This window comes from Anopheles gambiae, chromosome 3 (assembly GCF_943734735.2).
Source record: "Anopheles gambiae chromosome 3, idAnoGambNW_F1_1, whole genome shotgun sequence".
NCBI classification, from domain to species: domain Eukaryota; kingdom Metazoa; phylum Arthropoda; class Insecta; order Diptera; family Culicidae; genus Anopheles; species Anopheles gambiae.
This window is the reverse complement of record NC_064602.1, coordinates 52,817,118-52,889,206: the sequence shown is the minus strand read 5'-3', so window position 1 is coordinate 52,889,206 and position 72,089 is coordinate 52,817,118. Positions and strand designations below refer to the sequence as shown.

Genomic DNA, 72,089 nt, shown 5'->3' with positions numbered 1-72,089 from the left:
TGTTTTTCTAACGTAATAAAAGTCACTAAAACTTAATATAAACGAAAAAAATCCCAGCATGCGGGTCAAAAAGTTTGCAATATGGAATATCAATAATTATGATCAAAGATATCGCCAATCTATGTTGAGATTTAACACTCTTTTTCACTAATTTTTTATCATTTCATTGTCAAATTCAATCAATTGAAATGCAACTGCACTGATTATAACATATGTTCTTGGACAAACGACTTAAACGATCCGAGTAGGATATTAAAAAAATACTTTAAAATAAATCAACCTAGAATAAACACCAGCGAAAACGGCGAGCGACCCTCAACATATTATGTCCGAAAGTAAAACAATACGTTCGATGCTACATGTTGCTAAACATAAACATAATGCTCTCTATTGTTATTGAATATCCTAATTAATAAAATTATACCAAACATGTTCAATAACTAATGGCAAAACATACTGCCCAAATGTAATTGTTAATTGTTAGCAGTCAATTTACCGATATTAAATCAATCATACTGAGCTGGCTTGAATATCATCCAAGCCTCGTACACCCGGTTATGATGCCCTCCACCTCAGGTTCGTAGAAATGGTTATATAATGCCCGGTTCCGCCTGTCGTTTCTTTCTAACTAGTCTTTCTAGCAATAGGTCTGCGGATTTATCTTATTATTTTGTATACTTGGTATGTCTTGGATTGGCTTTTAGGCGACCCTGTGCCCTAGTGATGGGTGTTTCGGAGCGCGCCAACGGCTCCGGAGCCGGCTCCACATCCACGGTTCCGCTTCAACGGCTCCTGAGCCATAGGTGAGGAGCCGGTTCCGGAGCCGTTGGTGACGAGCCAGCTGCGGAGCCGTTGAAGCGGAGCCGTTGGTGCAGAGCCGGCTCAGAAATTGTTTCGAGTCGACCGGAGCCGTATCCGACTTCGGAGCCGTTTTGCACATCACTACTGTGCACAATACTCCATTGTCTCACCTATCCTCATTGATGCCCTTAATGCTCTTATCCTTGGCACTTTCATTGTATGTTCTATTATGATACTACCGCTATTCTCATCTGTTTTTTTTTGCATTACATCAGTGCAAGGATATGTAGGGAACTGCTCGATAGCAGGAAACAGAAAGTTAGGAAACTGCTCGACAGTAGCACGAACAGCCCAACTCGTGGGCATAAACGGAGCGCATAAGGAACCGTCCTAATGTAGCTCGTTAGGACAACCGGAATAAAAATGCTCTCTCTTATAATCTGAACTCCAACCGAACAAGTCGTTTTCATCAATCCGAATTCCACACGTGCTACCAGTCCGCTTTCGCATAACCTCCAAAGTGACCCCCAAAGATACGATCCAACACGCTATTAGCAACTTCATTCTCTCTTATGGTCAATTTTTCATATCAAGGGTAGTTGCACAACTACTTGCTCGAAATCTTCTGGGGCAGAGGGGAGCCGTCGGAATCGTCAAAAAGTTCGAGCCGTCCAGAGCCGGCACTGGCTATCGTTGGTTTTACAGGGTTTTCAATGATATTATTGACGTGTTCAGCGAGTTGTTGATTCGTTCGGGCATATAATTGACACTTTCAGCGAGATATTGAATTGTTCGGAAGCAGGCGTTGACAAGTTCGGCGATACTATAGAGCTGTCACTTTCGTACCCCTTGGACTGCAGCTTGGATCATTCTCATCAGAAGGTAAACAAACGGTTTTCGTAAAAATATGTTTGTTTTAACTAATTCATGTATTAAACAGCTTGGGGAATGATTATTAGCTACTTTTAGGACTTCGAAGAATAAAAAATTGAACCCTGCGGCACAGTGTGTAAACAAAACAAATGACAGCACTACAGAATCGCTGAACATGTCAACGCCTGCTTACGAACAATTCAATATCTCACTGAAAGTGTCAATTATATGCCCGAACGAATCAACAACTCGCTGAACATGTCAATAATATCATTGAAAACCCTGTATATAGCTGGAATCGAAGTCAGAGTAGGAATGTTTGGAAGCGATTCGGTAAAGTTCAGAAGCAGCGACCGTGAATGCAATTCTGGCAACCCATTACATTTCCAAATACGTAATGTATGAACATAGTTCGCGAACATATCTCAGGGCTACAATACACTGTTCTAACCTAAAAATACAAAAAAAAGCTTGTAACCGAAGTTCATTGCTTTCCCGGATGGGAAATTATGTTGAAGTGCAGGAGTAGAATCAGGTTACGGAAGTATCCGTCGTTTTCACTACAATATGCATGACGAAAACACAGCCTGTATACGTATGAACTATGCTAAAAAATACAGAAATCTAGAAGAGAAATGCAAAAAGATTATTAGATAATAATATTGTCCTCATCTATGAAATGAAATACGGTTAGGAAATACAGCGCTTCAATGGTGTTTTGTTCAACAATGGGGATGTCCATTTTGATTGCAGCCGGCAACTGAAGGTCATATATCCTACATAATCTTGTTTATTATGTAGGATATATGACCTTCAGTTGCCGGCTGCAATCAAAATGGACATCCCCATTGTTGAACAAAACACCATTGAAGCGCTGTATTTCCTAACCGTATTTCATTTCATAGATGAGGACAATATTATTATCTAATAATCTTTTTGCATTTCTCTTCTAGATTTCTGTATTTTACTGTGCCCTGCGGCACAGTGTGTAAACAAAACAAATGACAGCACTACAGAATCGCTGAACATGTCAACGCCTGCTTCCGAACAATTCAATATCTCGCTGAAAGTGTCAATTATATGCCCGAACGAATCAACAACTCGCTGAACACGTCAATAATATCATTGAAAACCCTGTAATGCTTTAAATAACACACACAAAGACAAATACATAAAATATACATGTATATTTTATTCCTTCGCATTCCTTCGCTTACACTCACACTGATAGCACGTACTACATTTCGCTCCGCGTTATTTGCGTTTTGTGCACTTATTTTCGCAAATCCCGATCTGGTTCTATCATTGCACTGTGTTTTGATTATCAGTTGTGCAAGCCTCAACAAGCTGTTCATATATTCAAGTGCTCGAAGTCTGTATGAGTGATATAAAGTGTATACTCCTTGGCGCGGTCAGCCTATTGAATCGTCATTGCTGATCACTGTTTGACCTGCGCCCGTGCTTCGTCATCCGAGGAACTTACTTACACTTGCGACGGCTTCTGCAAGCGATGGGCTCATCGTTCGTGTCTTGGTGTGAGTAGTGCTGCAGTCAAGGATCTCATCAAAGAAGATTCTCAAATTCTGTGGCTTTGCCACAATTGTTCGGAGAATCGCCGCAACGGAAACTCAATGATGATTGCTGAGCTAACGGCGGCACTCACCGATCTCAAATCTCAGCTGTCAGCTGAGTTCCAAACACGTATGGATGCTGCCGCGGAATCGCTAAAACGCACGATGCTATCCTCACTCGATCAACACACAGATACTCGTCCTGCTTCACACACTTCTACATTCACCATTCAACGCAAGACATCGACATCCAAAGCACCAGTTCTTTCGTCAACACCAGCCACCGAACTTAGCAACCCGGCAAAACGTCGTTTAATGGACCGTTCTCCGCCGTCCGTTGTCGCCACCTCCCCGCTTCTAATTGGCACCGCACCCATCGCCACTTCAGCTCATGCCACATTGCTCCTACCACCAGAAACGCCTAAATTCTGGTTGTACCTGTCGCGCTGTCGCCCGACAGCCACAATCTTAGAAGTGGAGACTTTCGTCAAGGAGCAAATCGGCATCGAGGATGTCACCGTTTTTAAGCTGGTGCCACTTAACCGCGATGTCCGCACTCTGACTTTCTCTTCGTTTAAAGTCGGTTTGTCGCCGGATTATAAGGAGAAAGCATTATTATGCTCATCGATCGGAACTGTCTTCAAAGAGTTCACGGATCGTTGGAATGCTCCTATTTCTACATTGTCGGCAAATCTCCTGATCACTACCACTACAGCACCAACAAATACACACGTACCTGTCACCACAAACACTGATGTATCTATTCATATGGAAACAAACAACAACATTACTGCCTCCACCAACAACACTGCAGTCTCGACGTCACCTCCTCGATCATCACAGCAGCAATAGCAACACTACTTACACACTCGCACTCTAAATCTCCATTAAAATTTTACTATCAAAACACTCGCGGTCTCAAAACCAAACTTTTGGATCTTGGCATCTCTCTCGAAGTTGCGAGTTATGATGTCATAATACTTACTAAGACATGGCTGTACGATTCGATTCCTTCATCCCTCTTCTGTGACCGAAAATATACCGTCTATCGTTGTGATCGTTCAAGCGCTAACAGTACCTCCTCTCGCAGCGGTAGTGTACTCATTGCCTGTTCCGCTAAGCTCTTGTCGCTGCACATTGATCCCAATGCTCGGTAGAACGTTTATGGATTCAAATTAAACTGAACGGTCACTCACTCTTTGTTGGTGGTGTGTATTTACCTCCAAACCTCAGCTCGAATACTGACACGTTAGACTCATTCTTCAATACAATTACATTAATACAGTTTTGACGTTTGACGTTTAACGTAAAAGTCGCTTTCGCATATCGCTCAGTATATTTTCTTGAAAATCGCGCTGTTTATCACACTATTTTTCGGTTTCTGTATAATCACAATATTTTAGAACACCGTTCGTATATCGTGCATTAGTGCGTTTATCTCTGTGACCCAAAAACTCGCGCATATTTCGCATTTCGGATCGCGTCGGAGTTCACGCGTCCTGACCGCCATCGCTCTTGTTGCTGCAACGACAACCTGCACCGTTTCCCGTAGAATGGCCCGTATTTGCAACGCCTGCACTATGGAAATTGCGGAGGCATCTATCAGCTGCTGCCTGTGCGACTCTCCATTTCATCAGCGCTGCACTTCGGTTCCCGCTGATCTGTTCCTGCGCATTTCGGAATATAAACAATTACACTGGTGCTGTATTGGCTGCAACAACGTCTTCATGAATCCGCGCACCAAGTTCGTAAAAGACGCAGCCATGCAATTTGGATTCCAGGCGGCAATAACGGCAGTAGCCGAAAGCATCAAGACCGTTATGGAGCCATTGACTAACGAAATTAAAACTGGGTTTGCACGGATGAGCCAACTTGACCTAAAAACTCCACGTAGCAGTCACCCTCCCGCAAAAATTCGTCGCATAAATCCATCCAAACGTTTGTTTTCCGATGTCATTAAGGACAATCACGCATTGTTTACATTCGGTGCTACGAGCAATCAAAGAAATAGCCAAAACAACAATACGAAGCGAATTGACGATGTTCAACGCAAAACTCATGCACCACCTGTGATAACTGGCACAAAAAAGGATATAGCAGCTTTTCCTATCAAAATAGTTCCCGCTCATTCCGCGGTGCAAAAATGCGCGTTGTATATTTCCCGGCTCTCTCCCGATATGAATATGATCAATCGACGGATGAAATTTTAGGACCACATGATTATATACAAGTGGTAATGGCCAGAGGCTTATTTAGACAGTGGAAACAGCCTGTTTTCATCGGATTCGACACGAAAATGACTAAAGAAATAATGGTAGATTTAATTCTAAAACTTAACGAGAAAGGAGTAAATGTCGCAGCGATTGTTAGTACCAACTGTTCTGCGAATGTTGGTTGTTGGAAACAGCTGGGCGCCCATGACTATTTCAATCCCCATTTCGAGCATCCAATAACGAAAAATAATGTTTATATAATGCTGATGCTCCACATCTCTTAAAATTAATAAGAAACTGGTTGATAGATCATGGTTTCAGGTATAAAGATAAAAATATTACGATTGAACCATTGCGCCTCTTAGTAGATTCTAGGCTAGGATCAGAATATACTCCATTATTTAAACTAAGTTCTAAACACTTGAATATGTCTAGTCACGAACGGCAGAATGTAAGCTTAGCAGCGCAATTATTATCGAGGACTACAGCAACAACTTTAAGGCGTTATTCAAATAACGATGATGCGAAACATTTAGCTGAGTTTATAGAAAAAGTAGGCCTTTGGTTTAGTGTTTCAAACTCATATTCGCCAAAAGCTAGTTTGGATTATAAGAAATCCTTTATTTGTTCTGAAGATCAGGTGAAAGCATTAGATGATATCTTTGAAATGGTCGATAACATGAGAGTGATAGGTAAAAATAACCATCAAACATTTCAAAAATCAATCCTCATGCAAATAACTTCAATTAAAAAAATATTCGGAGATATGGTACAGAAGCATTCAATCAAGTACATTTCAACGAACAAGGTAATATTTTCGTCAAAAATGTTAAATGGTATCAATGTTATATTTACTTTTCTCTTTCAGCTAAACCAAGATGTATTAGAAATTTTTTTCTCAATTAAGACAACGAGTGGGTGTCTATGACCATCCTTCACCATTGGCTTGCCTATATAGAATAAGAAATATTATATTAGGCATGTCTCCATCCGTCCTATTAAACCAAACTTACATAGCAACCACAGACAATGACGATGAGCAACAGATACCTGAAACAGACTCACATACTCACAGAAATGATAACCGCAATGAACACTTCGTGTCTGCTATCATGTATTCAAGAGCAAATATTGAACCATCTTTGCCAGACAAATTTGTGAACAAATGAACGTTGTAGAAAAGGATACAAATTTGTTTTATGATATTAATGATAATAGCAGTACCGATAGCAGCACAATAACAGAGTTTAATGAACAAGAGGAAGATGGATTTGAGTATGTTGTTGGATTCCTTGGTAGAAAATTTAAAGATAATTTTCCAGATCTATACTTAGGATGTTATACATTTGAAAACGATACCGAGCATAGTTATTCTAATCCTCCTTCTTTTGTTCAGCATCTGTCTGTTGGAGGTTTATTCCAACCATCTATAACATTTTTGGATGTATGCCGTGAAATGGAAACCATTTTTTTAAAAACGCATAAGAATGGACAGTTTTCAAACAAAAAAAGTATTTTAAGAATATTAACCAATAAGATAAGTAGGAAATTGCCTGAACTGCCATTAGAAATTGTAAAAGCCTTCTCAAAACAGCGAATTATTATACGTATGCGCTACATTAATTTAAAAAATAAAGAGAAGTTAAACAAAAGACAGGCATTGAAAAGGAAAGCACACGAAGAGAATAGAAAGGGAGCTAAAAAAAAATGAGGAAAATTGTAAATTAGGGTATTTATGTAAATCATATAGTGTAATTTGTAAATCAGCCTGACGTTCGACCGAATTTTTATATCAAAATTAATTATATCTATTGCCAATTAAACATGTTTTTCTAACGTAATAAAAGTCACTAAAACTTAATATAAACGAAAAAAATCCCAGCATGCGGGTCAAAAAGTTTGCAATATGGAATATCAATAATTATGATCAAAGATATCGCCAATCTATGTTGAGATTTAACACTCTTTTTCACTAATTTTTTATCATTTCATTGTCAAATTCAATCAATTGAAATGCAACTGCACTGATTATAACATATGTTCTTGGACAAACGACTTAAACGATCCGAGTAGGATATTAAAAAAATACTTTAAAATAAATCAACCTAGAATAAACACCAGCGAAAACGGCGAGCTAAAACAATACGTTCGATGCTACATGTTGCTAAACATAAACATAATGCTCTCTATTGTTATTGAATATCCTAATTAATAAAATTATACCAAACATGTTCAATAACTAATGGCAAAACATACTGCCCAAATGTAATTGTTAATTGTTAGCAGTCAATTTACCGATATTAAATCAATCATACTGAGCTGGCTTGAATATCATCCAAGCCTCGTACACCCGGTTATGATGCCCTCCACCTCAGGTTCGTAGAAATGGTTATATAATGCCCGGTTCCGCCTGTCGTTTCTTTCTAACTAGTCTTTCTAGCAATAGGTCTGCGGATTTATCTTATTATTTTGTATACTTGGTATGTCTTGGATTGGCTTTTAGGCGACCCTGTGCCCTAGTGATGGGTGTTTCGGAGCGCGCCAACGGCTCCGGAGCCGGCTCCACATCCACGGTTCCGCTTCAACGGCTCCTGAGCCATAGGTGAGGAGCCGGTTCCGGAGCCGTTGGTGACGAGCCAGCTGCGGAGCCGTTGAAGCGGAGCCGTTGGTGCAGAGCCGGCTCAGAAATTGTTTCGAGTCGACCGGAGCCGTATCCGACTTCGGAGCCGTTTTGCACATCACTACTGTGCACAATACTCCATTGTCTCACCTATCCTCATTGATGCCCTTAATGCTCTTATCCTTGGCACTTTCATTGTATGTTCTATTATGATACTACCGCTATTCTCATCTGTTTTTTTTGCATTACATCAGTGCAAGGATATGTAGGGAACTGCTCGATAGCAGGAAACAGAAAGTTAGGAAACTGCTCGACAGTAGCACGAACAGCCCAACTCGTGGGCATAAACGGAGCGCATAAGGAACCGTCCTAATGTAGCTCGTTAGGACAACCGGAATAAAAATGCTCTCTCTTATAATCTGAACTCCAACCGAACAAGTCGTTTTCATCAATCCGAATTCCACACGTGCTACCAGTCCGCTTTCGCATAACCTCCAAAGTGACCCCCAAAGATACGATCCAACACGCTATTAGCAACTTCATTCTCTCTTATGGTCAATTTTTCATATCAAGGGTAGTTGCACAACTACTTGCTCGAAATCTTCTGGGGCAGAGGGGAGCCGTCGGAATCGTCAAAAAGTTCGAGCCGTCCAGAGCCGGCACTGGCTATCGTTGGTTTTACAGGGTTTTCAATGATATTATTGACGTGTTCAGCGAGTTGTTGATTCGTTCGGGCATATAATTGACACTTTCAGCGAGATATTGAATTGTTCGGAAGCAGGCGTTGACAAGTTCGGCGATACTATAGAGCTGTCACTTTCGTACCCCTTGGACTGCAGCTTGGATCATTCTCATCAGAAGGTAAACAAACGGTTTTCGTAAAAATATGTTTGTTTTAACTAATTCATGTATTAAACAGCTTGGGGAATGATTATTAGCTACTTTTAGGACTTCGAAGAATAAAAAATTGAACCCTGCGGCACAGTGTGTAAACAAAACAAATGACAGCACTACAGAATCGCTGAACATGTCAACGCCTGCTTACGAACAATTCAATATCTCACTGAAAGTGTCAATTATATGCCCGAACGAATCAACAACTCGCTGAACATGTCAATAATATCATTGAAAACCCTGTATATAGCTGGAATCGAAGTCAGAGTAGGAATGTTTGGAAGCGATTCGGTAAAGTTCAGAAGCAGCGACCGTGAATGCAATTCTGGCAACCCATTACATTTCCAAATACGTAATGTATGAACATAGTTCGCGAACATATCTCAGGGCTACAATACACTGTTCTAACCTAAAAATACAAAAAAAAGCTTGTAACCGAAGTTCATTGCTTTCCCGGATGGGAAATTATGTTGAAGTGCAGGAGTAGAATCAGGTTACGGAAGTATCCGTCGTTTTCACTACAATATGCATGACGAAAACACAGCCTGTATACGTATGAACTATGCTAAAAAATACAGAAATCTAGAAGAGAAATGCAAAAAGATTATTAGATAATAATATTGTCCTCATCTATGAAATGAAATACGGTTAGGAAATACAGCGCTTCAATGGTGTTTTGTTCAACAATGGGGATGTCCATTTTGATTGCAGCCGGCAACTGAAGGTCATATATCCTACATAATCTTGTTTATTATGTAGGATATATGACCTTCAGTTGCCGGCTGCAATCAAAATGGACATCCCCATTGTTGAACAAAACACCATTGAAGCGCTGTATTTCCTAACCGTATTTCATTTCATAGATGAGGACAATATTATTATCTAATAATCTTTTTGCATTTCTCTTCTAGATTTCTGTATTTTACTGTGCCCTGCGGCACAGTGTGTAAACAAAACAAATGACAGCACTACAGAATCGCTGAACATGTCAACGCCTGCTTCCGAACAATTCAATATCTCGCTGAAAGTGTCAATTATATGCCCGAACGAATCAACAACTCGCTGAACACGTCAATAATATCATTGAAAACCCTGTAATGCTTTAAATAACACACACAAAGACAAATACATAAAATATACATGTATATTTTATTCCTTCGCATTCCTTCGCTTACACTCACACTGATAGCACGTACTACATTTCGCTCCGCGTTATTTGCGTTTTGTGCACTTATTTTCGCAAATCCCGATCTGGTTCTATCATTGCACTGTGTTTTGATTATCAGTTGTGCAAGCCTCAACAAGCTGTTCATATATTCAAGTGCTCGAAGTCTGTATGAGTGATATAAAGTGTATACTCCTTGGCGCGGTCAGCCTATTGAATCGTCATTGCTGATCACTGTTTGACCTGCGCCCGTGCTTCGTCATCCGAGGAACTTACTTACACTTGCGACGGCTTCTGCAAGCGATGGGCTCATCGTTCGTGTCTTGGTGTGAGTAGTGCTGCAGTCAAGGATCTCATCAAAGAAGATTCTCAAATTCTGTGGCTTTGCCACAATTGTTCGGAGAATCGCCGCAACGGAAACTCAATGATGATTGCTGAGCTAACGGCGGCACTCACCGATCTCAAATCTCAGCTGTCAGCTGAGTTCCAAACACGTATGGATGCTGCCGCGGAATCGCTAAAACGCACGATGCTATCCTCACTCGATCAACACACAGATACTCGTCCTGCTTCACACACTTCTACATTCACCATTCAACGCAAGACATCGACATCCAAAGCACCAGTTCTTTCGTCAACACCAGCCACCGAACTTAGCAACCCGGCAAAACGTCGTTTAATGGACCGTTCTCCGCCGTCCGTTGTCGCCACCTCCCCGCTTCTAATTGGCACCGCACCCATCGCCACTTCAGCTCATGCCACATTGCTCCTACCACCAGAAACGCCTAAATTCTGGTTGTACCTGTCGCGCTGTCGCCCGACAGCCACAATCTTAGAAGTGGAGACTTTCGTCAAGGAGCAAATCGGCATCGAGGATGTCACCGTTTTTAAGTTAGTGCCACTTAACCGCGATGTCCGCACTCTGACTTTCTCTTCGTTTAAAGTCGGTTTGTCGCCGGATTATAAGGAGAAAGCATTATTATGCTCATCGATCGGAACTGTCTTCAAAGAGTTCACGGATCGTTGGAATGCTCCTATTTCTACATTGTCGGCAAATCTCCTGATCACTACCACTACAGCACCAACAAATACACACGTACCTGTCACCACAAACACTGATGTATCTATTCATATGGAAACAAACAACAACATTACTGCCTCCACCAACAACACTGCAGTCTCGACGTCACCTCCTCGATCATCACAGCAGCAATAGCAACACTACTTACACACTCGCACTCTAAATCTCCATTAAAATTTTACTATCAAAACACTCGCGGTCTCAAAACCAAACTTTTGGATCTTGGCATCTCTCTCGAAGTTGCGAGTTATGATGTCATAATACTTACTAAGACATGGCTGTACGATTCGATTCCTTCATCCCTCTTCTGTGACCGAAAATATACCGTCTATCGTTGTGATCGTTCAAGCGCTAACAGTACCTCCTCTCGCAGCGGTAGTGTACTCATTGCCTGTTCCGCTAAGCTCTTGTCGCTGCACATTGATCCCAATGCTCGGTAGAACGTTTATGGATTCAAATTAAACTGAACGGTCACTCACTCTTTGTTGGTGGTGTGTATTTACCTCCAAACCTCAGCTCGAATACTGACACGTTAGACTCATTCTTCAATACAATTACATTAATACAGTTTTGACGTTTGACGTTTAACGTAAAAGTCGCTTTCGCATATCGCTCAGTATATTTTCTTGAAAATCGCGCTGTTTATCACACTATTTTTCGGTTTCTGTATAATCACAATATTTTAGAACACCGTTCGTATATCGTGCATTAGTGCGTTTATCTCTGTGACCCAAAAACTCGCGCATATTTCGCATTTCGGATCGCGTCGGAGTTCACGCGTCCTGACCGCCATCGCTCTTGTTGCTGCAACGACAACCTGCACCGTTTCCCGTAGAATGGCCCGTATTTGCAACGCCTGCACTATGGAAATTGCGGAGGCATCTATCAGCTGCTGCCTGTGCGACTCTCCATTTCATCAGCGCTGCACTTCGGTTCCCGCTGATCTGTTCCTGCGCATTTCGGAATATAAACAATTACACTGGTGCTGTATTGGCTGCAACAACGTCTTCATGAATCCGCGCACCAAGTTCGTAAAAGACGCAGCCATGCAATCTGGATTCCAGGCGGCAATAACGGCAGTAGCCGAAAGCATCAAGACCGTTATGGAGCCATTGACTAACGAAATTAAAACTGGGTTTGCACGGATGAGCCAACTTGACCTAAAAACTCCACGTAGCAGTCACCCTCCCGCAAAAATTCGTCGCATAAATCCATCCAAACGTTTGTTTTCCGATGTCATTAAGGACAATCACGCATTGTTTACATTCGGTGCTACGAGCAATCAAAGAAATAGCCAAAACAACAATACGAAGCGAATTGACGATGTTCAACGCAAAACTCATGCACCACCTGTGATAACTGGCACAAAAAAGGATATAGCAGCTTTTCCTATCAAAATAGTTCCCGCTCATTCCGCGGTGCAAAAATGCGCGTTGTATATTTCCCGGCTCTCTCCCGATACAACCAGTGACCAAATTGTACAAATGGTCAAACAAGCTTTATCCATTGACGATGCTACAGCATACTGTCTTATTCGCCAGGGTACAAATACGGCTACACTCTCATTCCTGTCGTTTAAAGTGTTAGTGCCTTTATCACTACATGACAGGGCTCTTTCCCCTGACACCTGGCCTCTTGGCCTATCAGTACGTGAATTTATTGACTACCGAACTCAACAGCCGAGTGCAAATTTTCGTATACAACCGCCAATGGGTCTCTCCACCCCTACAACTTTGCCTACGGTGCTAAATATTCGGTCACCGCCACTGCTGGATCACACAATTTTAACGGCACACACTCCACGCACATCACCAACACCGCAAACCCACTAATATTCACCGGTATTCAGTCCACGCACATCGCGCACACTTACAACCACACAAATCATCCTGACACGTCTCAAGAAACGAAGAACACCGGCGCTGAAACAACGTTAGTAAATAATAATTGCACTTACCAGACGATTGTTTTTCCTACAACAAACAACATTTTTTCCACTGAGGCAGTGCTTGACGAAAGGCGCACGCAACTTAATGATCGTGAAACCAAAACAAACCATCGCCAAAGAACGGACACTACACTCACACAATCGCACGGCTATCATGTCAATCCTACAGGGGTCGCCTGCCGTAATAATACTGACGAATTATTGTTCCTGTACCAAAACGTTAGAGGATTGAAATCTAAATGCAATCAAGTATTTGACTATGTTTCTACAACCCACTATGACGTTATTATCCTGACTGAGACATGGTTGGATTCAACGATTGATTCCTCGGAATTGTTCCCGGATAATTATACAGTGTATAGAACAGACCGCAGCACCAAAAATAGTAAAAAATCAACCGGTGGCGGGGTTCTTATTGTCGTTGCTTCACACCTACGTACAATACTTTGTCCTACACAGGATACCGTTGAGCAACTCTGGGTAAGAGTTTATGGTAATAAACGTACTTTTATCACGGGTGTAGTGTACATTCCTCCAGATTTAGTAAACAACACTACTACCATGCAAACTATCTGCTCCACCATAGATAATATTGCTTGTGCAACCACCGATACGTTTCTCCTATTCGGGGACTTTAACTTCCCCAATCTTTCCTGGAACACCGATGATTCTAACGTTCCTGCACTGCGAATCAATTATGAGAATTCACGAATTACGGACAACTGCCGCTCTTTGCTTGACTGCATCTATAGTAATGGGCTTTCTCAGATCAACTTTATACCTAATGCATCGGATAACATTCTCGATCTCATAATTGTCTCTGACGAGATCCTACATTATTGTGCCCCACCGGTGGTGTCACCCTTCCCTATGGTTGCCGTTGATGTTCATCATCCTCCTGTTGAACTACACTTAACTGGTGCTGGCAATACAGCTCGTTCCTGGCGTTCTACCGCACCAAACCGTGAATCCGGCACACGTAACTACAGGCGAACTAACTTTATCCGTCTAGCTGAACTGCTTCAATCTACTGACTGGTCTTTCCTGGAAGGTAATCCGGATGTTAACTCAGCATTGGAACTATTTAACACAACACTACTGGCGCTTATATCTGATTGCTGTCCTCTAATGCCACCGCGTCGCAGTCCACCATGGTCTGATGCACGTTTACGCCGTCTAAAGCAAAACAAAGCGTCATGCTTTCGCTTTTACAGTACAAATGGTACACAACACTCCAAATTAAGGTTCATTGCTGCCCATAATGTATATAGAAGCTATAACAGACAACTTCATACTCGTTATCTCATTCGAGTGAAATTCTCGCTCATCAGACACCCAACACGATTCTGGAGGTATGTTGAATCAAAACGCGGTAACAGCTCGCTCCCCGATGTTCTCACATATAACAACGTCTCCACAAGCAGTAAGGAAGGCATGTGCAACTTATTTGCTGATCGTTTCAAGGACTGCTTTACTACGGATGATGCAAGCTTATCATTAGAAGCAGCTTTAAATAATGTGCCCCGTGATGTTGTTGACATTGACGTACGCGATATTATTATCTCGGTAGATACTGTACTACGTGCTCTGCAGCAGGTCAAAACCTCATACAACCCTGGACCCGATGGTATTCCTACGGCAATCCTTGCCAAATGCCGCGAATTTTTAGCAGAGCCTCTGTCTCAAATCTACCAACTCTCTTTTGCACAAAGTACTGTACCCACGGCCTGGAAATCCTCTGTGATGTTTCCGGTGTACAAAAAAGGGGATAAAAACTCTGCTGAGAACTACCGCGGTATAACCACCTTGCCTTCTTGTGCCAAGGTGTTTGAGATCGTCATACAAAACTCGCTAATGTATCACTGTCGTTCTTATATTTCTACACGCCAGCATGGTTTCTTTCCTCGACGCAGTGTTACCACAAACCTGGTGGAATTCGTCTCCAACTGCCATGCAGCCTTTACTTCCGGAGCTCAGATGGATGCAGTATACACTGATCTTAAGGCTGCGTTTGATCGTGTGAACCATCGCTTGCTGTTGGCTAAGCTCGCCCGGATCGGTCTCTCTACTCCGCTGGTGAATTGGTTCAGGTCCTATATCTCTGAACGTAGCTACTACGTACAAATCGATGGTGTCTCCTCTAACGTTTTCGAGAGTTCATCTGGCGTCCCTCAGGGCAGCAACTTGGGACCACTGCTGTTCTCGCTTTTTATTAACGACATCACACTGGCCATTACGGAAGCAGATTGTCTGCTTTATGCGGATGATGTTAGGCTGTTTCGTATCGTACGTAACACTTCCGACTCTCTTTCTCTGCAAAGATCGATTGATGTTTTCTCTGACTGGTGTATCAATAACGACCTGCTAATTTCTGTTGATAAGTGTACGTCAATGTCTTTCTTTAGAATAGCTAGTCCGATAAGGTATATCTATAGCATATCAGGGACACAACTACCGCGGTGCAATACGGTCAGGAATTTAGGAGTCACCCTGGATCGCAAACTAGATTTCCGACAACATTACTGTGATATTTTAGACAAAGCTAACAAAATGCTAGGATTTATTCGTCGACATTCGAGAGAACTCAATGACCCACACTGCCTGTTAACTCTGTATAAGTCCTATGTTCGTTCCATCCTCGAGTTTAGTTCTACAGTTTGGTGTCCATTCTCTAGTGTTTGGTCCAATAGAATAGAAGCTGTCCAAAAGAGAGTTACTCGTATTGTCCTACACTTCACTCCGTGGCGTAATGTAACCCCTCGTCCATCGTATCATACTCGTTGTTTGTTGTTTGGTCTGGACACACTTGCTAGGAGACGTGATAATGCCCAATGTACGTTTTTGTCCAAACTTATTGTCGGTGAGATGGATTCGCCAGAACTACTGGCTAGAGTCAACATAAATGTCCCTCCTAGAGTGTTCCGTAACTACAGACTAATAAGAACTGACCTTACAAGACGTGCATACAGCGAGAACGACCCAATGACTGCGATGGCCCGTAAATTTAATCAGCGTTACATTTCATTTGACTGGCACCTACCTACTAGATTTTGTTGATCCGTTTTGTCATTGTACACTGCGTTAGTTATTTAAGTTTTAGTTTTAATTCAGTGATAAGGCCGCTTGTTTGGCCAATCACTTAATACAATAAACAATACAATACAACAATACAATCTCGCATGAAAGATAGGGATTTGTTTGTCTTATGCGGTGATTTCAATCAACCTGGACTATCGTGGTCTCAAAATGAGGATTATTTCGCACTGCTTGCCGTTAACCCTGCCACATCCTACTTTATAGACGGATTAGCTGAATTCAATCTGCGTCAACTTTCAGGGGTCGTAAATATTTTTCGGAGGCAACTAGATTTAGTTTTTGTTAATGAGTTAGTGACATATTCATGTTCACCAGTTTCCTGTAGTCTTGACCCTATTGTTAAATTAGATCATTATCACCCACCTCTTGAATTCGTAGTAAATGCTCCTTTACCGCATAATGGTAATAATGTTAGAGATAACAAATCTGAGTTGAATTTTCGGAAAATGAACTTAGAAAAATTTAGGGAAATCATAACCAATTCTGATTGGAATTTTTAGAAATTAGAACCGATTCTCCCTCCACTGTGGACGTAGCGGTGGAGCAATTTAGTAATATTGTTAAGGCAGCTCTCCCTTTATGTTGTCCTCGTTCTAAACCTTCCTCTCGCCTTCCTTGGTACGATGCTACATTGCGGTCATTAAAGGCGGATAGGACACGTGCCCTCAAAAAACTCGGTTCAACTCCTTCTGAGTATAATTGTAGAGTTTTCAAATATACCGCTTCTGCTTTTCGTATTTATAATCGGGCCAGTTATAGATTGTATCTTGGAAGGCTTTAATGCTGCTGGCGGATGTGTTGCTCCGTCGCAGCGCCCAACGCCGGTGCTTTACACCGAGTCGGGTATATTTTTCCTTCGTCGACCGGAGAGTGCCTCCGACTATTAAGAAACGAGCGATTCTGAGGTTTGTGTTCGAATGCGCTTACTTTATTTAGGTTTTCATCTCTTATATGCTATTTAGTTGCTGACCGCATATAGGTCAGCTAACTGTGACTATGACTATTTTGATAACAAGTTGTATTTATACTTAATGCGACATGTACCTATGGTTTATGAATTGCGTAAAGTTACTTCCTCGTTTGAACCGTGAGAACGGTTGACTACCTGTTTATGTTTGTTGCGTTTCTGAAGCGCGCGCTATTGCTTGAGGCGTGTTTTGCTTGAACTTTGTTTTAACTTGAGGTGTTTTATCTTGAAGTGTTTTGCTACATCCGCATATATGCTTTTACTTCACAATGAGGTCGTACGCAACATCCCGGCCCCCGTAACTTCTCGTGAGAGGTTACGCTTCTGTTGGTGCCTTAAACGGCGGAGGACGTTGACGTCTTCTATTACATCTTTTAATCGTAAAAATCGCTAGTGTAGTTAATGGTATGAGCGCGAGAGTTGTTATTCGGGTAGGATTGTTTTATCTATTGTTGAGGAGTACTTTTGCTTTACTACTTTTTCTGATTTTTCTATGAACTTTAAGCCTAGTGCGACTGCTCTTTTTGGAGCGTGTCCAACTAGAGCACCAGTCGATTGAACGCGTTTTCCTATCCTTAATTTGCACTAATCATGTGTACCTGTCGGATTTCTATTTTTGTAGCAATTTGTTCTGATTTGGGGGTTGCTTATGTTTTTTGTTTCAAGAAATCCGGACCCTCTAGCCATATCGAGTGCCCCTGTTTAGGTTTCGTAGCTTCGTCTGCTGGATTGTCTTTTGAAGCTACCCAGTGCCACTGAATTCTTGATGTTCGATGGATAATTTCCCCTATTCGACATGCCACAAATTGTTTGTAATTGCGAGCTTCTGAATTGATCCATCCTAGTACTGTCTTTGAATCTGTCCAATAGAATTCTTCATCTATATTCAGTCTCAATTCTTTTTTAATGATATCGGCAAGTCTTACACCAAGTATTGCCCCTTGAAGTTCTAATTTTGGTATTGTAAGTGGTTTTGTGGGAGCTACTCTTGACTTAGCTGCCAAAATATTGACATTTACTGTGTCACCTTGTATTGTTTTTAGATATACCACGGCTGCGAAAGCCCTTTCTGAGGCATCTACAAATGTATGCAGCTCTCTGCGACAGTTTCCCTTAATGTTTGAATAGGATCTGACGATCTTAATGTCTTCAACAGTTTTTATAGCGTCGAGCCATTCCTGCCATTTTCTTTGGAGGTTAATTGGCAATACATCATCCCAATCAACTTTCTCCTTCCATAGTTCTTGCATGAGGACCTTTGATTCCGTAGTGAGATTGATGACCAGGCCCAATGGGTCGTAGATTCTCATTATATTTGAAAGTATATTCCTTTTGGTCAATTTCTTATCCTCTAGTGGTGGAATTTTTAGTTTATATCTGAAAGTATCGTTTCTCGTGTCCCAGTGCATGCCAAGAATTCTCTCGTAAGTATCATCCTTATTTTCGATAAAATGCATCTCTTTATTCGCTCTCCTGTTCTCAGGAAGAGAGCTTATCAATTCATGAGAATTTGACACAAAGTTTCGTATAAAAAAATTAGCCTTATCATGAATTGTCATGATTTCGTTTACTGTTTTGGCAGCATCTTCAATACTGGCGAAACTATCCAGATAATCATCTACGTAATGATTATCGGTAATTGCCTTCACCGCCTTTGGGTTTTGTTTTTCGAATTTTAGAGCGTTTTGATTCTTTACAAACTGTGCGCATGCTGGAGAGCATGTCACTCCAAATGTCATTACCTGCATAACATAGACCTGAGGGTCTTTGTTAGGAGATTCTCTGTACAAAAAACGTTGGGCACACTGATCTTCTTGCTTAACCTTTACCTGGTGGAACATTTCCTTTATATCACCAGAGCAAGCAATTTCGTGTTCGCGGAATCTGATGAGTACACCAAATAAAGAGGTGGTAGCATCAGGACCGGATAAGAGGAATGAGTTCAGTGACCTTCCTTCATTTTTTGCGGCTGCATCAAATACTAGACGAGGCTTGGGTGGAAACTTGTTCTTGTTTACTATAGCAAAGTGAGGAATATAGTTTATCTTCCGGTTATGTTCGAGCAGCTCCCCAGGGGTAGCCTTTCGAGCATATCCTTTGCTTAGGTATTCCGCAATAGTTCGGTGATTTTTTTCTTTTTTCTTCTTTGGCTCAACAACCGATGTCGGTCAAGGCCTGCCTGTACCCACTTGTGGGCTTTGGCTTTCAGTGACTAATTGATTCCCCCCCATAGCAGGATAGTCAGTCCTACGTATGGCGGCGCGGTCTATTTGGGGATTGAACCCATGACGGGCATGTTGTTAAGTCGTACGAGTTGACGACTGTACTACGAGACCGGGTTAGTTCGGGTCGAGTTCGGTGATACCATTCTTTTAATTCAACATCCTTTTCGAATGTTCTTTCTTGTGATTTTAGTCTTGTCAGGGCTTGGGGATAGCTATTTGGTAACTGTGGTTTGTCTTCCTTCCAAAGTAATCCTATCTCGTATCGGTTTTCCTTATATGCCAAGGTATCCTTCATAATTTCCAACGCCTGCTGTTCTAATTTTGGCATTGGCGCTTCGTTTGATTTAACTCCAAATTCTTCAGTTGAGAAAAATTTCTGCATAAGTGATGACATTAATTTTTCATCTTCTTCTTTTTGATCTTTGATTGTAAATAGAGGACTACACTTGTTTATATCATTTTGCCAATAATGTTTTCCTCCTCCGAATATTGTCCATCCCAGCCGAGTCTCTTGAGCTACCGGCTGATTAGGTTTTCCGGAGCGATATCCAATGCTTTGAGTATAATAAGCATGTGGGAGACCTAATAAAACTGTGGGAATGGCATCATAGTAACTTTCTAAATCGATATTTTTGAAGTGTTTGTACATTTTGCTCAATTTCTTAGCATCTACCGTTTGTCTGGGGAGGTCAAGTTCCTTCACCGAGCGTAGATTCTTGATGTTGAGCATTTTATTATTTGGCCCACGAACCCTCAAAGAAAGAATTTTACTATGTGGTTCGTCTTGTATGTTTCCATTCGTCCACGATAATTTAAGAGGCATATTGGGCCCTGTTAGTTGCAGCTGTTTTCTTACATCATCAACAATAAGACTTGTTGCTGGCGCTGGATCCAACAAGGCAAATGTTTTTATTTCCGCACATTCGTGATATAATGTGATCGGTATGATTTGATAGTAAAGCTTTTTGTCCTCTTTGTGGAAGTTTAATCTTTGTGGAGGAATGTATGAGGGGGATTGTTCCTCTTTCCTATGGACCAACGTATGGTGTTTTTGTGAGCAACGTTCCACTCTGCATTGAGCAGGAAGGCGGCAGCTAACTGCCTTATGGTTTTTGTATTTGCAGCAATTAGTACAAATGCCCTTTTGGGTTAACAGTTTCCATCTCTGCCATACTGGCTTATCTATGAGCTCTTGGCATTGAGTTGTTTCATGAGCCCTTCCACATACCAGACAATGATTGTCTTTAGAATACATCTTGGGCTGTAAGTGAGCATTTAATCGGTGCCCTCGAAATTTCTGACCATTTTCATTTGCTACCAAACCTGCTGCTAGGTCCTCGGTTGGTTTTATCCATAGTGCCAGATCACTTAATGTGTGAATCTCTTGGTCATTTAATGTTTTTCCAATCCATTTATTTCTAAGATCTGTTGATAGCCGTGCTATGAGGTCGCTTAGGAGCCTCTGATCATTAAAATATTGTGTTCTCCCCAGTAAATTCATATTATCTATCATATTATTCAACGCGTTGGAAAACTCTATTATTGATGTTGGATTTTCTATTGAAATGTGCTTGCAAGCTGTGAGATCGTTAAGCAAAGACTTGTAGACGCTTTCGGGGGTACCATAAAGTTTTTCTAATCGGTCGATAATTTTATCAAGATTATCAGGACTTAACATGAGACCACTGACTGATTTTAATGCATTCCCTTTTAAGTATCGCTGTAGTCTATTCAGATTCTCCAGCTTTGAAAAATTTCCTTTCTTAGTTGTTTCATCAAAGGCCGTTTTAAATCGAGGCCATAGTTTATAACTTCCATCAAATTCAGGAAGTTCCATAAGCGTACTTTTGCCAGCAGAAGAACTAGCAGTTAGTGCGCTTACAAGTCTGTTAATATTTTCGGTAAGCGAAATATTTTCCTCGCTTGTTTCGGGTTTCAGAGCCTTATCGCTTAGCAATTGTTTTGTTTCCTGCTTTTTTGATTCTATTATGATTTGATCTTGAAGAGTCTTCTGCAATCTTTCTATTTCTTCTTCTTGCTGCTTCTGTGATTCTCTATTTCGTTTTTCATTACCTATCTTTTCCTGCAATAATTTCTCTGTTTGAATTAATGCTTCTCGCATTTCTTTCCCGTCGTTTGCGGCTTCGTTTAATTCCTCTTGTAACCGCTCCAAATCCTTTTTATTGTTATTACTTTGTTCTAATTCTTTATCTCTTTTTTCCTTTAATAATTCGCAAAGTCTTTGTGATTCTTCTAGAGCCTTCTTTATCTCCTTCCTTTCTTCTTCAGATTTCTTACATTTTGAACATACGAAATTCTTTGGGGTACTCTTTACCCCCAAACAACTCAGGTGAAACCACCTGTCGCATTCCGTGCAACTAACCTGTTTCCCCCACTCATCTTTGTTAGTACAAAGCTTACAATGACCGTTTGGATTAGTAATAAATTCCATTGTTACTCACTCAGCGTTTGAGATGCTTTTGTATGCCGTATCACGGATGTCCGCTTGCTGATGATGCTAGTCGATCTGGTGGGTTCTTCTCTGGTCCGGCTACTGCTGTATAGTCGTCTCTAGCAGGTTGGATGCTTTCTTCAGTCACGTTATTGCCGGCCCCACTCTGCTGCTTGGAACGTCTGCGATCGCTGTCTGCTGCCTGAAGTCGCTGGTGCACTGACCGTTATCCGCTCGCTGTTTGTTTTGTTTGCCGGCCCTGGCGATGAGTCGCTGCTTGCTGCTTGGTGCTTGGAGACGCCGGTGGACTTGCCGCTTGTCGCTCGCTGTTCGTTTTGTTTGTCGGACCTGACGATGAGTCACTGCTTGCTGTCCGTTCCAAACCGAGTAAGCCTGTGGCGGACCTCGCACGCAAGCTGCACCACACTATAGTTGCGCTAATACACCACACCTGCGTTACACCACACGTGCGTTACACCGCATGCAAGCAATCGGCTTAATTCGGGAATCGTACCGAACCGGATAACTGCACTACCGTGCATCGGAAATAAAATATAAACGCTCTCTTTCATTTTGACCGCTAAGCAAACCAGACGTGAGTAAAATCATTCCGCACATCCGAAGTAGCTAACAGTTGACACGCATAACCCTATAACTGGTGACCCCGAACGCGAAAACCGAAAAAGTTTAGTTTCGATCGCAAAAATTACAATCGTGTAATTTATCGCCGCGAGTGTTCGACCGCGTACTCTACTTCCGCGAAGTGCCATCGATTTTATACGGATCGAAAATATTCCGCGCGTCGCGTTAACAAGTTCAGTGTTTCGCTATATAAGAATCGCGAGTGTAAGGACAATGACCGACCCCGCACCAGCACCGGTGATGGTTGCGCCAGCGATGGCAGCCCAGCATTCGCCTGCACCGCTACAGCCAGCGCCTATTATCCGACAGCCGAAACTAGAAGAGGCAGAGATCGCGAGCTCATACGCCAAAATACGCTTTCCCGAATTCGACTCCGAAGATGTGGAAACATGGTTCGTTTGCTTAGAAGCGGCATTTTATGTTAACAACGTTGCTTCCGATAAGCACAAGTTTAACGCAGTGATCGTTGCACTCGGTACCCGCGCAAAGTTCTTTCACGCCGCCATTGCAAAATGCAACAAGTCGACCTTGGCTGATAGATACTCTACCATAAAAAAATCGGTCATCGATTTTTTTCTGCCGTCGGAAAACCAACGGCTTACAAGCTTACTCTCGGGCGTTTCGCTAGGCGACCGGAAACCGAGTATGCTGCTTTCCGAGATGCGCAGAATGGGAGGAGAAGGATGTTCCGATAGCATCCTATCTAACATTTGGTTACGCGCCTTGCCAACCACAGTTCGCTCCATTATTGCTGCAATGCCATCCGCATCACTTGATGATCAAGCCAGCGTAGCGGATAAAATCCTCGAAGCGCCTAGCAATGCCATTTGCACCGTGAATGAGATCGATACTCCTGCCGCAGCCTGCAGTTTAGAAGCCCGCATCGATGCTCTCTCTCGCCGCCTAGATGAAGTCCTAACAGCTGATCGATATTCGTATGCAGATAGCAACACACACAGAAATTCTCGATCCAGACAGCGTCATCCGTCTAGCCAGCCATGGGGGCAACGAACTTCTAGCGCCATGCGATCACGCACACCATCACGCGCACCGCGCCGCTGGATCTGTTGGTTCCACTATCGCCATGGAAACAAGGCAGAGAAGTGTGAGAAAGAGCACTCTAACGATACAAACACTAAGTGTATTTTTTTCGACGAGCATCTGCCAGTTTACTCCCGAAAAAAGTAGTGCGTTTCTCTCTACACTCTCACACTTATCCTGGCCGAGACACTCTCATCAACCCAGCCGAGACCGTGAGCACCAGCTACAACGCACCCTCATCGCAGCAGCGCAGCAGCAACAGCTTACCACTACAAGCAAGCCCCACGTTAAATACCACCAGCACCAGCATCAAGCTGAACCCCGGTAAGGCCGAAGTAATTGAGCGCATCTATGTGAACGACAGCAGAACCAACAACAGATTCCTGATCGACACCGGCGCTGAGATTTCCGTCATACCACCATCCGCCAAGAACAGAATGAACCCGATGCCAGCCAGAAAACTCTTCGCTGCAAACGGCAGCTCAATCGGTACGTACGGCACAAAAAACCTAACCCTAGACATCGGTCTTAACCAATCATTCACATGGCCATTTACAATAGCTGATGTAGATTCGCATATTATCGGAGCTGATTTTTTAAAACACTTCGATCTACTCGTAGATATCAAACGCAACAAGCTAATTAAAAACAAAACACACATCACTTCCCCCTTTGGTGACCCCGACGTAGCTAACAGTTGACACGCATAACCCTATAAGCCTACTCGTTGTTGTTTAATTCGATGTTTTTAATCAGCTATTTCCATTGAAACTTAAGCTGTTTGTTGTTACTCGTTGTTTTTATTTCGTTGTCGCCGACCTTGCTGTGTAACCACCGAATGGTCACTACGTTGGCGTAGCCTTTTGCTGATTTGGCTTTTTGACGTTTTGCCGTTGGTTTGTTTATATCGTTGTCGGTACCCTCCGTGCTCTTGTGTTCGCTAACGGTTCTCGGGTTTTTTTATGATGTCACCTTATTCTTATGGTGTTTTGGCGGTCGTGCTTAGTTACGCACTTATTTGCCGTTCTATTCCACTCCTGGTGTTGATTTTAATGCTTTGTGCACTTTCATTCGCGGTGTTTCGGCGGTCGTGCTGGTTTACGCACCTTGTAGCCGATCTATTTCACTCACGGTTGTGATCGATCTATTTCACTCACTTTAACTCGCGGTGTTTTGGCGGTCGTGCTGGTTTACGCACCTTGTAGCCGATCTATTTCACTCACGGTTGTGATCCTTACTATTTCACTCACTTTAACTCGCGGTGCTTTGGCGGTCGTGCTGGTTTACGCACCTTGTTGCCTATCTATTTCACTCACGGTTGTGATCTTCACTATTTTACGCACTTTCACTCGCGGTTTTTTAGCGGTCGTGCTGTTTTACGCACTTAGTTGCCGTTCTATTTCACTCACGGTGCTTCGGCGCTTATGCTGGTCTGAATCACGTGCTATTCACTACGAAGAGGTCGTTAGTTCCTCTCTGGAGCCACCATTAATGCTGCTGGCGGATGTGTTGCTCCGTCGCAGCGCCCAACGCCGGTGCTTTACACCGAATCGGGTATATTTTTCCTTCGTCGACCGGAGAGTGCCTCCGACTATTAAGAAACGAGCGATTCTGAGGTTTGTGTTCGAATGCGCTTACTTTATTTAGGTTTTCATCTCTTATATGCTATTTAGTTCCTGACCGCATATAGGTCAGCTAACTGTAACTATGACTATTTTGATAACAAGTTTTATTTATATTTAATGCGACATGTGACATGTATTATGAATTGCGTAAGTTACTTCCTCGTTTGAACCGTGAGAACAGTTGACTACCTGTTTATGTTTGTTGCGTTTCTGAAGCGCGCGCTATTGCTTGAGGCGTGTTTTGCTTGAACTTTGTTTTAAATTGAGGTGTTTTATCTTGAAGTGTGCTACTTCGCTACATCCGCATGAATGCTTTTACTTCATAATGAGGTCGTACGCAACAGGCTTCAATGCATGTTATACCGTAATCCTAAACTTTTTTGGTCTTATGCCAAGAAGCGTCGTAATCCCTCTTCCCTTCCTACTTCCATGTCGCTCGGTTCGGTCACTACGGACAATGCTGCTGACACCTGTTCCCTATTCGCTGAGCATTTCGCCAATGGTCTGTCTAGACCGGAGAGTCAACTTTTGACAGAGTCTGAGGGCATATGGCCTGGTTTAAACTCCGTCGCATGGGCTGAGGGTATTGTCAATGTTAATACAGTCTCTGAAGCTCTTAAAAAACTTAAGCCATCCTTCTCCCCTGGACCGGATGGAATACCAGCCTCGATTTTAAAAAAGTTACCTTTTCTATTCGTCCCTCTATTGGTAAAATTGTTTAACCTATCTTTGTCCTCGTCTTCATTCTCTTTATTGTGGAAGCGAGCATGGCTAGTTCCCATTCACAAAAAAGGTAACCCGTCTGTCATTTCCAATTACCGTGGCATCTCAATACAATGCGCATTAACCAAGGTATTTGAGCATATTATCTGTTGTGGACAGACCGCTGCCTCATCCTGAGGGCTCGCCGTTGACAGCAGGGCTGTCATCCGGTGACGTCCTCAGTGAGGATCGCGGCGCGAGAAGGACCAGTCGTCCTCTCCCCGCATTGCGTGTGTGTGTGCGTTTCTATTTATATACGTGTTATTGTATTATCCATACCAAAGATAGGAGTAAATATACACATGTTCTGTTTGTGCCGTAAACACCGTCTCTTGTTTCATCTGTGCGGACACAACATTATCCATACCTATGTGTTTAAACTCACCTCTTCTACTATTATCCCTCAGCAACATGGCTTTATTCCTAACCGTTCTACAACAACTAACCTTATGTCCTTCACCTCTTTCGTATCATCCCAGTTAGAGTCAGTTAAACAAGTTGATACTATTTATACTGACTTCAAATCTGCATTTGATCGTATTCCTCATTCCTTACTTCTAAATAAAATTTCACAACTTGACGTCAATAATCTTTTTGTATCTTGGTTACGTTCTTTTCTATTTGATCGTTCCTATAGTGTTAAATTTAATGATATGTTTTCGACTCCCTTTTCATGTAGTGCAGGCGTACCGCAAGGTAGTGTCCTAAGTCCTTTGCTGTTCATAATTTTTATTAATGATGTCCGTACCATCCTTCCTCCTGAGTGTTTTTTCTGCTACGCAGACGACCTCAAAATCTTTCTCCCAGTTTCGTCTCCTAGTGATTGCATTTCCCTACAAAATATTCTTGATCGTTTTTCGTCTTGGTGTTCTAGTAATTCCCTCACATTATGTCCTGATAAGTGTAACGTCATTTCGTTTAGTCGCTCACAGTTTCTAATCACTTACTCGTACGTCCTAAATTCTGTGCAAGTCAATCGTGTTTGTGTCGTAAAAGACCTCGGTGTCTTGCTTGACAGAGGCCTCACCTTCAGCCACCACATTGACTCAGTTGTCAATCAGGCGCGGAAAACATTGGGTCTCCTAAAGAAAATTGCTTGCAACTTCTCCGACCCAATGTGCCTGAAGACTCTGTTCTGCTCTCTGGTCAGATCGATTTTGGAGTACTGCACAGTAGTCTGGTCCCCTACAGCTCGAACCCACGTGGAACGTATCGAGCGGGTGCAGCGATCGTTCACCAGGTTTGCTATATGTAAAATCCTGGGTGGATTGTCCTCCCCCATACCTCCTTACGAGGGCAGATGACGGCAGCTTGACCTGGAACTGGGGGCCTTCACGATTCTAGTCAGTTTTTTTGTATGGAGTTTGACAGTTGGAGGCTGAAATCATGTAAACAATCCATACAAAACCACACAAAAAACTAGCCTACGATTTTCAGTCTAGAAAATTTTAGCCTAAAAGCTAGAATTAGATTCGAGTACCTGCTCGAAAACACGGGTTTGTTTACATTTATCCCAAGGTGCATTAAAGAAATCAGGTGATCGAATCTGGAATCAAAGTGAACGACGTTTGAAAAAAAACGACGTTTGACGTTTAACTGTTCGGCCGCACTTTCGTCGCGCTCCGTGATTTTTCAGTAATTTTCTTGTGTTTTCTGCGTCGCATCGCATTGTTGCCTATTCTGCGGACTATTAAACTGCTTCACATCATCGTTGCGTGTTAGCGAATTGTTTAGTTGCACCGCAACTGTGGTTTCCTGCTGTTTTTTCCTGCTCGGCTTAGCAGTGTTGTGCTGTGATTACGCGTGATTTCGCGATGGCGGCTATTTGCTTCTCGTGTACTGAACCGCTAAAGGCCACCGGCTGCATCATCAGTTGTGCATATTGTGACGCTACGTTCCACCGCGGCTGTTGCAAATTGCCCCCCGAGCTGATTGACGCAGTATTGTCCAATGTCGACCTGCACTGGAGCTGCATTGGCTGCACTAACATTCTTAAAAATCCGCGCTGCCGTTCGGTAAAAGAAATAGGCGCCCAGGTCGGTTTCCAAGCCGCCCTCACCTCAGCTGTAGCAGCTATCGGCAAGCTCGTTGAGCCTATTGTCGCCGAAGTTCGCAGTGGTTTTACCCTCCTTCAAACTGCATCCACGCCTCACATTCGGAATCCTGATCCTCGACCGGTTACTGGTAGAAAGCGGAGGCGCGTAATCGAGGATTCGGCATCTCCTGGTGTAAACAGAATTGTAAACAGTCGCGGTAACATCCTTTGTGCCGCGTCATCGCCAAACGCATACACCAATACCACGATTGCCGTCCAGCCGACACCTACACAACCGCATGAACTGGTGGGAACCGATCCGTTATCATCACCGCTTCAAGCTGCACCTCGTGAGCCATTCACAGATAGGATCTGGATCCGCCTATCCCGCTTATCAACGGCCGTCACTGTGGAACAAGTGGTCGCTTCTGTAAAGCGTCGCTTAGCCACCAATGACGTTATAGCGTATTGCCTGCTGAGAAGAGGGGTTAGTGTGGACAGCATGAATTGGCTTTCATTCAAAGTGAGAGTCCCGGCTATCCTTCGAGATGCGGCACTCCACCAACCACTTGGCCCGTCGGTATCGGTGTACGTGAGTTTTTTCCATCCCGTCAACACGACCACCAAACCTCATCTCCTTTAGCCACCCGAAACCGCTTTACAACACGCACACCAGCTACTAGTACTGATCACCGCTACACCTCACGCACACCAACGACTCACCGTTTAGCAGCACGCACGTCTACTCCACCTGGTCCTGAAACAACATCATCACAACAGTGTCACCCCCCGGTGAATGATACCCTGGAAGCACCAAACTCAACACTTGTTTCTGGACCGCCCCAAAACCTCCGCGCTTCATCTCCGCACCTGCACCAGTCTACAATCGATCGCTTTTTTCTCAACTAGACGAAGTTCCGCTCATTGCACGCAACAAACACGCCAAGCCTCATGCTCTGACAACGCAGCTCAATTGACTTACCGTATACCCGCTTTATCCAACCTCCACAATGACAACGCTACCGCAAAGTATTTAAGGTGCTATTATCAAAACGTTAGAGGTTTGCGTACTAAAACAAAAGAATTTCACCTAGCTGTATCGGAGGCTGACTTCGACTTCATCGCCCTCACGGAAACTTGGCTTGTTGACAACATTCCATCTGCTCTTCTCTTCAACAACAACTTCTCTGTTTACCGCTGTGATCGCTCTCTCAGCGGCTCTAGCTCTCGCGGTGGTGGTGTTTTGCTAGCCGTTTCTAACGCTTACGAGTCGATAGAATTACCTTCCCGTGATCGGTCTCTTGAGTATATTTGTGTGCGCGTCGCCTGCAATAACGCACATCTGTACGTCATGGTAGTATACATTCCACCGCAGCTTAGCTCCGAGATATCGACTCTTCGCTCTCTACATGATTGTATCAGCAGCTATACTCTCACACTGAAGCCATCGGATCTGCTGTTTGTTATTGGCGATTTCAATCAGCCTAGCATAAGCTAGTCCACAGCTGATCCTTCGTCCTCGCCAGCATACTCATCAATCACGCACTATGAACCAACTGCGCGCTCACTGGCCAACAACACCTTTGTGGATGGATTTAAATTTAACGGATTAGTGCAACTTAATCACATCAATAATTCGCACGGATGCATGCTTGACCTGCTCTACGCTAACAATGCTGCAGCTAAATTGTGTTCGCCTGTCTTTCCAAGTGTTGTTCCGCTTGTACCTCTTGACTCCTACCATCCGGCGTTTGACTTCAATATACGTATTAACTCGTCGACCCGACGCAGTTTGACGGCTCGACAAAACTCGACGACAACCGCATTTTATCGTTATAACTTTGCTAAAGCTGACTATGTGAAACTGAACGACATGATATCAATGTTTAACAATAGCTTTCACTGTTCCAATTTTATTTCACTTGACGAAGCAGTATGTTCATTCTCGTCCTTCATGCTGCAAGCCTTTGTTGTATGCGTCCCAGTTCAGCGTCCTAAACCTAACCCCCCCTGGGCGACCGCACACTCAAACGACTCAAACGTGTAAAAAGAGCTGCTTATCGTCACTACCAAACGCGCCGCTGCCAAAGATCTCGCTCGATCTACTTTGACACGCACTCTTTATACTGCAGCTATAACAGGTTTCGATATGGCAGATATTTGAGTAAAATTCAACGTAACCTCTGCAGGTGGCCTGACTCGTTTTGGCGCTTCTACAACAGCAAAACAAAATCCACGCATACACCGAAATCCATTACGTACAAAGGAGCAACAAGTGCCAACACTAATGAAATGAGCAATCTCTTCGCGGATCGCTTCGCAGATTGCTTTTCACCAGCCATGAATGATACCGATACCATTGATGCTGCTCTCGTCAACACTCCGGCTGGCGCAATTAACATGAGCACTCCTTTCATCGACAGTGAGATCGTTTTATCTGCCCTAGCACAACTAAAGCCTTCCTTCGCTCCTGGACCCGACGGAATTCCTTCTACCGTACTGAAACGCTGTCAAACGACAGTAGCACCTATCCTTGCAAAATTGTTCAATGCATCGCTAGCCAATGGCTACTTTCCCAAAACATGGAGGAAATCTTGGATGGTTCCTATTTACAAAAAGGGCGACAGGACAGATGCCATCAACTACCGGGGTATTACATCTTTGTGTACCATTTCCAAGGTGTTCGAACTAGTGATATACAAAAATCTGCTACATGCATGCCGCAGCTACCTAAGCTCGTATCAACATGGATTCGTGCCAAAAAAGTCGACTACCACGAACCTGGTTGAATTTGTAACCTATTGCACTAGTCAAATTGATGCCGGAGCTCAAGTCGATGCAATTTATACAGATCTAAAAGCAGCATTCGACTCTCTTCCGCACGCAATTCTTCTCGCTAAACTCGATAAGCTAGAAGTTCCCAGCCCGCTCGTACAGTGGCTAAAGTCGTACCTAATTAATCGCACATACATCGTGAAAATTGATAAGCACATGTCCAAAGAAATAGTCAGCAGCTCGGGTGTGCCACAAGGAAGCAATATTGGCCCGCTTCTCTTCATATTGTTTATCAATGATGTTACCCTCGCTTTACCTCTCGACAGTATCAGTCTGTTTGCCGACGACGGAAAAATTTTTGCGCCTATTCACAACACAGGTGATTGTACATTCCTGCAAGACTGCATCGAAATTTTCTGTTCGTGGTGCAAGCGTAATGGACTGACTATCTGCATCGAGAAATGCTACTGTGTGTCGTTTAGTCGATGCAGGAGCCCAGTGACTGGGACCTACTTCATGGACGGCACTGCAGTTAATCGACAGAATCATGCCAAAGACCTGGGCGTTCTGCTTGACTCTAGTTTGAACTTTAAACAGCATATCGATGACGTTGTAGCCAGAGGAAATCAATTACTTGGCGTGGTTATCCGGACAACTAATGAATTCCGCAACCCCATGTGCATCAAAGCTGTGTACAACTGTATCGTTCGTTCGGTTCTGGAATATTCGTGCGTAGTCTGGAGCCCAACTACCGCTTCTTCAATTGCTCGACTTGAGGCGATTCAACGTAAGCTCACGAGATATGCCCTACGCCTACTTCCCTGGCAGGATCGCAATAATCTTCCTCCGTATGCTGCGCGGTGCCGTCTTCTAGGCCTTGAACCTCTTTCGGTTAGAAGACGCAATGCACAGTGTTCTTTCATCGCTGGATTGCTAAATGGCTCTATCGACTCATCGCCATTGTTGCATCGAGTCGATATCTATGCACCATCCCGAACACTTAGGTCTAGAGAAACTCTACGGCTCGCTCAACCCCGTTCCAGTGCTGGTCGGTCAGACCCTATGTTCCGCATGTCGGCTGTCTTCAACACTGTCTCGGATTGCTTCGACTTCGACATCTCAACTCAGTGCTTCAAGGAACGTCTCCGGCTTTTGCCGTGGCCGCAGTGAATTGCGATGCAAATCTTGTTTTTGCTATGTATTTTTTTCTTTTTTTTTATTGAACTGTTACATCTGAATTAGGCCATACGGCCCGTTGAAGATTAATAAATAATAATAATAATAATAATAATAAAAAGTTTATGTAATCCAGGTGGTCTTATAGCATTTTTATAACCAAATTTGAATATCACTTTTCAACAGAACGAGTGAAAACTTTTGCTCCAACGAGCTTTCTGGAGGCTTGACGAGTGTTTTGATAATAAAATTTTAATGGAGATTTAGAGTGCGAGTGTGTAAGTAGTGTTGCTATTGCTGCTGTGATGATCGAGGAGGTGACGTCGAGACTGCAGTGTTGTTGGTGGAGGCAGTAATGTTATATATATATATATATATATATATATATATATATATATATATATATATATATATATATATATATATATATATATATATATATATATATATATATATATATATATATATATATATATTATATATATATATATATATATATATATAGTGTCGGACAAATCAATAGGACCACTTAATAATGTTTTATTCACTTATCACATTTCATTACCTATGAAAATTTGGTAAAGATTGATTCACTTTAAAACATGAAATATGATAAGGGAATAATAAATTGATAAGTGGTCCTATCGATTTGTCCGACATATATATATATATATATATATATATATATATATATATATATATATATATATATATATATATATATATATATATATATATATATATATATATATATATATATATATGTATGTATGTATGTATGTAAAATAATATGAACGCAGCTCGTGTATCTATCACTGTTTTTGGACGAAGATTTCTCTAATGTGCATGCTTTCAACTGTGTGTAGTCCAGTTCCGGAACGGCATACATCGATGTTCCGAATAAGAAGTGTGCTGGCGTGAGGGCGGCTAACTCATTCGGATCGTCGGATAATGGTAATAACGGCCGGAAATTCAATGCAGCTTCTATCTGCTAAAGTATGGTACAGTATCTTTTATACGACAACCGGGTGTTACCTAGATGTCGGTAGAGATGTTTCTTTGCCGTCTTTGCCGTCGCTGGTAATCCACGCCGTGACGTGAAGCGTCTTAGGGCTGCCAAAAATCCTGCGGTTGTCAAATCTCCTACCAGTTCCAGGTGAACCGTTTTCGTGGAGAAGCACACGAATACACAAAGATTGCTCTTGGCGGCTGCGGCCTTGCGATGCACAGGCTTCAAAAAGAACGGGCCGGCGTAGTGCTCCCCAGTGATGGAAAAACGCCGGCTAAGTGTGATGCGGGATGACGGCAGTTGCCCAATTGGCTGCTGCACCAATGCCGGATCATGACGAATACATCGGAAACAGTTCCGCACGATGCCTTTCACCAATCGACGTCCGTCCAAGGGCCAATACTGCTCCCTGATTTGTGATAGTAGTAGCCTTCCGCTGGTATGTTTTCGTTCCTCGTGGAAGTGCTCTGCTAATAGCCGGGTAAAAGTGTGGTGTTTGGGTATTACCGCAGGATGTTTAGCTTGATTTCGTAAGGCCGATTGCTTTGGCAAGGCTTCCCCTTTTATCAGTTGCTTAATTTCCACAGAGAAGGCATCTTGTTGTGCTAGTTTACATAGTGGTATTTTTGCTGCTTCCACATACTCGGCTGTGATTGTTGTTGGTACTTTAGCATGCGACACTAGCTGTTGCGTTCGTGCTTTCTGCTTCGTGTTGCACGCAAAACGTATGCAGTAGGCTATAATGCGTACTATTCTAGTGTAGGAGGATGAGATATCGAACCATGGATGAGATTGTGCACATATGAAAGTAGCACTCACCTGACGTGTTTCTAAGGCTGCGCTCTGGCACCAATCGAACACGACATCCGAGTTGAACAAACCCATATAATCATATGGAGGTGCACTGTCAGACACAAACAAACAAACAAGACAAACATGTCAAATCCCATACATTTTTCATGTTCGATGTCGTGTTCGATTGGTGCTAGAGCGCCGGGTAAGTCCATATCGTCTACCGGTTCCGGGTTTGTGCTGGGCCAGGATAATGAAGGATGCGCTAGCCAGTCTGGGCCGGATGTCCAAAGCGTGCTTTGCTTGAAGTGTGTTGCGGACATGCCTCGGGAGACCAGATAAGCAGGGTTGCAGGTACCTGGAACGTGCCGCCATTGCCGTGGATGCGAAAAATGTTGCACTTCCGCAACTCGATTCGCTACAAACGTCTTCCAAGTGTTGGGTGGTAAAGCAATCCATTTCAGGGTTACAGTTGAACCGGACCAGAAGATGGATTCGGCAGAAGCAATCTGCATTGCATTCTTGACGCGATGGTGAAGGTGCGCTCCCAGGACAGCTGCACTAAGTTCCAGTCTCGGCAGTGTGACGCGCTTCAAAGGTGCAACGCGAGATTTCGACGCTAGCAGGCTGATTTGCACTTCTCCCTTCGCGGTCTCGCAGCGTACGTAGGTGCATGCTCCGTAGGCAGCTTCGGAGGCATCGGTGAAAGTGTGAAATTCTACCTTTGAATGTGGTAATAGTACATATCGATTAGTTTTATATTCAGCTAAAGCTTGCCAATCACCTTGAATTGCTTTCCATTTTTTGTAGATTTGTTGCGGTACAGGTTCGTCCCAGCCGGATTTCAGCAACCACCCCCAGGACAATCGCATGGCAATCGGATTGAACGCGCAACATTTTCCATACAATCCGTAGCCAACTTTGCCTGTATTTTCAATGAGCCAAGCGATTTTACCCCCTCCTACACGCATTGTATCCTACAGCACGCTTGACGCGGCAACGTTCACCACATACACACACACACATCTCCACACTCAGGGTACGACATCTTCCCTGTTGCTGTTCTGGACTCAGACAAAATTTGTGTTTCTACACTTATTGTTCAAAAAAGTAGTAGCTCTTAGGATCTGAATTTACAAACAAATATCAAAATGTTATGTTCTGCTAATGATATTGCTCTAAATTTAAATGCACTACATTAAGTTTTTACATATCTTTCGTAAAAAATCGTCAGAGTATGAAAACGTCGTTACAATTTGTCATGAATAACTTAAATTTTAAGATTTTCGCGCATAAAATTATGACGCGCGCTGTGCATGTGCCTGCTGAATTCTTATATCTGTCTCGCTTCTACACATGTGTGCATTACCGCTGTCATCCAGTTGAAAACTTTGTTGTGATCAAGGTGGATTCAAAACATCAGGTGGTGGATTAGGGCCTTTGGGGGGTCGCCATAGTTGGGGGGACTTTACGTCATTTTAGAACCGTTGACCATTGGTTTCCGCACACAAAGCTTAGCAAATATAACAGATTTCGATTTGTTATTATGTGCATTTTAGTGCGTGTCTATTGATTTTATCGAAAAAACGTAATATATTAACAAAAGATTTGATCATTTGTTTATGCACGAAATTTCAAATCATGCTAGCATGAGTTCTAATCTCAAGTAAATTGCGGCCATGCGGGCTCGTAGATAATGAGCAATTAGTGTAAAAATTGAAAAAAATAATTATTTCTTAATTTTTATCATCCAAAATGTCGAAAACACAAAGAATTCTAGAATAAATTCACAGAATAACACAAAATAACACACTTTAATGTATGTTTCAATGTTAAATAAGAACTCACAAAGTCCAAAATATATTTTTAAAGAATATTTATTCGAAAAAATGGGGTAGATAAATTATATGAACAAATTTAATTAATGTAAACAAAGTTTGAATCCTGGGGACCTTACGTCAAGTGACGAATTGTCAAAATGCACCAGAGTCCACCACCTGATATTTTTAAATCCACCTTGGTTGTGATTCGTATTAGTGTTGATATTTTTGTTATCAAAGGAACCTTTGATTTACAATTTAGATGATCAAATAGTATAGATTTATCATTTCATGAGCATCATAATACCGGCAGTACCTCAGTGGTGTGATCTAACGAGTATTTAATAATTGAAATAAACTATATTTACGTTATTGTGTTATACGTGCTGTTTTGAGTAATACGCTTGCTGTAAATTTGAATTCGGTAAGTAACAGGCTTAATTTTGAATGGTGAATGTGTTTATGTTGAAGAGCAAGCCTTGAGTAAAATAGTAGGCTATGATTATTAATGTAAGATTCTAGAAATATAGTCTTGTTCCAACCAGCAACCTTTACACAGCTACTCTCTACAGGTTATGGGCCCAGACTCGAAAATTGATTAAAGATCCAGAATATCGAAGACTTGAATCTAGAAAGTTTAGTGAAAATGGCGCTTCCTAGCTCAAGCAATTCCTCGTCAAGTTTCGTCGGTTCGACAAGTATTCCCTCCATTGAACGTCTGCTCGGTCGGGAAAATTGGACATCCTGGAAGTTTGCTGCTAAAACGTTTCTACAACTCGAAGGACTTTGGGAAGTAGTAAAACCTGTGAAAAAAGAGGATGGAACTTTCGAAACGGTGGACGAAAAAAAGGATTTGCAAGCCAGATTGAAGCTCATCCTTTTACTCGACCCAACAATTTATGTCCATATTGAAGACGCGGAATCGGCTCGATCTGCTTGGGACAAATTGGAAATGGCGTTTGAGGATAAAGGGCTTTCTAGGCAAATCGGCTTGCTTCACAAGCTGATTAAGTCTGATTTGGATACATGTGGCTCAATGAATTCATACGTGAATCAGGTAATATCCACGGCAAACCAACTAAATGCCATTGGTTTCAAATTGCCCGACTTGTGGGTAGGAATGATTCTTTTGGCTGGTTTACCGGAAGAGTATCGACCGATGATTTTGGCTATGGAGAATTCTGGTGTTGCAATCACAGGCGACTATGTGAAGACAAAACTTCTTCAAGAGAGGCCGTTGCTATGTAACGAAAATGTTCAAGCGTTAGCCACTAACAAACGTCGTGAAGTTTTCAAGCCAAAACAGAAGCCTTCTTCGTCGAAAGGTCCGCAATGTAGGAAATGTGGCCGGTATGGTCATATTGCGAAATTCTGCAAGGATGATCGAAAAGGAGGAACAACGTTGTGTACGGTGCTATCGACATTTGGAAACAGTGAAGCTAACGAGTGGATTTTGGATTCGGCAGCGTATGCGCACATGACTAGCAACAAGGATTTATTGAGCAACCTGCAAAACGCAACAGGTAAAGTAGTTGCTGCTAACGGAGGAACTCTGGACATTGTCGCTCGTGGAACTGCTATAATACAACCGAAATGCATGGAAGAGATTGTAACGATCAGCGATGTAAAGCTGATTCCAGGTTTAACATCGAATTTACTTTCGGTTAGCAGGATGGTAGAAAAGGGATATACTGTTCAATTCAACACCAAAGGTTGCAAAGTATATAACCCTAGCGGCAAGTTGGTGCTTACTGGAATTCACAACAATAATCAGTTCAAAGTGGAACAGATAGCGAACAACATGCAGGAGGCTCTGTCGTGTAACACAGCAGAAAGTTTCGAATTGTGGCATAAACGGATGGGGCATCTGGGTGCTGTGAATCTCAAGAAACTTGCTGGTGGTTTGGCAACTGGCATCACATTGAAAAATATGGACGGTGCGGATTGCAGAGTTTGCCCGTTAGGCAAACATTCGAAGTTACCGTTTCCGAAGAAAGGTTCTCGAGCTGAAAATGTCTTGGATTTGGTTCATTCGGACATTAATGGACCGATGGAAACGCACTCGCTTGGTGGACATCGATACTACATCACGTTCATCGATGACAAGACGAGGCGTATATTCGTTTATTTCCTTAAGACGAAATCTGAAGTAGAAGTTTTCGAAGCCTTCAAGAGATTCCACGCGATGGCGGAGCGTCAAAGCGGAAGGAAGCTTAAAACACTACGTACAGATAACGGTAAGGAATATATGAACAAATCCCTAACATCGTTCTTGCAGAAAGAGGGCATCCGCCATGAAACTTCGAACGGATACACACCACAGCAAAATGGACTGGCGGAACGTGCCAACAGAACTATTGTGGAAATGGCGCGGTGTTTACTGTTCGAAGGAAACATGACCAAAGGTTTTTGGGCGGAGGCGGTTTCAACAGCAGTTTATCTTATCAATCGTTCTCCTACACGTGGACACAATTTAACTCCTGAAGAAGCGTGGAATGGAAGAAAACCTGATCTTTCACATCTGCGTGTGTTTGGAACGAAAGCGATGGTAATGATTCCGAAGGAGAAGCGACGTAAATGGGATCCGAAATCTCATGAGTGCGTTCTGACTGGCTTTGATGAAGAAACGAAAGGATATCGTCTGTACGACCATAAAAAGAAGCAAACGATCATTAGCCGCGAAGTAATTTTTTTAGATGAAGGTTGTTCATCGAACGTGACAGTTACAGCAATGCAAGAGGCAAGAAGAACATTCGTTAGACTGGACATCGAGGAAACAACTTCAATCCAACCTGTGCAAATCCCGGTTCCCAATTTTGCACCCGATGCTGGATCAGACAGCACGTTGGAAGAAAATGATGCAGAAACGGATGGTGAATTCGATGAAAGTACGACAGATGACGAAAACAACACTAGTACAGAAACGATGGTACAATCTGAAGACGATTCGAGTGATTTTCTTGGGTTTTCCGGAAGCGATGTCGATGGCTTTGTAGCAGTTGCGTCTGGTATGTACAGTGGAACATATGCTGATCCTGTTTCACACCAAGAAGCACTCGCTAGGGATGATAGCAAAGAATGGGGGACTGCCATGCAGGAGGAGTATAACGCTCTGATGGAGAACAAAACCTGGACGCTAACTTCGCTCCCGAAAGGAAGACAAGCCATAAAATGCAAATGGGTGTATCGGACTAAATGCGATTCATCTGGAAATTTAACTCGATACAAGGCTCGTTTGGTCGTCAAAGGATTCTCACAGCGAAAGGGGGAAGATTATGATGAAACGTACGCTCCCGTGGTACGGTATTGTTCGCTGCGATACCTTTTTGCCCTGGCTATCAAGCATGATCTGATGATAGATCAAATGGATGCAGTAACAGCATTTCTGCAAGGAGATCTTGATGAAGATATTTACATGGAGCAACCACCTTGCTTCGTTGATGGACAGCGGAAAACGTTGGTATGTAAACTTAACAAAGCTATTTATGGTTTGAAGCAGGCGAGCCGAGTTTGGAACAACAAACTGGATGCAGCATTACAACGGTTCGGCCTGATACCAACTCAGTACGATCCTTGCGTGTATGTAGGTAGCGAAGGAGGTAAGATCATTATCGTTGCTATATACGTTGACGACATGATGATTTTTAGCAACGATGTGGCATGGAAAAAGCAGCTGAAGAAACATCTTTGTAGTTGTTTCCGTATGAAGGATTTAGGAGCAGCACAGCACTGCCTAGGTATAAGGATTCAACGGACAAAAGAAACCATCAAGTTGGATCAAGAAATCTACATAGAATCTATTTTAAAGAGGTTCAATATGGATAAATGTAAACCAGTGGCAGTTCCAATGAACAACAGTGAGAAGCTGACCAAGGAAGAAAGTCCGAAGAGTAACAATGAAACTGCTGCGATGAAAGATGTGCCGTATCAAGAAGCCGTTGGGTGTTTGATGTATTTGGCACAAAGTACTCGACCAGACATTCTGTACGCGGTGAACATGCTGAGTCGATTCAACAAAAATCCAGGACAAAAACACTGGAACGGAGTGAAGCATGTTATGCGCTATCTTCGAGGGACTTCTAATTTTAAATTGGTTTACAAAAAAAATGTAGATTCGAAAATTATCGGTTACTGTGATGCTGATTGGGGATCTGATCCAGATGAACGAAAATCCACCACTGGCAACATCTTTATGGCGCAAGGAGGAGCAATTTCATGGATGTGCAAGAAGCAACCGACGGTAGCCTTATCTACGTGTGAGGCTGAATACATGTCTGTATCGGCGGCGGTACAGGAAGCCTCATGGTGGCGCGGACTTTCTGCGAAACTGGCGAATGCGGATGAAGTGATTGAAATTCGTTGTGACAATCAAAGCTGCATTGCGATCGCGAAGAATGGTGGGTATCATCCACGAACGAAACACATTGATATTCGTCACCATTTCATCAAAGATGCTCTCAGCCGTGGGATTGTCACTCTAGAATATGTTAGCACGGAGGACCAGATTGCAGATGGACTTACTAAACCATTGCAACGGACTAAATTCGAGATTAGTCGCGAGTTAATGGGTATCTCTGAGGCTTGAGGAGGAGTGTTGAAGAGCAAGCCTTGAGTAAAATAGTAGGCTATGATTATTAATGTAAGATTCTAGAAATATAGTCTTGTTCCAACCAGCAACCTTTACACAGCTACTCTCTACAGTTTATAATGTAAAACGATAAAGTTACTGGGTGTGTTCATGTTTTTTTTAGGTAAACAAGTGACTTCAAGATATTCTATTGTCCATGCCCCATCCCACCCAACTTGCCCCACCAGGGATTTGCGAGTCTACGCCAGGGAACTGCGTTCAGTCCGAGAGTCCGGCAGTGATCCAAAATACCAAAAAGGTACACGCGGAAATATTCGTGACTGAATATGGAATGTAACTTGTACGTGTTTCCATGGCTGCTAGGATCCCACGTCCGGAATTATGTGTTGTGCTCACTTGAGTTGACTGCTTTTTCCATAGTTGGCGGCATCTGATATCTGTATGTCGCTGCTCTTCGTTGCTGCTTCGCTCCACGATGGATGTGGATACGAGTGTCCTTGCTTGCTGGGTAGATTGGTATGAGTTCCACAAACTGCAATGCGTTCATACCAATTTTCCACGCCAATTGCTGACTTACGCTGTACCAGTCTGAGCAATCTGCAGCACTCCAGAAGCACTCCTGGCAGTCCCCGTACCGCACAGGTGGTGCGTAGCATAACGCCGAATCGGTGGCTGCTGCCAGCAGGTGAGAACGATTCATGTGAACGACACGATCACTCTACTGACCGTGATAGAGACTACTTCCGGAGATAGCTTTAAACTTGAACAACAGAACCAAACCATAACCCTTACTTTGCACGATGGCATTTCAGCTGACAGTGTCCATGCGGATGGCGGATGTGTAACGCCACAGCCATCAGGCAGTGTTTATACCGAGCGTTAATGCTGTCGAACGATATGGCCGTTATACCCGTGTTGACAATACACAAGATTAAGTGATAGGAAAACCACACGACGCGTAGGGCGTACCGGTCATTGGACAATGACATTGTTGTGAATCCTATTCCTCTTGGTACAGTCGAATTATTTTCGAAGTATTTTAGTCGAAGTATTTTTGCAAGTGTGTCTAGCATTCATAGCACCAAAGCTAATATTTTCGAAAGGTTATCTAGGCTTGGGGAGCAATATCATTTGTTGTCGGTTTTAATACGGAGCAAATGACCGCTCCAAAGACGAGTTTACCAGGTATTCCTGTTTCGATACTATCGTCGTAGCATGTTGAATTATTTTCAATTTTTTTGGGGCTTTTTACGTTGCCATCTCAGCAGGCAGCTCAGTGCCAACCGTTACAGGCATCATATAATTGCTCGCCGACGAGAGCTTTCTCCACCTTTGCCCTCAGCTATGTTGATGAATTGGAAACATGAAACTGTTAGCACATGCTAACTTAAATGACCTTCTCGATCACGCGGTTTTCATTAAAATGATGTTCCGCTGCCTCCTTTTACCCAGGTAATGGCGCACAGGGATTTCTGGTGCGCACGTTATAGCATGTGCGTTGAAGTATTTCACTACAAGCATCGGCAAGCACCTCAAATATCCTTCTCAGCTGTATCTCTCTCCCTCTCTCGGATATCAATGCTGCGAATTCCAATATGGAACGAGTCCAAGTTACAAAGGGTCGTTTTCTACCTGCTGCAAACGCATCGGTCGGGCTGTCGACTGTCATGTGAATTATGCCGTGATCGATACGACTGGGGCTGTTGCGCACGCACCTGATTTTCATCGAGCCCTTGCATCTCAAACCTTGTCATCCCGTGGTCGGACCTCGGAGATCTGAGCACAGGGCATTGGTGTGAAAAAGTACATGAAATTAAATTGTAACTATTTATACGAATTATGTAGTTGAATTTTCGTTAACAGTGTTGTTTAAACAATGTATGTGAAAAAGAGTTCGAATGAATGCCCTGTACAGTTCATATTTATTTTTAAAATTATTATTCAGGCTGTTGAACATCAAAAGATACTTCCCTTTCTTTATGAGAAAGGACTTTCTTTAGTTTTACAAAATGTACAAATACGTTTGAGAAACTCCCTCGTGAGTTTTTAAAAGATATGTTTATTTTTCGGCAGCGAAACACAGACTAATTTGCTAGGTTTTATGTTTCGACGCTGTTTGGTGTTCTTCGCCTACCGGTCACGTTACCAACCACATGCCGTGATCATGTTCATCCCGCCTGCATGGTGTCATCTGCATACCGGACGGTCCATTCGATCAATACGGCACCGCACATGGAGCTTACGTTCGTGATCTGCGCCGATTGTCGTAAGAACCCGCTTCCGTTGGTTGATACACGACACCGCGTGTGAGCGCACACAGCACTTTGTCTAGCACCTGTGTACATATCTGAACATTGTTTGATTTACTATAAAGGTAGGGTAATTGTACCAGTATTGGGGTGGCCAGAGCAGCAGTTTAACTAAAACTGCTCATAAACTTACAATTTCAATATTGTTTGATGAAAATGTTCTTATTTTGCTTTATAAACTACTGTAATACTACTGTATCCCCAGTATGTCAAGTTACAAATGCTTTTTTTATATAAAGCAAAACGTGGTACAGTCCTCAGGTGGCAAAACTTTAAAAAAACTCGTCGTGAGTTCAAGCCTTCTATGGACCGGTCCCTTGTGTCAAGGATTGAATATCCGTCTGCATGGTACTAATAAGCCTAGAAGCCCGGTACAGCCCTGCCCTTAGGTCGTTACGCCAAATAACAGCAATTTCATAAATATATTATGGTTCAATACACCACGGGTCCTATCGAACGCCCGGAAAATGTAAAGCTCTTAAAATGTTATTAGATTTTATGTTAAATACGTTATGCACAAAATGATGTTATGCCTCGCATTTTTGCACACATTCGCGTATTTTGTTACCCTGTCGAAACCTGTCAAAACTAAAAACTTATACTGTTAACCTGGTAGATTTGTACAAAGTCTACCATTTCTTAAATATAAAGAGTAAACATAAACATAACTCATAAACATACCTGCTAAACAAATAAAACTTACTCTTAACTTACAAAAAAGGCTTATTAATACTTGGAAAACTAAGAAAATTTTACAGGCATACGAAACCATAAAAAACGCAGGTAACTTTTACAACAGCTAGAACACGCACCTGTGCATAAAAACCCCAGGCAATTATATGATTCGTATGTTGTGCAAAGGTAAATTTACATACCTTTCCATACTTCGGGTTGTATAAATTTTGCTCCAAATACAGCATGCCCCTCATTCGCAAATACGTTGTTGTTTGTGTGACATCTCTGTTCTAATTCGGAGCTCTGCCATTGTGTCGCGTGTATTTCTTGAAAAGTGTAAGCTCCATTAGTGATGGAAGATATTCCATATTCGCAACAACTTAAAAGAACCGGAAAACTTTATAAAGATGCTGATGCTAAGGCAAAAGTATCAAGATTGGATACCCAGTCTAGTGCAACGCATAGTGAAACGCAAATTGATCTGAGGAATCAGCCTTCAACGTCCTCTGCATTACCTTTTACTGCAGCTGATATATTACCAAATCAAGCAAACATAGACGCAAGTATCAATTTACCAATCATAAGCGATTGTGATTCTGAAGGAGACAATCAAAACATCGACATTAACGAGGATGAGGATATTGAAAATTTGGAAATCAACGAGGCTGATGAAAATGAAGCCATTAACACCAACGAAGAGCAAGAGGACGACGAAACAGATGAAATCGAAATAGAAAATCTGGATCTTAAAGAATGCTTAAAAATCTGGTCATTGGTTTCCAATAAAGACCATAAATCGCTTCGGTTTCTGCTGAGAATTTTACGTACAAACTGTGATGCTTCTCTTCCTAAAGATCCTCATACATTACTAAAAACTCCAAAGAAACCTGCAGAAATTACAAACATTACTGGAGGGCAGCTGTGGTACCAAGGAATAAAGACATGCCTCATCAAAAAGTTTCGGTAAGTTCAATACAAATGGAATCGCAATTTCAAATATTAATTTATTTTTTTTTCTTTAACAGCCCCGGCAACCTTGATGACAATATTTCAACACTAAGCCTGAAAGTGTTTATTGATGGATTACCACTTCATAAGAGCACCAACCTGGAGTTTTGGCCAATCTTGGCGAGCATCGACGAACTCCCAAACGAAGCGCCGATGAAAGTGGGTATTTACTGTGGATTGAAGCATCCACAAAACATAGAGGAATATTTACGGCAACTTGTAGATGAATTGAAAGAATTGACTACCAGTGGTATTGTCTTACAAAACCGTTTAATAAATATCAACCTGCTTTACATCATCGCTGACACTCCTGCTAGAGCTCTGCTAAAAGGTAAATTTACATTTACACTATTGACAAGCTATAAGTTAAGCTATATCGCTCTTTTTCATTTATTTTCAGAAGTTGTGAATTGTAACGGATTGCAAGGATGCATTAAATGCACATGTCAAGGAAAGAAGGAAAACCACAGAACTATTTTTAGAGGAGTTTCTGCCGAGCCACGAACAAACAAAGCATTTCGAGATGGCGATTATATGCCAGAGCATCAAAGAGAACTAACGCCTCTATTGGCTTAGATATGATTAAACAATTTATTGTGGCTGACGAATTGCATCTAATTCACCATGGAGTCTTCAAAAAACTAATTAAGAGATGGAGGGATGGAGAGCGTGGAGTTTTACCCAGATGGTCTGATCAACAATGTGAGATAATTTCATCAAAATTAGCCGACATCCAGCTTCCAACCGAAATTCATAGACAGCTACGTCATTTGCGATTTTTGGATAAATGGAAAGCAACCGAGTTCAGATCATTCCTTCACTACGGCAGCATTGTTGTTTTGCGTGATAATGTGCCAGAAGAGCAGTATTCCCATTTCATGTTACTATTTTGTTCGATAACTCTGCTATCTTCAAAATCGTACGAAGCGCATTGGCCAAAAGCAGGAAATATGCTAAATCGTTTTGTTTTGGATTACGAAACAAATTACGGACCAAACGGTCTAACGAGCAATGTACACAATCTTCAGCACGTTCTAGAAGATGTCAAAAACTATGGCCCTCTTCCATTAATATCAACATACCCGTTTGAAAATGAACTACGTCTTTTGAAGCTGCTGTTAAGGAGTGGAGTTAACTGTTTACAACAAGTGATAAACCGTTTGGCAGAATTAGATGAACTTGACAACCGACACAAAAATACAGAGAAAAATATGAAATATCCATGCGTTAAACACCACTGTGATAAGAGGACAGCTCATATACGTCAAGGATTGACGTTACAACAAGGAGATAGAAACGGATGGTTTTTAACGAAGGATAACCATGTGGTTAGATTTGAATCAGCAGTTGAACGTGCATCAACAGTGGTTATCAAAGGAAAGAAGCTTCTTACTAGCGAAGAATACTTTTATAAGCCAATAAGTTCCTTCATTTTAAACATATCGAAGGGTAACATGAATGCGTTATCATCATTTTCTGATGAGTTTTTCCCTCAAAGTATTAAGTGTAAGTTAGTAGCTATAAAAACAGGGTCAGAAGAGTTTGTGTACATTCCATTACTTCACACTTTATCGATTTGAGTAGACAAATAAAAATGGTAAAAGTAAAGTGCAACTGTATGGTTTTTTTTTATTTTTCGTTAATATTTCACATAAGTTTCATTACTCATATAACTAAACATATTGTTAATTTAGTAAATTCTTGTTGATATAGGAACCTTGTTTTCATCTGTGTATCACATTCGAATATGTTTTCTTTATCGTCTCTTTTCTGACCTGGCAACCTTTGGAAAATACTTAAATAATAGTATAATTCCCAAGTCTTATTTAACTAAACGACATTCATGTCATAAAAAAATCTATATCTTTCGTTTAACATTATGAGGAGTAGTAGTTCGTTTTCCAAGAATATTTACACGATTGCTAGCATGTCTAAATTTTTGACCCAAGTATTCATAAACGAACTGTTCCGTTGGCTGTTCGAACATTGTGCCAGCAATATCAACAAACAATTTTTTAATATTTGTGTAGGTTGAAAATGCAATTTTTTTCTCGCCCTTATTTGTTCTATCGGACCACGTGATTTCAGTAACAAATTTTCTATCAAGCAATTTGTCGATTGCTTGATGGATTTGATACTTAGAATTCCCTTTCTTAATGGAACTATGCAGTGTATTAAATATTTGATCTCTATATGCCCCGTTAGTCTCCCCTAGCTGTCTTTCAAATTCGTTTAATGTGGCCAGATCCTTTATGGGCTCAAAGTTAAACACATTTGAGCTACCGCGTTCGGAAAGTTCACGTCTATCATGGATTGCGTCTAAAATATAGTCTAGTTTAGTATGGATGAGCTCTACATCACGTTTTGTTATAGCATTGCTGCACTGAACGGGGTGGTTGTTCAAAATACTACTGGAAGCGGTATTCTGTTGCTGTGGTTTTGGAGAATTTGTAGAAATTTCAGGTGACGGGAGAACGTTAGTGAGGTTGTCGATAGAATCTACAAAAAAAATATGTTTTATTGGTTTGACTATGTATTTAATAACAAAACTCACCAAAATAATCTTCGAACGAGTTATTTCGCGATCTTGGTAGAAACTGCAAATGAGATCCGGACATAGAAGATGCTGTAACAATATTGTTATTTTAAAATCTTGATAGTTGTTAACACCTGTTAAGTATAGAACATACCGCTTAAAACAGGAATAATTTGTTCTGGCTCTATTTCTACTGTTGATGATTGATTGCGTTGATTTACTTCTTGACGGTTTGCGGGAGATCGAGATGTGCCGGGTTTCGTGAGTATTGTAGGTTGTTTTGTCAAATTTGGTTGTGCCTGAGATGATCTCCATGGACTTTCCTTGATATAAGATAAAATCGCCTGAACGTCAGCGGATGGAGTAGCGGTTAATGCTACAATTAAATTAAATAACATTATTTTAATTCGTTAGCCTATACATTTGAACACTACCTTTTGTCTGTACAGGTTTTATGTCCATATAACATGACATGTTGGATGTATGTGCTGTCGGGTTCGATGATCGTTTTATGTTTTCTGGCTTATTTTCCGTTTTTAACGGAATCAGGGTCGGTACTAAAATGATATTAACAATATAAACATATGTACACAGTTATTCATCGATGTATACCTTTCAGAACAGTTGGAATCGGTGGTTTTTGTTGTGCTGGCTTTTTCGCTGTTTTAACTGTAATAGAAATTGTAAAGAGGTAGTAATTTGGTTAACTTAACACTTCGGCTGTTACGTTCAAAACGATGACTGACACTGAACGTTTTTCTTAGACCACATATGGTATCGGTAAAGTACGGCATGGATCATAGCTGAATGCTAAATAACGCAGTTGATATCTTTATATATTGTTCGGCAACAGTCAACGTTTTCTAACAAACAGCATTATTATTCACACATCACTTACTTTTCTTACTTGGCCCTGGAACAACATTTTCCTGTTTAATTTGCACCAATGGCGGTCGCTTTGTGCCAGTTTTTTTCACATCCATTTCTCTCTGACTGAGTTCACTGTAAGCGAACAAGAATATCAAGTAAGAAACTGCATTTCCCATTGACGTTAGAATACATAACACAATAATATTATACATACCAAATGAGTTTATTTCCGATTCAATTTATAAGCACAGACAAAATCACAACCTTCACTGGTAGAGCATAACAAGTTGCTGCTTCCCGTTGTAAACATAACCTGTCAAAATGACCACAAGCACACCAATACACGCACATACGTATACGCGACGCTTCAACGACATGATACATGCCACTGTGACAGAAATTCAAATCGCCCGTTCCGCCTACTTGAAGCTTCTAAGCCAGGGGCCTCCAAACTTTTCAGCCCGCGGGCCGCATTGCTTCAAAAATCACTATGTTAAGGGCCATTTAATGTTACCTATACTTGATGAGTGAACGTTTAAATCTCATTTTTATGACAAAATACTAACGATACTTGAACAGATTCGTGTTACTAAAGCTTGATTTTTGTCTAAGAAATGTAAAAAAATACAATTTCTTTTGTAAAAGTCAAAATAACCTAATATTTATTCTAAATCTGGCAAAGTCATCGGGGCCGCATTTTAAGCTCTTGAGGGCCGCATGCGGCCCGCGGGCCGTAGTTTGGAGACCCCTGTTCTAAGCGATTATTTTAATGGGCGCCCAGATAGAGCCCGATGAGACCGAAATCGCATGGATAATGGTACCGGGGCATAGCTCCTACATCAACATTTTTGCTCGAACAAGTATCGGTGCCATCAGTCCGAGTGGGTCGTACATTTTTGCAATGTTGGATACGATCGATCGCATGGTTGAAGAGGTGTCATCGATGCCGACATTCGAATCGAAGCATAGATCATCGGTTTTGGGCTTCCACGAGATGCTAAGCGCCTTGACTGTTTCATTGGGTACGAAACGTAGTGATGATTGCGTGCCAATATGGTCAGCACTCAGACCGGAAAGCACACCAAGCAAGTTAGACGTCCACTTGCGCAATTCAAATCCTCCCTTGGCAAGCAACTCTCGTCGCAGAGCAATAGTCTCTTCCATGGTGTTGGCACCACCGATAAAGTCATCTACATAAAAATTGTGCTGTAGGGCCCGGGAAGCAACAGGATAATTGGCACCTTTATCTTCTGCTAGCTGAAGTAGTGTCCTAGTAGCAAGGAACGAGGACGGAGAAAGTCCGTACGTAACTGTGTTCAGTTCGTATATGTGTACAGGTGTGTGTGGCGTGAAGCGAAACAGTACTCGAACTAATCGGCGATCATCTGGGTGTAGCGCAATTTGCCGGTACATTTTTCCTATGTCACCGACCAAGGCGACCTTGTATGTACGGAATCGAAGAATTATGTCCAGTAGGTCATCTTGCACAATAGGGCCAAAACAAAGTATATCGTTTAAGGAATAGCCTGAGCTTGTCTTTGCCGAGCCGTCGAATACTACCCTTACTTTTGTGGTGGAACTGGATGCCTTAAAAACCGGATGATGCGGCAGGAAGTAAGCATTTTCGTCGTCAGAATCATTTCTTATCTGAGACATGTGGCCAAGCTCCAAATACTCCTTCATGAAATTGTGGTAGTCGGATTTGAGCTGTGGATTCCGTTCCAACCTCCTTTCCAGCAACTCAAAACGGCGAAGTGCAGTTGCTTTAGACAGGCCAAGCTTTTCGTTGAAATTAGGCTGTCTTGGTAGACGCACAATGTACCGACCCGAATCGTCTCTTTGGGTGGTTTCTTTATAAAAGGATTCGCAACGCCGGTCATCGGGAGAGTACACTTCCAACCAAATACGCTATTCAACATTGTCGGAAGGTTTGGAGCAAGTTTGGGCAGATTTACGTTCACAAAGAATGAAGCGTAATGACGAGCGTCAAGAATGATGTTGATTGAGGATGATTTGTAAAATTGTGGATCCACTAAAACGATTTCAGTCGGTATGTTCCAGCTGCGAGTACAAATATCATGCGCCGGGAAATCAGCTATCAGCCTTGTCAACAACCAAAAATTCAACACCCAACTTGAAATCTTCGGTTCTCGAGGCAATCGTAGCTCGCACCGATTTTTTCACCGTTCTGGTGGAGAGGCCTGCCGCCTTAAGGGTTATATTTACAGTGTCATTTCGCAATGCTTACCTCTGAGCGAGCCTGCTGCTCTTTAAATTAGGCTGCGAAGCACTGTCCAAAAGTGCACGAACAGGATGCACAATGCCATGTGCATCAACAACATTCAATAGTGCAGTCTGGAGCAATAACTGCGAAGGTGCTTGTCTAACTGCAGCTACAAAACTACGTTGTGTGTTAGCCGTTGGATCGTTAGTGTTGTGTGTTTGGTGTACCGGTTCATCCCGCACAGCTTGTCGTATTGGTGTAGTGGTGGATGTGCCGGGAGTGCCTTGTGAGTGTAAAGGCCGGGCTACATTGATCGTACTCGCAAGTGTAATTTCGATTTTCACTAGCGCATCTGGTGGCGGCTGACCGAAGCATTTTGCCAAACAATTCGGAGCCGCTCCAGAAAATATGTTATTTTTCCATGTTTTTTACTTAAACTGGTCTGAAAAAGCTATGCAATTGATAGATAAAGATGTTGTGCAAGTATTTCAGCCATTTTCGCATCAAAAAACGATGAAAAAACAACTTAAATTTGAGATCCGGCATGACCATTCCCCCGACGACCAAAAAATGCTTCGGTCAGCCGCCGCCAGATGCGCTAGTGAAAATCAAAATTACACTACGGAGTACGGTCAATGTAGCCCGGCCTTAACATTGCGTGGTGTGCTAAATTACAGTGGCGACATTTATACTGAGAGGAGCAATCTCGAGCTCCATGATTGTCCCGCAGGCAATTTAGACATAACCGGAACCGAATGTTCCAAAATGCTGCTCCATTCATCTGCCTTTTCTCCGAAATGGCTCAACGTTTTTTTTATGCCACTCGAATTCATCGACCAACTGATGCAATGCCGTTGCGCTTTCTTTCCTAGCCGGTGTGATGCCAAACATAGCCTGCAAGTGACGTTTCTTAAGCAGGTATTCGTTTGAGTATCTTTAGGTGAGCATTATCCAAGCCAGTGTATAGTTTTTTGAGCTTATCGTTATCGACTCAATTACTTGTGCGGCTTCGCCTTTTACGGCTGCGCGCAAATAGTGAAACTTCTGTATGGCGGGAAGCTCATCATTTTCGTGAATAAGACACTCAAAGGTGTCGCGGAAAGTTAGCCATTGCATACAGTCGCCATCGAACTCGGGCAATGCTATGGTGGGCAGCTTTATGCCTTGCAGCGGGTTGCTGCCGGCCCTATGCAGCGACCCTTCGCTACGAGGAATTTGCCTATATTTTGCCTTCAAAGCTGCTGTTGAATGCTTTCCAAATCCTTACACATTTGCTCAAATTTGTTTATTCGAGTTTCAACCTCAATCGAGTCCCGCTCAGATTGGTAATCCTATAACAAATTTTACAAAAAGGTTCTCATTTTCAATCTCTCACTATAGAGCGTTACTTTTTCACTCCTATAGTGAGACGAAGTTGGTTAGTGAGTTGATGGTAGGTGCGGATAGCTTGGATGATTTTTGTACCGTGTTGGTTTTCTTGCACACTTTACACCGATATAGCGATTTATCGATGTAGGCGTTGCACGAAAAACGACAACCATGTTTACCTCAAACAAACATACGAATAATAATATGTTGTGTAATGTTTATGAAATGATAGTTTAAATAGTTTAAAGATTAAATACGTACAAGTAAGCTTAAAATTTATTGCAGCAGCTTCCATGGTATGTTAGTACGGGCAGCCAGTGGATCACGCACCGCTGCCAGACTGATGTTGTCATTGGCCGCATGGTGTACTTTTGATGTCTGGATTGCGGCAGGACAACATATCCAGGACCCTACAGGAAGCAGTTTCATTTGGAATGCTCAACATCTGCGTCACCTATTTGCCCTTATATTGTCGGATGGAATGTCTCAGAATCCTCTTTTATTGTAGGACGCAAACGTGAAACGATTTTCTGAAGGGCAAAATCAGAGTCGGTGCACTGTACACACTCGGAGCAGAATCGGCTGCTGCGAGCTGTCAAGCACCTCGAAGTGCAGCGACTCATTGATCAGCACCTGCGCTAAATCGCGCCGTAGAAGACGCTGACGATGTTTCCTGTATGCCGCAGTTATCCGACTTTATGCAGATAGGACCAGACCTGCTACAATGCGCCTTATCCGTGGCCGAAATATTTTCCTTGGTGGACGATGAGCACTTTTATGCTATCGATGTGCTGGATTACAATTTAGTATACGTGATCCGATTAAACAACGAATAACGAATTACGATGTAATTACCGCAGCAGTGGATAGCTACGGTTTGACAGAACAATCCATCCGAGAGTAGGCACATGGAGAGATCTTTTTCATTGATGGACACCGGGAAGCCGTTTCTGTTCGAAACTATACTTGCGTACATGCGATTCTAATCGGAAATTGCAATCGCAGTGAATCCGAGTGGAATTGCTGCTCTGCTACTGACCGGGGGACGTACGCTACACTCTATATTCAAGCTATCGCTAAACATGGACGCTAACAGTTACTGTAACATCTATGTCAGCACAGGCCGAATGGATGCAACAGGCATCACTGATCTTATGGAATTTCTTTAAAAATAGTAACAATAATTAACTATTTATTTTAACCTTCACAAAGCTGTCACGGGTCTCATAATAGGTTCTTGAGGGCCGCATGCGGCCTGCGGGTCGTAGTTTGGAGACCCCTGCTCTAGAAGCTCGCGCCCTCGATCGCGCCCTGCAGGACGTGATGGGAAACCGCCGAACGTTCGGTGATAAGGTGGTGCTGGTATGTGGCGACTTTCGACAGATACTGTCAATCGTTCCGCGTGGTACCAACGTCCAGGTCCTGCAGCAGTGCATCCGGTGGAGGGGCAAATGTAAGGTATTGTGTTGCGGGAAAACATACGTGTGCCGACAGCCTAAACTGTTCAAGATGCTGAAGAGCAGAAAGAGTTCGCAAAATTTCTGCTCTGCATCAACGTGAGTCATACGACGTACGGCATACGACATTCCCGGGATTCAATAAGGCGTATGCCAAGATACCACGGGACTTGATGTTACTTGGAACATATGACCCGAAAGGTAAAGTAAATTTATCGCAAACAGTGTTAATTTTGATAAAAAATATTTATTCCAGCCGGTACACCATCCACAATTCAATTTGTAGTATATTGAATAAAAGAAAATTATGAAACATAATCATATACCTTGCAATGTTTGTTTGAAATAATATTAGCACACAAAAAATTTCTTTTACAAAGGATTCTACTACAAAATTATTGATTGAACTGCAATTCTTATATCGTTGATAAGACGTATACGTCCCAATAAACGTTGCGTAGCCCTGTAACCGGGCCACTTTAACTAGTCTTGGTTAAATTGTTCATATCGTCCCAAGATAGTTAGCAAAATCGTTCTTCTCGTAGCCAAGATCTCCGGTTGCCCGGACATTTTACAAGATTAGTTATTGGTATTAAAGTGAAGCAAGCCAAACGATGCGAGTGCGTGTACAGAAGGGTTAGCGTAAGCGCGCGCAGATAATATTTACTTTATCGAAAAACTCTCGACTAATCAGGATTTCGACACTATCTTGGTCACGGCACCAATTTCAACTCGGAGGAGAATTTCGGATAAAGTCTTGCGCGTTTCTTTCTTGTAACGACGATTTGCCAGAAAAGAAGAGGATGACAAAGCCTTTTCGTCATCTTTTTATTAAATCTAAACCGCTAGTGATGCCAGCGTAAACACCCAGGCTGCAAATGACAGCTGAAAAGACGTCTTTTGGTGGTCTTTCGGGTCACCGAAAGTCCGCCGAAAGACGTCTATATAACACCAGTTTAGACCGACATTGACAACACCAGCGATGTTTTTCCTATGCGATGTATTTTGATGTCAATGTCAAAACATACAGTGTTGCCAGCAAAAAAAATCAAAGCTTTGTTGCTGTCATTCTATCGTCTTGTTGAGCCGCGCACTGTCAATCACACGTATTGCGTTGTGCGTTTCGCTGACAAGCTGTGGTGTGTGTTGTATATCGTTCTAATGTTAGGTTATTATTTAGTGTAAGAGATATAGATTTACCTTTTGATTCTTTGATGAATGGATTTGAACTCGTTCCTTCGAATGTGCAGTACATATCCCCACCGCAGTAGTTATTGGTCCAACGCTCCTCCGCTGATAGACACGCAACTATAGCGCTATATAAACCATCAGGGACGCAGGATGGAAAAGTGAGTTCATTGTAGAAAAAAAGTGTTTTGCATTTAGTCGTTCTCACGCGAACATATTTCCATACTTTCAGCGCAAAACGTCCGAGGTTCATCGTTCAAATGAAAAATGGGAAGGCTGTATTGTTACCGATCAATCAAGCATGTAAGGGTAAATACGTAGACGAGGTATTCGCTTCATTTACAAATGAATGGTTTATTTCTAGCCTCTACTCCGCCAGTTAAAATAAACTCCTATCATCATTTACATCCGGATGTTTTGGAAGATTTATCCTCGTGCTCAGATAAAACACAAACATACGAAGAACATAACGAAAATTTCATCCAAACACCGAGCACCTCACGACAACACTTGCAAAAAAGTAAACAGAGTGTTCCTTTTTGATGGCAATACTGCATGCTAATTTTCATGTTTTATGTTTCCAGACTCACTTCCGAAGCAAAAATCCTGTTCAACACAAACCAATAGACAAACTGAAGGAGATTATTTATGGAACGAAATTATCAACAAACTAGACTTAATACAACAGGAGCAAAGACAGCAAGCAGAGATATCAAACAAGAGAATTGCAGCTTTGGAAGGACAAATCAAATTGATGCGGTCGGAATTCAACATTGTCTCTGACAAATTGATTCCTCGTCCAGGGTTTGTGGCTGTGTCGAGTTTTGAGTGGGAACCACTAGCAAACAAAAATGATCTGGATACGCTTGAAAAAAGATTGTCGGAACCTGAGTTTAGAAAGAATTTCAATGACTATTTAGAAACTCGTCTACCATCAGATTGTTCAGAAGAAAGGATGCATGCGGCTATGGACATAATATTTACAAAGGAGCTAGTGACTCAAATCACGTGGACGGGCATAAGTCGTCCCATTGAAAAAATATGCTTTTTCGAATACAAAAATATAATTAGGCAATTTAAAGACATAGGAACATACGGAGGTGTTACACCATCTGATAAAGCAATCAAAGGTTTTTTCCAAAACAAATTCAAGCATGGTGGTCAAAGGCTAAACTTAGTTGGATTAGTTAGAACTTCTCATCGAGTTAGAACGACGCTAGAAATCGTATAAGTTGCTCAGTGTCGTTATGTAAGTTAGAAATGAATGAATTTATTAAATGTGTTCGGAAATACCATCATGTGATATGAAAACCATAAGAATTGCAATAAAGATTAAATTTAAAATGTACATTTCTGTTTTATTCAATTAACGTATGAACTAACGGAACAAAGTCGAATTCGTTGTCTTTTGGGAGAGGAACAGCTACCAATTTACATTTCACATCTTGTAAATCAATTTGTACTTCTGTTTCCTCAAAGCTACGGAGATTTCCACGGTGCATATTAATCAGCTTAGATGTAAAGGGATAATCAAAGCAATGAGTAGAGTTGCTTAATTTTCTGGCGATTATTTTTAGGCTTGTTACATTTTCCTGTGCAACTACATTAATGTACTGGCAAACATTTCCAGATTTGGTTAAAAACCACCCATCTCGGTGTCCAGGTTTCAAGCAAAATCCTTTGCGAACATGGAGAGTGGTAATGTTACCTCTCTGTTTAATAGATGGATAACTTGAAATATCATCTTTTTTATGGACATAATACGCTTCTTGTTCTGCAATTCTATTAATAACTTGTTCCAAACTCTTCCATCCGTTACGCAAAAAATTTTTTATGTGTTGTAGAGCATTTTCGAATAAATAAGAAGATAACGTCCGCAGTGGACCAAATTCATCTACTTCTTCGAATATGTGTGTAAGATTGTGAACGTTGCTCGAGATAAACTGTGATCCGTAAACATCAACATACTTTTTTACAAAAAGAGTAATTAAATTATTAGCAAGCGGCCAATGTTCTTTGTAGATGTTCGAGGAGAATAATGTTATACTACAGAAATACAACATATAATGTTTGTGCTGTTCATCACTCATGATGTTTTTCAACACCGAAAAACTTGCATAGTATAAAAATGATGAAAACTCTGAGCCTTTCCAGTGACTCACATCGTGTAACGATCGAAATTTTCTATGGATTTCTATTGGCAATTGGATTGTGATTAGCATACCAGATATTGTCGTTATTTCAGCAAACGACAATTTTTTTTTAAACCCAAATTTACCAAACAACAAGCCGATCAATATCCGTTTGGTGACACCAAGATCTATCAAATGTAGTTGATCACAAACTATTATTTGCTTCACAAGATCAAAATTATTTAACAAAAGTAGTGGCGAGTCAAGTTTATGATGACCACCATACTTCCGCTTTCTAAAATGTCTATCGGTTCTTTTTGGTGCGCTACAATCAAGGAAAGTTGTTCTTCCTTGCATTTTGACACCTTTGGTAGTGCATTTCAAACAACCATCAAATGAATTGAAGTTGGCGACACCTGTAAAAAACGAATTAAATCAATAGTTTGTGCTTTAGAAGTATAAAATGCAATTTTGTTTTACCTTTTATAAACGCCCGTGCAGGTGAATCGGCAATTATGGCGCGTACCACTACATCAACTCTCACGTCGTTGATTTGTACCCCATTGCTAGTTAATAGGTTTATTTCTTCGATGAACTGCTTTAAAAAATATTCGATGCTAGGTTTCTTTGTTCCGCTGTAAATTGAAACAATCATAACAGGAATTTCTGGCATGTTATGAATATTTATTAAAATCGGCCAGAATTGTAAATTATTGCTTTTAAATATCGGCAAACCATCGATGGATACATTAAGCAAGAGTGTGGTGTCCGAATTCAGAGATGTATTACTGCAAACAGACATTAATTAGTTTGTTTATGAAAAGTAAGACAGAAGCATTTTCATGAATGTACCTTAGCTTGTTCGTGAGACATTTCTGCACTCCATAATACCAGTACTGACCACCTTCTACCGTCAGGATATCAGCCGAAATTTTTCGATTGATTTTTAGTAGGGTTCTAGCGTCTTTAGGTAGGTTACAGGAACTCACTTTTCGAACTATATCCATCACTTGGGCAATCGAGTCGTATGTTTGGTTTGTTGATATTGCCCATTGACGCAAAGCATCTTCAGCAGAGAATGGGTCATCTGATGCTGCTGGATCTATATCATCATCCGAACTTTCCATTAAATAGTCGATTACATCATCATCGGCTTCTGATAGATAAGCAGCTTCCCCTTCGTAGAAAGTTTCACCGACGATATTATCCTGTGCAAGTGCATCACTGCCTTGTGAAGAATTCATACCTTGTTCAGCTACTGCAACCCGTATCAAAATAATTGTTATAAATGAAGTAATACATAATTGCAATAAACCTCATACCATTGGAAGTTCCACTAGGGCCGGCACCGTCATCTATCTGGTTTTCATGTTCCAAACGATCACGGTGGCGATACAAGTAAGAATTATATTTGATACGCTTCGAGAAACTTTTATTCATAGTGATTTCCACGAAAACAACGACGACAAAACTATTTTTAATCACAAATCGCTTCAATTACAAGATATGGCTGCAACAATGGCTCGCTATCAATTTGTGTGTGATATGACATCTGAAAGTAAACAATCGGCTGCGGTCAAAATACCACCATGAAGAAGATGAAGCTTTCAGAAGAAGAAACACGATCAACGTTTGCCACAGCGTGTTGTTTTGTATAGATTGCCAAATCTAAAGAAATTCGAGCCGAATTGAGACGAAACGTGTTTATTAATAGTAGCAAATCAAAATTTCAATATTTTCTTTAATATTTCATTCCAAATAGTCAACAAATATGCATTAAAAGCAAGTGAACTCGTCAACCATGTATTATAATTAAGATGTATTGGTCTTTCGGGCTGTCATTTGCAGCCTGGGCAAGTTCAAAAAATTTTACGGATTTGTTCCACTCCGCTTCGAACTACTCGACTCCAGCAGTTGCTCCAACAATACTATTTGTCCTTTATATAAATGGTGATTCCACGATACTTCCTGGGGATAATCACCTGCTCTACGCGGACGACACCAAAAGCTTTCGGTAAATCCAGGGACCAGACGACCATCGCATACTCCAGGCTTCCCTAGAAGACTTCGATAACTGGTGCACGCGAAACTCCTTAACACGTTCAGCGCTATGGCGATATGTCTCAATTTTTTTTTTTTTTTGAGTTTAAATAAATAATTTTTGGTTTCAAAACATATCTATTCTTGGTTTTTGCTATAATCATTTTGTCTGAATGTTTTGTGGAAAGCATGAGTACATCTCTCTTATTTTTCCATTTAATTACTGTAATTCCGTTTGAGTTTTCTTTTGCAATAAATTCGCCTACTTTCAATTTCCTTCGGATTATCTTTTCTATTGCTTCGTAGAGTTCGTAGAGTGTACCAATTGTCTGTGCAAATAGTGTGACCTTTATCTAACAACTTCTCCGACAGTTTCATTACAACGTTTACAGGGGCTGTCTTTTCTTTTTCGTGAATTTTTCCAGCATAAAAACTACAATTATACGTATACCCGTAGCCAAAGCACAATTTGAATATTTTTGTGCCATACTTGTGTCTTTTGTTTTTCAAATATTGGCGAAATACGATACGCCCTCTGAACGGTATTAGTGATTCGACGATGCATACAGTTTCTGGAGGGTCATAATATTTTTGAAAATTTTGATTTAGAGCCTTAATAATGTAGCTAACTTTGGAAAGGCGGTCCGATTTAACCTCAAGTTCATTATTGGAAAAATGTAGCATTTTTAGTAAAATTTCAAAGCGATCACGGCTCATTATCTTGCGTGGGAAACTTTGTGCATAAATTGGTTTTGTACTCCAATATAAGCGAATTTCTGGTAGTTTGACCAAGCCCATCCATATGGGCAGTCCGAATAACTTTTTAATTTCATCCTTATTGGTAGGGTACCATTTTTTGGAACGATTCGATGAGTTATTAGACTGAGCTGCGAATATATTTGTTTGTTCGCTTATGTATTCAAATATTTAATGTGTAACCAGAAGTGAATAAAAATCTTGAACTGTGCGACAATTTCTCACTTTTTCTATATTGGTTTTTGCCCCGAATGTACTTGCAAAATGCGTAAAACTTTTATGGTTTCGTTGCGGTTTGAACCATTCTTCTTGAACTGTTGGATATTCTTCTCGCTCACTAGTTTCTTCATCTTCAGTTGATAAAAAAACGCAATACACGCGGTTGTTTTCTTCTGGGTACAACAAAACCAAAGCTTGAAGAGTCAGTGTCTTCTTGTTCCTCTAGCATGTTAGATGATGCCAATAGCTTAGATTTGGAACTCTACGTAAACACAAACTCACTCTGATGTGATCAAAATTGCTCTGACCACATCAGTAAGTTGTGAATTTAGCCAAAGGTATCCAGACATCGCTTTGGAAAATTAATTGTTTGATTTCTAAAGAAATGTTTACTGAGTACATGCCATCCGGCAAAATGAGTGTATTTTTTGAGTGTTTTGAGTACCGCCATCCGTTAGCAGTTACCAGTGTTGTTAACTGTTGACATTTTTCATGACAGTCACCGTAAACAGCCGGTCAAAATAATTTTTGGCTGATGACATTCAATGCTTCCACGATACGACTGTCATTAAACGAAATTCATTCGTGTCGCTACCGTCAGGGCTGATGCAATGACATGAAATGTAAACAATGTAGTCTGAATGTCATTTGACATTTTTTGAACAACACAAATCGATACGATCGGAGGATTATGAAGTGTATCGTCGCTGAATTCTAGTGAAATAGCAAAAACTAGTGAAATGAAAGCCTTTGCACCGCACGCTCTGTTGTAGTTTGACATGAATACGGCCGTTTGCAATACGACACAGTTCACGATTCATACAGGTTGGCGAATGTCAAATGAATGTATCTTGAAAATGTCTTCATGTCAAATGACATTTTTTGACATGAATGTCAAATGACAGAGAGAGATGGGAATGGGAAGCTTCAAATCGAATGAATGTTTACAATTTTATGTCGATGAACGTCACCGTTCGCAACACTGGCAGTTACTCTTAGAGGAATGAGTTACATCCTCGCGCGAGCCCTCCCCCTCCCCACCCGTAACGCACGGTGCGCTCTGCAGTTCTCAATGTGTTTGTGTTCTTTCCAGTCATGCTACGAACACATCTAAGGCCGCGGGGCCATGGGGATTCTCAACGCTCATTTTCTCAAGCACTCATGAGTGCTTTTGAGAAAACCTCGTTCTCAGCGTTTGTCGAATCGGAACAAAATCGGTTTTGAGAATCTTTGAGAATCTTTGAGAAAGTTGACGATGCAGCGATCGGTTAACTGAAATATGGAGAATTGTGCTATTTGTTTATCGGAAATCACTTTGGAAAATGTATTCAATGTTTATAATTGAAAACGTTAAAAAAAAAATGCGATTAAAAACTGTTTTTCTATTTAAAGCTCTAAATAAAGATTGAGTGTCTATATCAGTCTCTCAGGGTGAGAAAAAACTGACGACGGCCACGGGCTTGAGTCTCAGAACAAGTTTTGAGTGCTTGAGAAACTTAAATGAGTGCTTGAGAACGTTTTCTCAGCTTGAGAAAGCCCCGTGAACCCGCGGCCTAAAGATAGTTGTTTCTTTCGTTTCTCGTTTTCTTTCATACATAGACACGATCGCAAATACGCACTTATTCTAACAAAAAACACAAACACTTTACTGAAACATAAAGTACACTTTCACAACACATTTAGAATCTATCATACTCACGAATAGCGTCACACTGCAAAGTACCGGGTCGAGCCAGGCTGCGGGAAACTTGTCGACAATCTGCGTTGCCTCTGTTCAGCAAATTCGTACCTGTTGATCCACGCACTGCATGTACGCCTGTGCACACTGTTTATTCACTTCAGACTTTACCAAAACACACCAGCGCACGAGAGTTTGAACCTACGCACAAACACTGCGCGCGGGAACAAAACGCGCACCACCATCTTCGGTAAAGCTTCGCGCTGTACTGGTGGTTTTGTACGCGTAGGAGGGGGGACATACGGAGCGATGGTTCGATGCTGTAGTGTAAGCGAGACAACACGTTGTGACGAGCAGCTCCAAGTTGTTGAGCTCGCTGAAAGAAGACACACACACATTCACAGACAGCTCGTCAAAGCATGGTATTTGTATTGGTGTTAGTGAAGCGCTCGAATAAAACAGAATGCGAACTCTCATCGCAGCGCGTTTCTCCTTGCTTCCTCAAGCATGAGGAACCCCTCGGCCTGAATCACTCAAAATTTGGGATCTCATTGTTTGCGTGGTGGTCTGGCTATCCCTGTACCAAAATCCATGCGATTTTTCGCTAACGGATTGATTAAATAACGTCTGATTAGACGATCCGATAGAAGCACTTTTCAGGTTTAACGGATTGAGCGAGATACACCGTCGCGGCGACACGATACATGTAGCAAACATGTGTACTACATTTCAAGAGCCCACCTCGCTTTTTTTTCGGATAGCAATGAGTTCAAACACCCTACACGTGGAGCCTACGCGCCAAGTATATTCCAAGAATGTCGTGATTATCGCCGACAACGTGACCAAGTGAGTGATCAAAAGTTGGGTGCTAAACTAAATGTCACCAAGCATGTGATTGATTTTCCAACTGTTTGAGTATAGTCACTGATTATCTTAGTTGTGTACGTGATCTGATTTGAGCTTCGTTTCAGTCATGAGTGTTGATGATTGAAACAGTGGCATTTGGCAGCACTGTTCACAGCCAGAAAAAAATCATGATAATGCTTGCGCCGTCATTAAGCTAAGCTTGTCAGTCAGAGTATCGCGTTTGACTCAAGAATTCACATGTCGTGTTCAGCATGTCATGGCGCACTTTTATTGACTACTAGCTGGCCCGACAAACTGAGTTATTCCGAAAAAAACTAAAATATTCCATTATTGCTTTTTTACTTGGGATAGTTATATCGTGCCCGTATCCCCTCTGGATCCGATCATCGAGTGTAAACCGCCAGGCACCTTACACCAAGTGTCAAAGTGCTGTATACAACACAACAACAATCCTGCTCTTTGTATGGGAGTTAGAAAATCATTATTAAATTAAGTTTAGTGTAACACCTGAACGATTTTTAACTCTTAAAACCTATTCTCATACCACCATAAGGTGTGTGCGAAGTTTCGTTGAAAATGATCCAGCCGATTCGGAGTTTGCTCGCAACAAACACCGTGACACGAGATTTTTATATATATATAGATAGATGTATTTATTTAACTATATTATTATAGATGTGTTGTATTTTGTGTTTAATAATTCAGTTCAAGTTTTATTCACGTTAAGTTTGTTTTCAAGATAGAGCGGGAGTGCGTAAAAAGCGAAGCTTAACCCGAAGGCGCGCCCGAAATTGACAGACGTCAAAAGGCGATTGGCCAGGTAGCGCAATAATTCCCAACAGCAGGTTGGACCATACATGACATTTCCTCGCTTCTTAAAGAGGAACTACGGCGAGTACCTCAGAGGTGGGCGGCGTGCCCTGTCGCAGCGACGTAGTACTGCTGGAGTGTTTCTAGCAATTGGTTCGGGGCTGCTAATCGGGGTTGCGTACTCTGTACTGGATGACTCGGTTCCATCGGAGGACATGTCTGGGGAATCTTCTCTGCTGGATCGTAGTTGTGTCGGTTGGGTGTTGCCGTAGTAGTGCCTGTGTTGATTTTCTCTACCTGCTCGGGTTGTCTCCGGTTCGTTCGTTACTTTGGTGGACTGATTGTTGCTCAGGAAAGCTTTGATCTGGTCTACATGTCGCTTCAGATGTTTTCCTTGATATAAAACATCGTAATGTAGGTCTCCTAAGCGAGCATGCACCGTTGCTGGTATCCACTTATCCATTTGCGAGTTACCAGATAAGCAAAAGATTTGTTGTCCCGGCAAGAAAGAGCGATAATTTGCTTTGAATTCCATATGTTGCTTTTCAGTGAGTCTAGCGTGTGTGTTTTGCGGTCGAACTATATCTAAGCGTGTTCTGATGTTTCGACCCAGGAACAGATTCGCTGGTGATTCTCCTGTTTCGTTATGAGGTGCTTTGCGATATTGTTGTAAGAAGAGATTGAGGTTTGCCTGTAGGTTATGGCTTGATGTTCCCATCGCTTTCAATGCACGCTTCACTGTCTGGACGTAGCGTTCAGCTTGTCCATTCGTCGCCGGGTGGTACGGTGCGGATAGTTTATGGAATTTTAAACCACTTCTTTGAAGGAACGATTTAAACTCTGCGGATGTAAATTGGGTTCCATTATCCGACACTACTGTTACTGGCGCACCATACGTAGCAAACAGTCCATCTAGCAGATCAATGGTGGCGGCAGATGTTGTGGAGTGCGTTATTTTTACTTCGACCCACTTGCTGTACGCGTCAACCACCAGCAATAACATCGCTCCTGATACGGGTCCAGCGTAGTCGATGTGTATTCTCTCCCACGGGTTGGATGGGTACTCCCAATGGTGACTACTGAACTTCGGTGGTGCTGTCGATTGTTGTGCGCATTGTACACACGATTTGGCGGTTCGCTCGATTTCCATATCTATCCCTGGCCAGTAGACATAGGAACGTGCCATCGATTTCATTTTTACGATACCAATGTGCCCAGTATGTAGGTCGTTCAGGATCGCTGGGCGGAGGATTGTTGGGATAACCACCCGGTGTTCAAATAGTAGGCAGCCAGCTACCAATGTATACTTTGCTTCTGGTGCTTTGTATCCAGCGTGTGCAAGACTTCGGCCCATTTCGAGCTCCTGTAAGATTTTCCCGAGGTTAGGATCTATGCGTGTCTCGTGCGCGATGTGTTCTGCTCGTACTGGTAGCTGTTGGATCTGGTGCAAGACAAAGCTCTCAAACTCGTCTTGGGCATTTCCTCCCTCATGAAGAGAAAGGCAATTCACATCAGATAGCGTAGATGTACTTGGGATACGGGAACAATAGTCGGCATTGGTATTTTGGTTTGTTGGTCTGTATTCAATTGTAAAATTGAAGTGTGACAAATAGTCGGCATAATTCGCCATCCGACTGATGCATAGGGTTGGTAATGATTTTTCCGGATGAAAAATTTGAGTCAGCGGTTTGTGGTCTGTGATCAGTATGAACTTACGTGCGTACAAGTAGTGAAAGAATTTCTTAATGGCCCACACGATTGCCAAAGCTTCTTTATCAATGACCGGATAGCGTTGCTCGGTTGATGACAAACTGCAGCTAGCGTAGGCGATTGGACGTTCTGTTCCGTTACTCAGACGGTGAGAAAGAACTGCACCTAAGCCGGTTTTGCTCGCATCTGTAGCTAGAATTAGCGGTAAGGTTGGGTCGTATTGCATGAGGACCTGTGGTGATATTAATGTTTCTTTCACGTCTTGGTATGATTCGTCTGCTTCTGGTGACCATTCAAAATTGCTTGTTTGTAACATGTCACGCAGCACTTTCGTTCTCGCAGAGAGATTCGGAATGAATGCCGAATAATAGGTTGCTTTGCCTAAAAAAAGTTGCAACTCTTCTGGTGTTGATGGTCTTGGTGCATCTCGTATGGCTTCAACATGTTTTGAGGACTTGTGCAAACCTTCTTGGTCGATGCAGTGTCCCAAACACTCAAGGGATCGTACCGCAAACACGAATTTTGATCGATTTAGTTTTAGACCACTCTGTTCCAATCGACTTAATGTGGAATCGAGGGCTACTAGCAGTGCCTCGAAATCGGCAGCGAAAACAATAATGTCATCATAGAAACTCACTACGTTGGTTAAGCCGTGTAGTACTGTTTCCATTCGGCGCTGCCAAATAGCAGGGATATTTGCCGCGCCATACACAGCTCGTGTCGGACGTATGAGTCCATGCGTGGTGGTATTCAGGGTGAGGATTTTACGAAACTCTTCATCGATTGTCAAGTGCGTGTACGCATCGGTTATGTCTAAGTGGCAGAAAAGTGTGGCTCCCTTCATACGGTTGAAAATGGTTTCCACTCTGGGTATAGGATGTTCGTCAATAATCATTCTTGGGTTTACTGTGGGCTTATAGTTGCCAGTAATTCGGATATTACCATTTTTCTTAGCCACCACGTGGGTCGGCGAAGCCCACTCGGAAAATTCCACCTTTTCGTAAAACCCTGATTTGAGTTTTTTTTCGATTTCTGCTGCGTACTTATCGCGTAACGCCAATGGCACATCTCGGGCTTTAGCAAAAATTGGCGTTGCATCAGGTTTGAGATGCACTGATGCTGGTGGTCCGGTCAATTTACCTGGAACGTCGCTAAACACGGAACGGAAACTGTCGAGCTACGAATTCAACTGGGTTTCGTGTTCTATCGTGAGCTTCGAGCTGGTAACAGCGTTGACATGTGTGTTTGGAGCTATCATTTTGCCAAGGTCTATCTGATCAACGAATTGGGCGATCCACTCACGACCGAAGAGGGCGTCTGTTTGTCCCGCTACTATGTACAGGTTTAACCGACGGGTTACCGTGCCAACAGACACGTTTACGGGCAATCGGCCCAGACAATGGATGCGGTGACCGGTGTAGCTGGTAAACTGCCTATCTGTAGGAAGAAAATAATAGTTTGTTTTTAGTGACCGTAACGTGGTCTCCCCCATAATCCCACACGGTGCTCCCGTGTCGAGTTCCATGCTGGTGCGTTTTCCATCAATTTTTATATCGATCATCAATTTGGCGGCGGGAGCTGAGTTGCGTATCGTATTAATGGATTGTACGGGATCGATGTTGAAATCCGCAACCTGATCAATGTTCGATCGTTCGCGTGGTGTGTTTCCTGCTCGGCAAACCTACGAAATGTGACCTTTTTTGTTACATGTATGGCATAGGGCGTTGCGAAAGCGGCAAAGGCTTCTTGGATGCGGCCCACCACAACCGTTGCAGGGCGTAGCTGCAGTGTTGTTGCTTTGTTCGTGTGTCCATCTGGAATGTGAAGCGAACGTTTTGGTAGGAGGTTCTGCTCGACGGAATGGTTGTTGCTTTTTAGTCTGAGGGTTTTTATAACCCAACTTATTGGTAGCTTCTGCTGACGCCGACGGTGTCGCCGTGGAGATATCACGAACTGTATTCCGTGTGGCTTCGAGCGTTAATGCGAAATCAAAAGCTTCTTTAAACGTGCTGGGGTTTTTTGCGATGATTTCGACACAAATGTCGCGTGCTTCCATGCCGTGGAGCATTTGTTCAATCAACATTCTGTCGAGAAAATTGTCATACTCACAGTAGGCAGCCCCTTGTTTGAGTCGTAGAACAAATTGTGAAATCATTTCGCCCCTTTGTTGCAAAATGTTACGGAATTTGACACTCTCAACAAACTTGTTCTTCTTCTGGTCGAAGTGGTTCTCGAGTGTTTTTCGAAGCTCTTCGTAGGGAATTTCCTCTGGCCGCTTTGGGGTGACGAGAAATTTAAGAGCATTGTTTAATTCTGTTCCCATGTGCACGCGCGCATAGTCCGCGTATTTATCGGTGGGGATATTGCTCAGTTTTAGCGCCCACTCCAGTCTGTTAAAATAGTCTTCGACTGTTGATTCATCCGACGCATGAAAAGCCGGGTGCGAGAATGTTGGCACTTTTGGTTGGGGAGCAGCGTCGTCTCTATTCACCTGCGCGTTGGGTGTACCTATTGCCGATTTTATCGCTTGGGCGATCATTGTCGAAAGCTGTGTCATAGATTCGTGATCAAGCTGAGCCATTGTGTTTTCAATCCGTTTCACTTTGCGAGGAATCCCACTTCTGACACCAAAATGTTGTATTTTGTGTTTAATAATTCAGTTCAAGTTTTATTCACGTTAAGTTTGTTTTCAAGATAGAGCGGGAGTGCGTAAAAAGCGAAGCTTAACCCGAAGGCGCGCCCGAAATTGACAGACGTCAAAAGGCGATTGGCCAGGTAGCGCAAAAATTCCCAACAGCAGGTTGGACCATATATGACAAGATGTTTGTATTTATATTTATATTCCGATATATTTTATGTTTTTTATATGCATTTACAAAAGTGATGAAAACTTTTTTTATTGGAAATAGATCACATAACATTTACAAAATGTTCTATACCTCTTGGTTCAATTCACTTCAATCATTTAAAGCAAAATTTAAAGCAAAACGTTACATTAAAAACAACATTCGTTCCAAATCCGCAGCGCAAAACCTCGCAGATTTCTCCCCATATAAACGGGAACGTTCGACCCCGGCAGGTAGAACTCATTCTTTCACGAGCTTCTTACGGTCTCTCAATGGTACGTTATTTTAAAACTGAGCGCCAAGTTAGCGCCTTCTGACAACCGCGGCGAACAGATCTCGTCGTTCGAAGCCCATAGTCGCCCCGTGTATCTATGATTCTGCTTTGTTCCTATAACTCGCGCTTGGAGTCAATCCAGCTAAGAGCTACCCGTTTCGCGCTCCGTTCGTGGCGCAGCAACAACGACTACACAACAAGATGTTTGTTGCTCGGGTTACCCCAACTCGACGACCGAATGCGAAATGCTAGGTTGGCTTTTATCGTTGGGCTTATCAACGGTAGCATCGATTGTCCGGTATTGCTCTCGTCTATACAGCTATACGTGCCTGCAAGAACCCTCCGCCCTCGGGCGATGCTGGCCATCCCAAAGACAAGGACTGCATTCGCCTCTCGAGACCCGTTTTTGCGTATATGTCTTGCTCTGAATGCTGCATCTGATGCGTATGAGCCCGGCATGACGATAGCAAATGTGTTGAGTCGCATTAATTTGCTTCGCGCATCTCGCCTGAATCTGTAGCGTCCTTGTTATTGTTGTATAAAGCGCGTGACTATATATGTTATATTCCTATTGTACTCTTACATATATCGAGTGGGCTTATCATTTTAATAAATATACAAATAAACAAATAAGCACGTAGTAAGCAAGAGTAAAAGTCCGTATGTAGTTAAATACTTTCACGCACTTTCATTGTTCTATTCGTATTGACATGCCTTGTCACGAAAAAGCGTACACGCCAGTGCTGCCAGACTTGCAGAAGCACACTCGTCACTCGTTGACAGCAAGGATGCCAGCCATCACAATTAATTTAGCTTACAGGACAAAAATGTCCCATATGGCGGTTTTAGGTTGAAATTATTTTTTTAAACTACCATATGAAATACAAAATTTTTTATACGTGCATTCGAAAGATCGTTAAAAATAAATAAAAGTCAGAAAATTTCAATGAGTAGTCACGACGGTAAGTGGAATAACACACCTTTCTCGAATGCGATGGGACAAAAAAGGTTCTAATGTTAAATCTAGCACAAGGCATTTCCTCCTTGCGATTGCCTTATCCCAGGCATACTTGTTAAGGTGTCAATTCAAGTATCGAACTATCCAAACGTAAACACAACAACTATGTGTAAACGCGGCCTCATGAACTTTGTATATACACTTGGATTTTAATAAAACTGTGTAGTCCGAGGATAATGTATTTAGAAGGTTGATTTTTATCGCTTTTGCTGGGCGACAATGTGGGAGACATCTGTTACTCTCTGCATACAAATTTCATTACCCCGCACCAGCCCACCCCGATTTTTATACCGGAGCCCCGGGAACAGTTATGTCAAGTCGAGAAATGTCATTTTGCTCTGAACAACTTCACCTTGTTATTTTAAAACAGCTGTGTGTAGTCGCACCAACGTCGCATGCCAGGTGAGAGTGGATGGAAAACTCTCAGGACCTTTTGTTACCACCAAGGGTCTGCGCCAGGGGGACGGGCTTGTCTGTCTCCTATTCAACTTGGCGCTAGAGAGGGCCATCCGCGACTCGAGGGTGGAGACTACGGGAACCATCTTCTATAAGTCAACCCAGATCCTGGCATACGCTGATGATATAGAAATCATTGGTCTGCGGCTCTCCTATGTAGCAGAAGCCTACCAAGGGATTGAGCAGGCGGCAGAGAGCCTTGGATTGCAGATAAACGAGGCAAAGACCAAACCCGCCATGCAATTGACAGCGATATGCGAGGGCGCGCCAGGGCTCGCACGCCATACAAGTTCACCGCCAAAGAGCCCTCGCATTAAAGAGCTTGCGAGCCTTGGTAGTTTTTTCACCCCTAGTTTTAGCAGTTATAATTATAGCACCCCAATAGCAGGTATAACAGTGCGATTTGTAGCATACTAAACACCTGAATTTTGACATTTTATTTTAAAAAATCTACAAAAAATTAAATAGTCATCTTTTCGCCAAATACTACCGCACAAAAAATAATCCTTGAATAAAAATCAACGATTTTTAAAAATACCATAAGATTTCGAGCACATGAAATCTTTCGCAACCCTCGCAATGTTTGACGGGAACTGATGGTGGCAACATCAACGGGCCTACCAACAAATAATCAGAATCTACGTAGGCGTGATGTGCAGATAGGTGAACGCACGTTTGATGTTGTCCCACAATTCACCTATCTTGGGTCAAAGGTCGACAACAATAGCATGTAAGCTGAGTTGCGCGCAAGGATGCTGGCTGCCAACCAGTCATTCTACAGCCTGAAAAAGCAGTTCACCTCAAAGAACCTGTCGCGACGGACGAAGCTGGGACTATATAATACCTATATAGTACCAGTACTCACATATGCCTTTGAGACATGGACACTGTCCAAATCTGACGAAACCCTCTTAGCCGCGTTCGAGAGGAAGATGCTCAGAAGGATACTTGGCCCCGTATGTGTGGAAGGACAATGGAGGAGCCGCTATAATGACGAGCTATACGAGATGTACGGCGACCTCACTGTCGTACAGCGTATAAAGCTCGCCAGGCTCCGGTGGGCTGGTCATGTTATACGCATGGAAACGGACGACCCAGCCCGTAAAGTCTTTTTAGGCCGTCCACAAGGACAGAGGAGGCGTGGTAGGCCCAAATTGAGGTGGCAAGATGGCGTGGAGGCGTCCGCCATTAAGGCCGGGATAACGAACTGGAAGACGAAGGCACGAGACCGTGAGCGGTTTCGGACACTCCTGAGGCAGGCCAAGACCGCAAAGCGGTTGTAGCGCCGGATAAGTAAGTAAGTAAGGGTGTAGTCGCATGCTAGCTGTTCTCGGTATCACTTCATTTCGATCACATATCACAACAGGTTATGGGCCCAATCACCATGGAAAAAGTTATTCTTGGAAATCCGCGGTATAGCGATGAAGAAAACTTCGACAATTTGTGTTTCCGAGTAAAAATGATGATGGATGCAGAAAGTGTGTTATATACACTGACTGATGATGTTCCTGAAGACGCAAAGAAAAAGGAATTATTCGATGTTGCGGATCGAAAAGCAAAATGCCTGTTAGTGGGGTTTCTAGCTGATCACTGATTAGAAATGAACGTGTTTAAATGAAGTGTATGCAAAGAAATCTGTGATTAATCAGACAATTATGCGAAAACAGCTTGGGCGACTCAGGACGCATGAAGGAAACTCCATGCGCGCGCATCTTCATGTATTTGAAGATTTGGTACGGCAGCTCCGAAGAGCAGGTGCGAATTTGATAGAGGCGGATTTCGTTTCGCAACTCTTTCTCAGCTTGCCAGACTCCTATGATCCATTGATTACAACCGTGGAAAATCTTCCTGAAAAAGATTTAAGCGTTGAATTTGTGAAGCAACATTTGTTGGCCGAAGAATGTAAAAAAAGTTAACGTCTTGTAAATAGTGACAGTGGGCCATCGGCGGCGTTCGGCGGCACGAAAGGAACAAAAACGATTTCCTGGAAAGTGTTACAAGTGCGTTAAAATAGGCCATATGAAAAAGGACTTTAGGGTCTCGAATGCGCGAGGAAATCAACGAAAAAGTGACGTAAAAAATGATGCGTGTTTCATGATTGGGACTAGGCATGGGCAAAACGATTCTTTTCACCGAACGCGAACGAACTAGTTCGCTCACCAAAAAGAACCGAACGCGAACGACGATTCTTTCGTTCTTTGTTTCATGAGGTTTTTATTCACAAAGAACGCTCGTTATCTTTTTCATTTACCCACCATAGACGCATACTGTAGCCAAAGAAGTACTCATTCTGCGGTTGAAACCAATCATTTAAAAACATTAAACACTCGGCTGTCTGGTCAACACAATCGATCGCAAAACCGACCAAAAACAGTAAAACATGTAAAGCATGTAAAAAACTAATACGAGCAAAAATGTCTCCTGCATATATTGTACCCCATGCCTTATACACACTTAAGGATTCTATTAAAAAACTACTTAAATATGGATCAACATGATGCGCGCAATCAATTCAGTTCAGTTCATTCGCGAACAATGACTAATCCGTTTGAACGGGCTCGATCTATTGAACAGAACAGAACACAGATCGAACACTAACGGATCAGATCGAACGCGTTCGATGAATTCAGTTGTGTAGGTACGATTTACACACCAACAGAACACAGATCGAACACCCGTTCGAACGCGTTCGATGAATTCAGTTGTGTAGGTACGATTTCCACACCAACAGCACACGTATCGAACACTGCTGGACAAATTCGACGGCGTTCGAGGAATTGAGTTGTATGGGTACGATTTCAACACCAACAGAGTACATTTCGCTCTGACGACCCGTTCGCACGGTGCGAGAATGAGCGAGAAAGCAATATGATTTTGCACGTTTTATTGCCACATTTATGTGTGCCGTCGAACACTGAACGGAACGTTCGAACGCGTTCGGTGTAGTCAGTTTCTTCCAAAAGACCTGGTCGTTCTTTTTGTTAAGAACCTCGTTCGTTCGTGCACTTTACCGAACTGTTCGAACGGTGCGATTCTCGTTCATTTTACACATGCCTAATTGGGACAATCAGTGATAGTGAGATAACCTCGTGGATTGTGGATTCAGGTGCTTCGGAGACACATTACGAACAATAAAGAAATTTTCACCTAGCTTAACAAAATGGAATCTCCCATGAATATGGCAGTGGCAAAAACAGATGCGTGCATTACAGCTACCCATCAGGGAAACATTTCGCGCTTGAAAAATATGCACAGTGAAATTTCTGGTGCAATTAATTTGTAATTTGCAATGTGTTAAGTAATGAATTTGTACGGTATAAACGTATGACCTTCTGTCACTCGAATTTGTTGCTTGGGAATTGTATTGATGGGACGAATGAAGGAAACAAGGAATAAAGAAAGAGTCTAGCGCAAGCGTTCATCCTGTAAAGACGTTCCTCTCTCTACCAGTTGAGAAATTCACTAACTAAAACACAA

At 42.2% G+C, this 72,089-nt stretch overlaps 3 protein-coding genes, 1 long non-coding RNA gene and 1 pseudogene across 13 annotated transcripts; 3 read left to right on the top strand and 2 right to left on the bottom strand.

Moving 5' to 3' along the window:
- Positions 1-22,306: 22,306 nt before the first annotated feature.
- LOC133393110 (uncharacterized) lies at positions 22,307-24,290 on the top strand (annotated as a pseudogene).
- An 11,489-nt stretch (positions 24,291-35,779) lies between these two features.
- LOC133392947 (uncharacterized) lies at positions 35,780-45,777 on the top strand. 7 transcript variants are annotated; one of them, XM_061655593.1, is made up of 4 exons: positions 35,786-36,007; positions 40,335-40,469; positions 40,535-40,856; positions 40,984-45,777. In XM_061655593.1, the coding sequence occupies exon 4, from the start codon at positions 44,742-44,744 to the stop codon at positions 45,741-45,743; it is 1,002 nt and encodes a 333-aa protein (XP_061511577.1). In that variant the 5' UTR covers positions 35,786-36,007; positions 40,335-40,469; positions 40,535-40,856; positions 40,984-44,741; the 3' UTR covers positions 45,744-45,777. The 7 variants fall into 7 exon arrangements, with proteins under 7 accessions (XP_061511572.1, XP_061511577.1, XP_061511574.1 ...); XM_061655590.1 differs by having other exon boundaries at positions 40,335-40,511; positions 40,592-40,856; XM_061655592.1 differs by having other exon boundaries at positions 40,335-40,511; positions 40,592-44,494; positions 44,564-45,777.
- A 211-nt stretch (positions 45,778-45,988) lies between these two features.
- Positions 45,989-48,001, bottom strand: LOC133392945 (uncharacterized). Of its 2 annotated transcripts, XM_061655585.1 has the most exons (7): positions 47,784-48,001; positions 47,598-47,701; positions 47,312-47,368; positions 47,134-47,256; positions 46,854-47,075; positions 46,718-46,789; positions 45,989-46,662 (listed from the first exon to the last, which is right to left on the bottom strand). In XM_061655585.1, the coding sequence occupies exons 2-7, from the start codon at positions 47,680-47,682 to the stop codon at positions 46,022-46,024; spliced, it is 1,200 nt and encodes a 399-aa protein (XP_061511569.1). In that variant the 5' UTR covers positions 47,683-47,701; positions 47,784-48,001; the 3' UTR covers positions 45,989-46,021. The 2 variants fall into 2 exon arrangements, with proteins under 2 accessions (XP_061511569.1, XP_061511568.1); XM_061655584.1 differs by having other exon boundaries at positions 47,598-48,001.
- Positions 48,002-52,994: 4,993 nt separating this feature from the next.
- LOC133392951 (uncharacterized) lies at positions 52,995-55,154 on the top strand. Of its 2 annotated transcripts, XR_009765915.1 has the most exons (4): positions 52,995-53,967; positions 54,039-54,109; positions 54,171-54,326; positions 54,391-55,154. It is a non-coding gene; the product is annotated as an uncharacterized LOC133392951 (long non-coding RNA). The 2 variants fall into 2 exon arrangements; XR_009765916.1 differs by having other exon boundaries at positions 54,171-55,154.
- LOC5667559 (uncharacterized) lies at positions 55,139-59,936 on the bottom strand. Of its 2 annotated transcripts, none has more exons than XM_061655578.1 (4): positions 57,261-59,936; positions 56,791-57,196; positions 56,419-56,726; positions 55,139-56,354 (listed from the first exon to the last, which is right to left on the bottom strand). In XM_061655578.1, exons 1-4 carry the CDS (start codon positions 57,376-57,378, stop codon positions 55,165-55,167), a joined length of 2,022 nt encoding a protein of 673 aa, XP_061511562.1. In that variant the 5' UTR covers positions 57,379-59,936; the 3' UTR covers positions 55,139-55,164. The 2 variants fall into 2 exon arrangements, with proteins under 2 accessions (XP_061511562.1, XP_061511563.1); XM_061655579.1 differs by having other exon boundaries at positions 56,791-57,193.
- Positions 59,937-72,089: the final 12,153 nt, after the last annotated feature.

What these genes read in the sequence shown, in the direction of transcription:
- LOC133392945 (XM_061655584.1), bottom strand. Translation starts at nt 47,781, where the DNA reads ATGTATAATATTATTGTGTTATGTATTCTAACGTCAATGGGAAATGCA. An exon ending in TCCAGGGCCAAGTAAGAAAA is followed by an intron (nt 47,369 to 47,597) that starts GTAAGTGATGTG and finishes TTTCTATTACAG; the next exon opens with TTAAAACAGCGAAAAAGCCA. An exon ending in AAAACCTGTACAGACAAAAG is followed by an intron (nt 47,076 to 47,133) that starts GTAGTGTTCAAA and finishes ATTTAATTGTAG; the next exon opens with CATTAACCGCTACTCCATCC.
- LOC5667559 (XM_061655578.1), bottom strand. Translation starts at nt 57,378, where the DNA reads ATGAATAAAAGTTTCTCGAAGCGTATCAAATATAATTCTTACTTGTAT. An exon ending in CCCTAGTGGAACTTCCAATG is followed by an intron (nt 57,197 to 57,260) that starts GTATGAGGTTTA and finishes TACGGGTTGCAG; the next exon opens with TAGCTGAACAAGGTATGAAT. An exon ending in TGCACGGGCGTTTATAAAAG is followed by an intron (nt 56,355 to 56,418) that starts GTAAAACAAAAT and finishes CGTTTTTTACAG; the next exon opens with GTGTCGCCAACTTCAATTCA.
- LOC133392947 (XM_061655588.1), top strand. Translation starts at nt 44,742, where the DNA reads ATGATTAAACAATTTATTGTGGCTGACGAATTGCATCTAATTCACCAT.